This window comes from Malus sylvestris, chromosome 15 (assembly GCF_916048215.2).
Source record: "Malus sylvestris chromosome 15, drMalSylv7.2, whole genome shotgun sequence".
Classification (NCBI taxonomy): Eukaryota; Viridiplantae; Streptophyta; class Magnoliopsida; order Rosales; family Rosaceae; genus Malus; species Malus sylvestris.
In genome coordinates, this window is record NC_062274.1 from 23,241,144 (window position 1) to 23,313,232 (window position 72,089).

Here is a 72,089-nt window from a genome sequence, read left to right on the forward strand (position 1 = left end):
CTTTCTCAAAAGTTTAAACCTCAATTTACAAAATCCTCGATTTACATCGATCATCATGAAATTGCATTGGAACTTTGGCTTGATCTATTGCCTTCAAGAGTTATGTTGATGATGTTTTCAGTAAGGTTTTCCACGTCATAACTATCTTCTGCATAAACTAAGCATAAAAAAACCAAACATTAAAAATCATTCAAATTATGAGAAGTTTACCAAAATAATTATGAAAAAAAATAAAACAATAGTACTATACCATACTTTTATTAAGTATAAACATAAGATTTTGTGGTATCCACTAGTGTAAATATTTTAAATTGAAGATCGAATTCAATCATTGTATTCATATAAGGTCAAGGAGTGTAGTTGTAAAAAATCATCAAAATCGGAGTTAAATTAACCGTTAAATCGTGATTTTTTCGTTTATAACCGTCGAAAAGTTTTGTCCCGTTACGTGCTCTCTAAATGCTTGTTTTTTGCAATTTTTGGCGTATGCGATCTCGAAATATATACAAATATGTTTGACGGTTGGATCATTGAAACTAGTTTCGTAGAATGAGCATCACATCAAAACAATAGATTCACTAATACTTAAGAGTTTATTCATATTTTTATTAAGTATAACATAAGATTTTGTGGTTTCCACTAGTGTAAATATTTTAAATTGAAGATCGAATTCAATCATTGTATTCATATAGGGTCAAGGAGTGTAGTGGTAAAAAATCATCAAAATCAGAGTTAAAATGACCGTTAAATTGTGATTTTTCGTTTATAACCGTCGAAACGTTTTGTCCCGTTACTTGATCTCTGAATGTTTGTTTTTTGCAATTTTTGGCGTATGCAATCTCGAAGTATATATAAACATGTTTGATGGTTGGATCATTGAAACTAGTTTCATAGAATGAGTATCCCATCAAAACAATAGATTCACTAATACTAAATAGTTTATTCATACTTTTATTAAGTATAGTATAAGATTTTGTGGTATCCACTAGTGTAAATATTTTAAATTGAAGATCGAATTCAATCATTGTATTCATATAGGGTCCAGGAGTGTGGTTGTAAAAAAACATCAAAATCGAAGTTAAAATGACCGTTAAATCGTGATTTTTCGTTTATAACCGTCGAAAAGTTTTGTCCCGTTACTTGATCTCTGAATGTTTGTTTTTTGTAATTTTTGACGTATGCGATCTTGAAGTATATACAAACATGTTTGACGGTTGGATCTTTGAAACTAGTTTCGTAGAATGAGTATCCCATCAAAACAATAGATTAACTAATACGTAATAGTTTATTCATACTTTTATTAAGTATAATATAAGATTTTGTGGTTTCCACTAGTGTAAATATTTTAAATTGAAGATCGAATTCAATCATTGTATTCATATAAGGTCAAGGAGTGTAGCTGCAAAAAATCATCAAAATCAGAGTTAAAATGACCGTTAAATCGTGATTTTTCTTTTTATAACCGTCGAAAAGTTTTGTCCCGTTAATTGATATCTGAATGTTTGTTTTTTGTAATTTTTGACGTATGCGATCTCGAAGTATATATAAACATGTTTGACGGTTGGATCTTTGAAACTAGTTTCGTAGAATGAGTATCCCATCAAAACAATAGATTCACTAATACTTAATAGTTTATTCATACTTTTATTAAGTATAATATAAGATTTTGTGGTATCCACTAGTGTAAATATTTTAAATTGAAGATCGAATTCAATCATTGTATTCATATAAGGTCAAGGAGTGTAGCTGCAAAAAATCATCAAAATCAGAGTTAAAATGACCGTTAAATCGTGATTTTTCTTTTTATAACCGTCGAAAAGTTTTGTCCCGTTAATTGATCTCTGAATGTTTGTTTTTTGTAATTTTTGACGTATGCGATCTCGAAGTATATACAAACATGTTTGACGGTTGGATCTTTGAAACTAGTTTCGTAGAATGAGTATCACATCAAAACAATAGATTCACTAATACTTAATAGTTTATTCATACTTTTATTAAGTATAACATAAGATTTTGTGGTATCCACTAGTGTAAATATTTTAAATTGAAGATCGAATTCAATCATTGTATTCATATAGTGTCAAGGAGTGTGGTTGTAAAAAATCATCAAAATCGGAGTTAAAATAACCGTTAAATCGTGATTTTTCGTTTATAACCGTCGAAAACTTTTGTCCAATTACTTGATCTCTGAATGTTTGTTTTTTGCAATTTTGGGCGTATGCGATCTCAAAGTATATACAAACATGTTTGACGGTTGGATCATTGAAACTAGTTTTGTAGAATGAGTATCCCATCAAAACAATAGATTCACTAATACTTAAGAGTTTATTCATACTTTTATTAAGTATAACATAAGATTTTGTGGTATCCACTAGTGTAAATATTTTAAATTGAAGATCGAATTCAATCATTGTATTCATATAGGGTCAAGGAGTGTGGTTGTAAAAAATCATCAAAATCGGAGTTAAAATGACCGTTAAATCGTGATTTTTCGTTTATAACCGTCAAAAAGTTTTGTCCCGTTACTTGCTCTCTGAATGTTTGTTTTTTGCAATTTTTGGCGTATGCGATCTCGAAGTATATACAAACATGTTTGACGGTTAGATCGTTGAAATTAGTTTCGTATAATTAGTATCCCATGAAGTTCAATGGTGTGTGTGTGTATATATATATATTTATTAAGTAGATTTAAATCTATTTATTTTGTATGTATAATTATTATAGTTTTTAGGGGTATAAAATTTAATATATATATATATATATATATATATATAATTATTATAGTTAATATTTTGGGTATAATTATTATAGTATATATAATTATTATAATTATTATAGTTAATTTAATATATATATATATATATATATATATATATAATTATTATAGTTTTTAGGGGTATAAAATTGTTAAATTAATATATATATAATTATTATAGTATTTTTTTAGGGTTATAAATTATTAAATTAATATTCTGCTTATCGTGTTACCCACGTGTATACCCGAACAAACCCGTTATCTTAACAGGTGCTTATCGGGTTACCCGATAACGACCCGTTTCGTTATCGTGTCGACTCGAACACCTGTTAATTTCGTGTCGTGTCGTGTCGGGTTATCGGGTCGTGTCAGGAATTGCCAGGCCTACCTAACCCTAACCATATATCTATCTTATAGAAAGGTAACCCCTTTGGATGTATATGAATCTAAGAAGGACTGCCCACCAACCAAAAACTAGGATGTGAGCACCTTCTCGTTGGGAAATTGAGAGATGGGACACAGAATTAAGTTTAATTTGGGATTGGATCCATTAGTACCTTTGTGTGCATGGATTTAATAACCAATAGGAAAATGGTAATCATACTCTCTTTATATCCTATACACTTCTTTTTATTTTTTATCACAAATTGAATAAATCAAATGAAAACATTGTACATGATTAATTAATGGTGTGTAAAAAGATCGTGTGACTATCATTCCACTAACAAAAATAGACAAGTGTTTTGTTAGCCTATTTTGTTGTCATACTGTGAATCCAGACCAATAATCTTATTGATTATTGACTAAATGCTTGGTTTAGTTTCATTGAACCTAGAATTAATGAAATTCGGGGAAAAAACATGAAACGGTCCTTATACTTGGAGTGAGACATGATTGTGACTTAAGATTCAAGTACTAGTGATAGGATTAAAGGAACGAGAGAAATGACTAGTAAAGCGCATGCTAATACAATCGAGCCAACCAAAAGAAGCAAGACTTAGATTACCAAATCTTAGACACAGTTTTCCTCTTTATAACCTCTCCTTCTTTCTTGTTTACCTAGCTTTTGTCTTAGTGGCTCATCCTCTTTCTAGGTTTTGATTGTTAAAAAGGTGATTGAAAATTCTAATATTAGTTTAACAAGAGAACATTATTGAAAAAAAAATACTCTTGAAACATATATGAGTGAACTTGAAATTTTGTGTTACTCCCCCAGCCCACAGGAGTGCAAATTAATTTGATTGTTAGAGACATTATGGTTGTGAATGGGTTTGTTTTAAACTTGAATGATATGGTGGCCTGGAACTGAAATCACTGGAGAACATTCAATCCTGATGCAGCAGCACTATAGGACCACTGCCATTGCTATGGTGCAATAATACCGTTTTTGTTATTTGGCCACAACTAGATGATAAGGAAACGAATGGGATTTTTCTTGTACTACCTCGGTGAATCCAGATGAGACAATTTTCTTATTTAAAGCCAGATAATATCCTAAGATCCCTGTAATTATTGAGGAAATTGAAATGAGTTGTTCTTTTTTTTATTTTTTGGCAAAACTACAAATCAACATGAGTATGTAGAAGAGAAAAACGGTATGTGGAAATCATGCTCGGGTTTGACTCTTTAGTATTGACCAGCTAGTTTGTTTGCAAGTCATACGTCGAATACATAGATGTTGAACTTAATAAGTTGATCGATACAAAGGGAAAACTAAAGTTCTATGGTTCATGATTCATCGTTCATGCAGTTTCATATCACTACTTGCAAAATACAAGAAGTACTGGAGCGCTAGCCCCAAGTGGTCCTAGAGATTGGAAGTCTCTTAGTTGGAAATTTATTGCATTACCTGGAATAGTCAATTCTGCATGCATGTAAACCTGCGGACAAACGCACAGCTACTGCCAGCAAAAAATACAAAAGCTTTGGGGACTGAAATGTTCAATGATAAAAAGTGGACTTAATTTCGCATGACCGAATCCATGACAAAAGTTTGGCTCTCGCATTTCCTTTTTTTAAATATTTTTTTTTCGAAGCAAAACACGAAAGCAAAGAAAACCTATCCAAAAAATTGAGCACTGGTTGAGAATTGTGAATCTGTGACGAAGTTTGGTGACAAATGACTAGCATAGTAGCATGTTGCGGAGTACATGATCAATTAATGGACCACTTTCTGCTAGGGTTGGAAAAATTTTCATAAAATCCTGATCCTAAACCAAAATTTCCGAAATTTTCGAGATGACATACCAAACTGATTTTGAAATTTCGGTACAGGAATTGATAATGTCTCCTTAATAGTTCAGTAATCCCATACTGAACTGAAAATAAATATTATATATACATATATATTATGGCTTTTTATATTAGCACCCCACAAAATGTTGAATGCACCCCATATTAAAATTTATTATTAATGACTTATTTACTCTACTATGCAATGACAATTTTGACCTTATTAGGTTTAAAAAATAATAAAAAAATAACTTTTAACGCATTATTTATCTACTTCAACTCTCAAAACTCCTCACACCCTCCATTGTTGAATAAAACCCTAAGTAATGAAACTACAAACATGTTGATTAAGCAACGAAACTACAAACATGTTGATTAAGAAAAAATATTTTTGACAAATAGAACACGAAATCGGTGTTTCGAAAGCTTTAAAATCATATTGAAAAAACATTCAAATGAACCTAAACATTTTTTTTCAAATCATTCAATTTGAAATCATTCGGCAAAATAAAGTGTAGATGGTTTGAAATCATTCGGCAAAATTAAAAATGATTGTTATAAGATTTGAGAAATGTGGGGTGTGTATAGAAAGTGTAAGGTTTATATTAAGAATGTGGTGTGTGAGGGTATTATGGGAAAGAAAGTGGGGTGTATTAAGATAATTTTTAATTGAAAAAATAAATGTGAAGTGTATTAAGTATGTGGGGTTTATTCAACAATTTGTGGGGTGCTAATATAATAAGCCTATATTATTTTTTAATTATAGTTAGAATTATTTCAACCGTTCGATTGTTTGAAATCGATTTGTGTAGTCCATTCGTTTTTAGGGTTCTCCAGCCCACCCTTCCTTCTCTCCTCATTTCATTTCCATCTTCGAATCCCAGCCTACAGCCATCGAGCCCTCTCCTTTTTTTGCCCAGTACCATAGTGCTGAGCAGAAATGTGTGAGATAATTGGTTGGGTGTTTAGAGAAGCATGTCGGATAGAGTGGGGGAGATTCCCGGTGTTTGCACCGCTTGTAAAGGTACGCGGGGTTTAGGGTTTAGGGTTTAGATTTCGTGATGTAAGTAACAGTCAGTGCATAGTGAATGTGAGTTGAAGATAACATCTGTGGCAATGACAGTGTGTTTTGTTACTGTGAATGTGTTTGTTTTGGGTTATATTTTCTCATTATTTATGGCGATGGAAGCGGAAGAGGAAATCGTTTTTAATTGCCTGCCACGCACTGTTAATGTGGCAGAAAGTGTGTTTTGTTACTGCGGATGTGGTATGATGAGGCGGAGGATTCTCTCGCTCCTAATTTCTCTCATTTCCTTTCTTTTTATTTGAACAGTTACGGTTTAGCTACGTTAATATTTTATTTTATTTTTTTATAAAGACAATAAAACAGAAAATAATATGTGAGAGGAATGAAGGAAAAGGGATGAGAATAGGAATAAAGAGAATCCTACTATGTAATGATGAAGCTTTGCCATGTCTCTGATGGTGCCTGAACAAAAAACTGTGACTTGTACTGATATTTGTTTTTGATTGCCTGCCACGCACTGTTGAATTTTCAGCATATCTATACTGTTTAATTGATTTGTTTTTTTGTTTGAATTTTATTAATTTCCTTATCATTCGGACTTGAATATTTTTTCAAGCCGACTACTAACCCTTGTGTACCCATTAAAAAAAAAGTAATACTTTAGTATTGTAAATTACTAATACCAAATAACGTTGCTGATTTTCTTTATGTACTCTAACATGTTATTTCTAATTGGACTAAAAAAATTTAGTAAGGGCGAGGGCGATTGGAGAAGCATTTCAAGAAATTTTTAGGCTGTGAAATTTGTTACTTATTTTATTTTGGTTGCATGCATGTTGATGTTGAATTTAAGTAGTTTGATAGTAGATTATATTAAAAATAGTATGAAATTAAGTAGTTTGGAACTTTGGATCACCAATTTGACTTGCTATAAAAAAAATAAAAAATAAAAATAAAAACACCAGTCTAACTTGGTATGAATGAATTGATATTTCAATTAGACATATTTTTAGAATTATCGCTTTATGGAATTAGAATAGTGGGCTATTTGCTTGTGGCTAGAAAGTGGGGGAGTCCTTGACATAGACTGACCTTTGGGCTACTCGAAGAGAATAGCGCAAAATCAGTTGTATAAACAAAATGGGCCACTCCAGAAGATGTTATAAAGAGCACTCCCAAACCCAATTATATATGTTTAGTGCGTTGAGAGGCTACGTGACGTAACGTTAAAATTGAGAGAAAATTGGATCACTGGTCACTGAAACTTTGACTTAAATAAAACTTAGTTTTTGGTACTAAAAGTCCGTGAATCTGTTGTTAGACTTGTCACAATGTAAAACAATGGTCCCTTTTTAGTAATATCATCAGAACTTACATCTAAACTAAAAGATTTTAGAGAAAATAGATGACTTGCTCCACATCGTGATAAATTCAAAGACCAATGCTCATGAATTCTTTAGCTCATGGACCAATGCGCAATTTCCTCTAAAAATGAAATGCAGAAGAAGTGATTTGATCGTACAATGTATCAATTGATTTAATATCATCAATTTTGAAAATTATTATTAACGCAAAGTCGTTTAAGACCCATTAAAATAATATAAGTTGTTTTGGGCCCAATACATGGGCATGAAATGAACCCACTGAAGGATGAGAAGATCATAACATTATGCTTGAAAGCCAACCCAAGGAATCAAGATAACAAAACACCACCAAGAGAACGAAAGACAACCACCATCAATGACCACTCATAGCTTTGGATTGTCTACCAACAAGAGGAGACAAGCGCGTAACTTAAACTTTATGACCGCTCAAGTTAGTGACGCCAACTCTTAGGCACACGTTGGCCATAAACAGGAAAGAAGTCTATGAAGATACATAAATGTCGTCAGGCCTCGTGCTAGGGTAAAGTGCTTTTCAACCACTCTCTACCGAGTAATGTGCTCGAGACACGTTGACCGGGGAAGTCATGCAAGTAACTCTATATAAGTGTCACTTCCTCTCCACGTGTCGAGTGGATAATGAAAGAGTAGCTTATAGGTCGTATCTACGTATTCAGCCCATTAAATGATAGGACGGTGAGAAAATTAAGAGCCAAGGACTTTTGAGGCTCACTTAAGGCCTATATAAAGGTGCCGAATACCCCTATAAGCAATCGGATCCAAGAGATTAAAACTACACTACACTATTTAGAGAGCTATTATAATCCATGTCAAGTATATATTAAACCACTACAATGGACATAGCCCCCTTTTTTAAGGTGAACCACTTAAATTTTGACATGAAATAATCAACCCACATCACATCATCGATACAAAAGCAGTTTCTTACATCACATAAAGCATTTCACTTCCAGAAATTTCTCCGAAGTTCTCAGTACTTCACTCTTTTGACCTCATACACAAATCTGTCATGTTAGCCTTCAGAAAATGAGAAATATTCCAAGACTTTTTCTGTTCTTCCACATGCTATGGAGCACACCACTAATTTTACATACAAACATTACTCTCACTGGTTACGGTATTTCTGTAATCTTTACGTCTACTATGAGGTCAATGAGCTATCTGACTGGACGGAGCTACCTTGTCCTTCCACGTATGGTCTAACAAAAGTTCTCCGCCACCACACTTCAAACGCCCTCTGGAGATTCGGGCAGCTATCACCAGCCTTGAGAAAACTTCCCAACCACGAAAGCATAATACTTTGCTGGTCCTCTAGCGGCAGAGTGAGGATTGTCCTACCAATTCCTTCTTCCACAACTTTACGGTCAAACGACCGGCACCCATGTTGCAGCCAGTTGTAGTCGTTGATCAACGGCTGTAGCCAGGTTTGTAGCAACAGCTGACGGGTATCCTTAGATGGCAGTAGCTCCCCTCTACCAATGCCAACAAACAGCCTTGCCGTGATACGGCTAACATGGTAACGAGACACAATAGGCAGCTTCGTATGCAAGGCTGCCAATTCTTGCTGGCTAGCCCACATTACTGCAAATTCGTCTGCTGCCTGCTTGTCAGCCAAAATCTCAAGCAACCATGAGAGGTTATCAGCTGCCAAATCTATTTGCTTCACCACAGGTTCTTTGTTGTCGAAAGTTTTATCAGAAGACTCGGGCTCTGCAGCCTGCTTGAACAGGGACAGCAGCAAGTTCAAACAGCTTCTGCAGGAGTTATATAGTGTTTCATTGCAGACGTTAGCTGAACCTCGAGAGCTTGAGGCACCGTTGTTCTCCTTAAGAAGCTTCAGCACTATGGATTTCATTTCACGCCTGCCTCTCTCCTCATTGCTTGCGAGAACAAGTCCAATTATATGGGAAAGTGTGTCCTTTTGGGGTTTAGCAATGCCGGATGAGACTCGTTTCAGTACAGGAGTGACCCCAATACCCTCACTTTGGAGTCGTAAGACTGACGAGACAACTTTTTCTTCTTCTTCATCCCCAACCCACGGGACTGCTTCCAAGTACTCTAAACACGACTGCATGCACGAGTTGAAGCCAAGCAGTTCTGCAATCTGAATGAAGGTGCCATTAAGATTCAGGTTAGGTTGTGATGTCTGTCAGATTAATTTAAGACGTAGCTGGTATATTAGGAGCCAAGATGAAAAATGAAAACAGTGGTAAAATGACGAGATATACAAAACCTACTGAGTGATAGTATTTTTTTGGGATTATAATTCTCTGCTTATAAGAGTGCATTTAACCACTTTTCTAAGTCATTTTTAGCAACAATCAAATCTGATGGCCAAGATTTTGTAACCCCATTAGCATGGGTGATAAGAACTTAAAATTCCCCACGTACCCCATTGGCTAAAGTCAATTGAAATATGGAAATATGCGCACTCCAAAACATGGGAGAGTTCAACCCCTATCAACGAACTTAATGCAGCCAAACTTTCTAGCTAATGACATACAATGAAGAGGGGCCATTCAGATCAAACAATCAATCCACATCTCAAAGGGGATATAGCCTAAACGGTGCTGAAAGCTTCAATGAAATGAAACATGCTTCAATGAGATGGAACATGCCAAAATCATAGGCAAAGAAAATATCACACAATATTCATCAACCACATTTTAGTTTTGATATAACCAAACAGTTTGCAAAGAGCGCTTACAAATCTAACAGTTACAACCAATTTGACATATACACACATAATCCAAGGAAAAACAATTCTAGTACATGGAAAATTATGCAGATAGATATCTGTAAAATTATACTAAATTTAAAGACAAAAGCAGCCTCATGAGTGTTTATCCGTTAGCCTTCTCAGGGAAGGTCATGTTTATTAGAATTGAACAAATATATGCAGCTTTGAATGAGGTGCATATGTACACAGCTGAAAAAAAGGAATGCAATAAATATGTTTTGTAACCCTAATGAATTAATTTCAGTTTGCATTCTGCTTAGTTTTTTTGTTCAAAATATTTGTTAATCAGAAGGATATTCGTGTTAAGAGAATAGAAAATTGACCTGCCAATATCCAAAAGTGACGGAAAAAAACAACAGGAAAAGGGCATCATGAAATGAATCGATAATTGGAAGCATTAATAAACGGTGAGAAAGTTTTCTATAACGGTTAAATGATAAGCTACACTATAGTGCAATATAGCTTACACAAATTACATGTTTATTGCATACATACTCCGTAATTACTCAAATTCTATGCAAAATGAGAACTTGTAACAAGTATATGCCAAAACAGGAATCATTCAATGGCTATAGCTTCTAAAAAGTTATGTCTGAACTACTATAATACTCAGAAGAGCATGAAAAGTATAACCAATGCTAAATATACTTCATAATAATCAGTCATAGAAAAGTTAAGTGTTTTGTGGTCTCGACATTAAAGCTTAACCAACAACAAAAACAGCATTACTGCAATTCAAGAGATATGAGATAACTAATGCATTACACAGTTCTGCATATTACCTTTAGAATGCGGAGTACACACGAGACACTTTGTTTCATCAGCCGTTGCCTCATGTCCTTGCAATACATCAATCCAACGGTTTCAACATATATTTCAACATCATCGCAATCTTGGATGTTAAGACAAGTTGAACCAGTTTGTTGTTCAGAAAGTTTATCAGCAAAAAAGTTGCTATGCTCCACTAGAACATTCTTGTGAACGCTCAACTTTACACAAAATCCCTTCTTTCCAAGTAAAACCACCTTCATATCACTAGTTCCAGGCTCACCAAACTCAATTGCTACCTTCCTTGGCAAATTTTCAACTTTGGGCTTAGGCATTCTCTCCGGAACTATAGATGCACTAACCACCGGTGCATCAGGTGCCTCAGGACCAACACCCCGTAGACCATCAGAAATACTTGCTGACCTCGAAGGGGTAAAGGCTAGCTTTTTTTCACTCAGTGGGGTTTGTTTTCTCTGAGCTGCTTCCTTGGGTGGTGGTGGTGATGAGGGCTTGGGTTTGTGCATGGAATTTTGAGCTTTAAGGGTTTTCTGAAACACAACAGGAGAAGGGCAACACCAGAAACCTTCCGGCGTCACGGCAATTGGGACATTTCTAATCTTTGTTTTGCCTTGTTCTACCCTAGTAAGCCTAATTTCAGCCATATTTCACAAGAATTTCAAGCAATTACAGTTGAAACAATTCTGTAAATCCCCAGTACCAAGTTTTGGAACCAAAACTCTCTTCCTCCTCAAAAGGGTCTAATTACAATGTAAACTCACAAGCATGAAAGGTACAAAGGTCAGAAATCACTCACTCCGCAGGAAGAATTGCATTTTACTGAAATTGAACCGACCAGCTAGCAATTTCTCTGAAAACGAAAAGATGCAATCTTTGTAAGAATTAAACAGCAGAGAAGTAAGAACAAGTTTGAAGGCACTAAAGGCATTCAAAAGCACATAAACCACAGATCAACTCCAACACAAAAAACTACAAAAAATCACAAACAAATAACACACAACAGAATTTAAAAAAAAAAAAACAGAAGATGTTTTTTGCCCAACTTCATTAGAATTTAAAACCCAAAAGAGAGGAAAACTCACCAAGAACCGGGTAATCTGAGAGCCCTCTGAATCTTTATCCCATAAGTGCCTTAAAAATGATTGAAAGGGAGCTCTCGGTGTCAAGCATCAAGGGAACCAGTGAACAGATAAGAAAGCCCACAGCCCATAAAAGAAGCAAAAAAAGAGAAAAAAAATTAGAAAGAAAAAGTGGAAAAATCACAGAGATTGATGGCTCATGGGCTGTGTTTTTCTACATCAACAGTTTATGTCTGCCTATCTATTCTTTTAATGATGATTATCTCTCTGCAAAATGCAGATGTTCTATCTCTCTCTCTCTCTAGAAAACACTTTCTCAGTAACCAAACAGGCACGTTTTACACTTGTCTCTCATCATGTTTATATTACTTTTTTCTGTGTTCTTTATTTTGTTGGCTGGAACCTTTCCTGTGTTCTATATTATGTTCTTTGTGCTGGCGTTGTTGGAACTTTGCTAGATTTTCTAGGCTTTTCAAAATAGATGTCCAAAATAAACTAAAACTTCTACTCTGTTATGTCCTTTTTTTTTTTTTTTTTTGTGTACCCTTGAATCCAGAATCTATTATTTTCTTAATCTTTGTTTTACTATCGCTAGAATTAAAGCTTCCGAGTATTTTTCATGTTGTAATGGATCATATTCCAAATTTCTAATTTTTATGTGAAATTAAATAATTCTTATTACAATTGATTATGTATACTATTATTACAAGAACCCTCATTGTCAACTTTTTATTTCCTATTTTACCTTTACTTTTGACACACACACTATTGACAAAAAGAGAGCAAAATAGTAATTTTTTACTTTTTGACAAAATGACAACCATATCCTTATTTTTCCTATTTTACCTTATTTTTTATACTTATTTTTCTAATTTTACCCTCACTTTTGATACATAATATTTACATAAAGAGGATAAAACAGTAATTATGTAATATTAAAAAAAATTGCACTTATTAAGAGAAATTATTCATACACACAAAATGTGTGTTATCTGCTAGTATTTTCTAATAAATGATGTTTATATGTCCAGCACTTTTATTCTTGTCAGGAGCATCGCTTTCCTGTTGAGTTGATGTGTATGTTACATTGATCCAATAGGACGGAAGTGGATCTTTGTAGTTTGTGTTTGCCAAATTGAGCTTATTGACTGAAGGAGCACGTTTTTGCCAAATGTTACATAAAATGATGAAAAGTTTAATGATTGCAAACTTGAGTCTATTCTTAGAATGGTGTATTCTGTTTACAATTAATTTTTTGAAAAATTTTCAAACAAACATTTTCAATGAAATCTTTTAATTTATTATTTTACTACGTTCAACTCTATATATTCCTCTATCCATAACAGTTTTTGTTGTTCCTATTAATAATTGTTGTTCATTTACTCAAGTTTGTATTTGTTTGGGCCCAAAATATTAGTTTGGGCCGAGTATAGGATCATTCTCGGCCCGGAAGGTCTTACGACAAGGGTACCATGGATCCTTTAGTGTGTGGGCCTCCAAACCTAGGTCGGTTAGGTCATGCTGCAAGACAAGTCGAGTTCCGGCGCAATAAGGAGTTTCGGTAGGGTTAATAACCCGGAAACGAATCCGGCTCGATAAAGGACTAGGTTCACAATTATAGTGAAAATAGGACTAGTCGAGTTGGTGTTTGATCAGGAGAAGAAGACCTAGTCCGAGTAGGGTTAACTCGGCTTTAAAGGTATCCAATGCTATAAATAGAGGAGGCTGTGCATCATTCAAAGCCCCTTCCAATTCAACACACAACTGCCCTGCGCAAACTCTCTCAACAACTTTGAGATTTTTATTTTCTCTTTTCGCTGACACATCTTCCGTTGGCATCAACAACACTGTGAAAGCAACCGATGATATCTTAAGTCGGCATAGATAGCTCTGTCGCCATAGAATCAGCCGATCTCGCAGCATCTTCCGTTGGCATCAACAGTACTGCAACGAGGACGGTTGGTTACCTATCAAAGTCTCGGTGGAGAAGGATTTCTGAATCCTTATTGATTGAGGTCTTCTCATTAGCCTTCTCGGCGAAGTGAGGTGTTACAGTTTACTGAGCTCGGCGCATTGCACGCCGAGTTATTTTATGATTGGATACTCTCAAGTGGGATTTAGAGTTCGACATTCAGACGGCCGAACCACGTTCACTATCAAGACTTATATTCGCTTTGAGTATTTGTGCCCTTACACTTTGGTGTCGATTCGGCGTGAGTTTACTCTGATTAATAACATCATTGTGACCGAATCCGACGACGGCGATTCGTGAACTTCGTAAGAATAGTAACCTTGTATTCAGGTTCGAGAGCCTAAGAGGCCGAGACGTGTTCCTTTTTCGGCCGCAATCGCAAGACGCAGAAGTCAGCCGCACACCCAACGCAACATCAACAAATTTACTCCTCGGCCGAGCTCGGCTGACAAGTTGGCACGCCCTGCATTCACCGAAGGACATAGTTAGCTTATAGATTACTCGGCCTACGCGCCACGTAGGCTTGGTAGTTTTTAGGGTCAACAGTATTGAACACGGGGTCTTAAGTACAAGAGTATATACTCTTAACCAATTGATTTACAAGCCTCTTTAGAAGAACTTTTAGGATATTATTATTAGTAATCTAAAGTTCTTATTGTATACTCCTCGTAAGTGCACAATGAGATTTTTGGAGTGTCATTAAAAGCATTCTCACCAGTGGATGGAAGGCAAGGCAAACACAATAATGTTGGCCTCAAGCCTAAAAAACACCTCCAGTAGTCCAAATAAGTAAGGGCAAGTGGGGGGCCAACCACTATTAGCCTAAGTACCTAGCCTTCTCAAGCTCGGCCTATTGACTTTGTGCAAGCTAACGTCAATGCACTTTTTTTTATTTTTTCTGTCAGGCGCATGTACACACGCACGACTTGGGGAGAGTGGTGACAAGGCTACAGTTGTGAGCCTCGCTGCAGTGGTGCACTCATATCTTTTCCATCTGTAGGGATACATGGTTCCATTTAAAGCTGATGGATTTCCAACAACTAGATAATCTGGACCACTAAAAATCCAACGGTAAAAAAAAAATTTGAAAATATCATCGTTGCTACACGTGGCAAAATATGGTTCGTCCGATTTTAGATTAGTTTGAGAATGAGCGGCTACCGTTAATTCAACAATATAAAAATAAAAAAAATTAGTAAAAATTATAATTTTTTTATATTGTTGTTCTATAAATACCTAACCATCTTCTTAATTATGTTTGTTGTAATGCTATCCTTTTGCCTTGTATTTGAAATAATTTGTTAAATTAAACAATTAATTTATTTTCGAAGCATAAAATTAAAATTAAAAAATATTAACTTGCCCTTACCCTTACCCTAGCCCTTGCCCTTGCCCTTTTTTCAAACTGAAGGAGCTGTACAAGGCAAGTACTATTCATAGTAAATAGTAAAGGCAACTTAATTACATGCCATTTCCCTGCATTGTTCTTACCTTTACCAACTGGTGAAAGTGCTCTAACGTTACCTATTTTTTTAGTGTCATAGGCAAATTCATAGTAAATACCAATTTTAATAAATATTATAAGGAAAAGTAGCAACCTTAAGAACAACTATCAATCCATTCTCTTTCTATTTAGATTAAGCCACAAATTGTGGGCAAATACACTTATCAACCTAGCATTGTTTATATTTTTTGTCCACATTGCACATGACTTACAAGCCACCGATGCTAGTACTAGAAATTGTCGTCGCCCACCGTTATTGTACAACAAAAACAATAAAGTCTTATCTCACTAAGTGGTGTTGGCTATATGAATCTTAAAATGTCACTACGCTCGGTTTTGTGTCAAGCCTATGACACTATATGAATCCTAGAACGCCGCTGAGCTCGATTTTTTTTGCCACGATCATTGTAGCGAAAAAAAAAATCCGTCGTCGCAAAATCAAATCACTATTCACCAGTGACAAAAAAATTAATATGGACAACCTTTTCATCTTCAACTATAATTTGTGAGAGTTTATTGCTTTTTTTTTTCATGTATATTGTACAAAATTAGAGAACTTATCAAAAAAATGAATTACTAAACATGTTTTTCTAAAGGGCACTGTTTGAAAGTAATATTGAGAATGAAAATTTTGATTGGCCGGTTGCCGAAAAAATTGATCAACTGGTTGTAGGAAAAGGTTGGGTGGTTGAAAAACGTGGTTGGACTAAGCGACAATCATGTAATTATTTTGACTTAGTAATATTCATAGAATTGCTTTGGTTGACTTTTTTCATTGATACTTAAACTAAAACATGATAGTGTTAGCTAAATTTTTTCTTAGAAAAATCTTAGGTCGGATTTAACTTCGCTGTTGAAGAATCAGCAGCCAAGTCTAGTTCGTTCAATTATTGTAAAAAGCGAATTTGAATCATTTTACTATGACTAGCCTATTACGAGGTTTAGCCTACTTTTTCACCTCCTTATCTAAATAATATTGTTTGTTAAAAAAAAAAAAATTTCAATTCCATATGCCAAGTTGCCAACACATAAACCATCATAAAGATTCCAGAATCATCTTTGTCTCTCATTAATGGTTTTTTCTTTGTTACAAGCAAATATTATGGTGGGGGGAATCTAACTCGAGGCGTCAAATGCATAAATGAAGGACCTTTTAGGAATAAGATCACTATTATTTTGGCGTCTTGATCAACTAATACAATATTATGTTAAGTTTATCTCCACATGACTCCGTATTATTAAATTGAAACGTTTCAATAAATCAAGTGAATTTGTTGATATAAGTTGTTCTCTAGTTTATGAAATAAATGATCTTAATAAACTGAGCTACAAACTCGTTAAAATGTCTCTTTAGTGGATTGATTTGCCTCTCTAAAATCAAATCCAACTTTATTCTCGCCTCTCAGTACTACTGTGTGGTACTATTCCTCTTCGCTTAGAAGTGAGAGGTTTTAGAGAATCTCATAAATAGTGAATTTGATACTAAACTAGGCTGCCTATTATGTGACTTAGCTAAACTTCCCATTTTCTTAGTGTAAACACATTGATGTACTAAAAAATCCAACTTTATTCTCGACCAAAACTTCTGGTGGCCCATTTTTTGTTATATTTATGGAAATGAAGGACCATAATTCCAATGTGTCCCATGGGAATTTACTTTTCTTCCTGATGTTCCATAAATAAGTAGCTAGATTACTTTTCTTCTTTGCTTTTATGATGTTGGTATTTACTTTAAAAAAAGGGAACTTTAACGAAAAACACCCGGTACTGTTCACTTTAACGAAAAGCCACATTTTTACACTAAAAAGTCAATCCTGGTACTATTCACTTTACCCTTTATTTTGTCCTTATCATTAAAACTCAAAATTTTCAAGCCATTTTCATTAGTTTTCCTTTTAAAAAAAGTCTGGGATATAGATCATCATTAGAATCACAATCAAGTGACACAATTTCACATAAGAAAGAATTGGCAAGAAGCATCCCAAATATCCAAACAAAATTGAAAATCTTTGTACTTAATTTTGACCTTTTTATATTCTTTGAGAAATGCTAAGGATACTTTTTATATACTATCCTTTGTCTTATCTTTTGACACAATATTTTATAATATTGGTATGGAAATTGTGCCAAAAAGATGAGATGACGGAGAGTTCATAAAGAGTCTCACTTTTGAGAGAATCTCTTTAGAATTTCTTTATTTCGTTTAGTTTCTTTGAATTATAAAACAGAAAATATTATAAAGTGTTTGTGTCAACTGTGCATTGTAGTATATATGCTCTGTGAGTATGTATATATTATAATATATATATATATATATATATATATATATATAGGAAATCTTTAAGGAAAGGGATTTTTATTTTATTTTTATAAAAATTGGGATTAGTTGTGGGGTCCACACTACATCGAACTTTAACGATCTGAATTGTCTATTTTTCAAGTTGCACCTCATAGATCATCCTTGCAAAATATTAGTCAAATCAGAAATGTTTAAGATATCTAATTGGGTTCAAATAAATTAACGAAAACTTTGTTATATAAGAAACGATGCAATTTTATCTTGATAATTAAATAGGCACATGGTTTCGAATTGAATTGAATTTTTGCAAGAATGATTTATGAATCGAGACTTACAAAATAGACGGTTCGGATCGTTGAAGTTTGATGTGTAGTGAGCCCTACACCTAATCCCATTTTTTTTTCCTTTTGCATAAAGGGCCTATATATATAGGGATAGGATCAAGGGACAAATATTTTTACACTCTTTTTAAGCCTTTTGATTACATGACATCCATGGTTCTTATTTATTCATTAAATGACATGGATACTTATGTGGATTTTAACTAATATTAAAGATAAAAAAAAAACTGAAAAAAAAAACTTAGAATCTGGAAAATTAAAACTAAAATTAAAGAAGGAAGAAACCCTAGTTGTACGCAGTCCTCCATCTCCCCATTTGCAGATGCGGTTTTGCAACTTATGTCTTGGAAACGGTAGTTGTCATGGAAACGGCACTTTGTTCCTTGGAGCACAACTTGGCAAGACCGAAATCTGAGATTTTTGGGTTGAAGTTGTCATCTAATAGTACATTGTGAGGTTTGATATCGAAATGAAGGATTCGTTGGTCACATCCGTGGTGAACTTACTCAATTCCTTTGGCTATTCTAAGAGTAATATGTTGCAGTTTCTCCCAACCAAGAGAATGGTTCTTGCTGTCTGCTAATGATATGAGTTTTGCAGTGAACTATTTGGTGCAAATTCATAAACTAAGGCTCGTCTAAATCCATCAGCGCAGCAGCCAACCAAGTGAACCACGTTAATATGGTGGATCCGACCTACTGTTGACACTTCATTGATAAACTCTTCTCCATTTCCTTTGGAATTGTTGAGCATCTTTACATCAACAAACATCTCACTCGAGAGCTTTCCTTTGAACACTGTTCCAAATGTTCCTTGTCCCAACTTGTCTCTAGATTTATTTGTAATCTGCTTGATATTAGCATATGAGTACCTCGTAGGCTTGATAGCTCTGTAGTTTTCCAAAAATTCTTCGATCGTGGTTTACCGCTCCTTTTCTATTCGATCAATAACACTGTTCTAAAAATCCTCGCCTAGCGTCGCCTAGGTGCTAGGCGTCTGGCCACCGCCCCTATTAATGCCTAGGCGTTTGAAAATTAAGAAAATGTGCCTAAACCAGCTGAGACACCCACCTAGATCGCCTAGGCACCTACCTAGGTTGCAACTCACTTAGACAGAAAATATATGACTTTCAATTTGCATTTAATTTTTTTCAATAAATTGTAAGAGACTTGTTGAATACTTAAATGAGCACACACTATATGTTTGTTCCCCATGTTTTCATCATGTTTCAATACTTCATAATACATATGTCATTCTATTTTGTCGTTTATGATGAAATTATATATATGTATTAAGTATAAACAGACACTTATTTACACGAAATATAATGTATTTACTTAAATCCACCTAGTCCGCCTAGGCGCTAGGCCCTATTCCACTGTCCAACTAGTGCTTAGTGTCTTTTAGAATCTTGGTCAATAAGCATGTACACGATGGAGCCTGACAAGTATCAGCACAAGTGAAAATGAACCAAGGACTGCACCTGCATAGTTTACGTTCAATTAAGAACCTCTACACTAAACTTCAAATTTTCAAAAGGAAAAATATATATATATATCTTTCATGGTGAATGCATATAGAACAAACTTGTAACAACTAATTTTTTCGTGGTGCCTGTAGAAAAATTTCAATCCCATTAGTTCTTCATTTGCACCAAATCATTAAATCATTGCATATTTGTTTACAGAACATTCTCAAGTTCTTGATTATGAATGGAACATTTGATAACTATGGAGCACGAGGGTCTCTGCTTGTAGGTTGAGCAGTGGGGGTAATTGCGATTTCTGGAGAGGGGGAGACGGAGGACTACGTACAACTAGGGTTTCTTCCTTTTTTTAATTTTAGTTTTAATTTTTCAGATTTTATGTTTTTTTTAATCTTTAATATTAGTTAACATCCACATAAGTATGCATGTCATTTAATGAATAAATAAGAATCATTAGATGTCATGTAATCAAAAAACTTAAAAAGAATGTAAAAATATTTATAAAAGTATTTGTCCCTTGATTCTATAATATATCCTGCATGCAATAATAGAGTTTACAAATGATGCAAAAATGGAAGAAAGTGAGCACGTTTTCATGACCAATGGTGGGTACCAAAAAGAATTCCATGGAAGATGGCCTTGCTGTAAATTGGGCCCACCATGGAATGGCTAATCATGTGGTGGGTTTTTCATCATTCTCGAGCTGTAAATTGACTAAATTGATCACCAAGCTAAGAAGTAAGATATTTCTGTGAGATGAGAGTCTTATACCTAATACCTACTCAGGGAAAAAGTCCAGCTGCATGCATGCAGCTGACGATGATAAGTTAACATACAAAGCAAAAATTATCTTAAGTTTTTTGGGTTGGTGATCAAGGAATAGGGTTTTTTTATGCCTATGAATTGGAAGCACTGGTGTTTAAACGACAAAATTTGAAGTTATCAAAATTTAAATATGTTAATTCAACTGTACACAATACACTGGTGCATGTGTATGGTAGATCGATATTAGTTATAGGGCTCCAACATGACTAGTTTAGAAGATGAATTGCTTGATCTTGGCAATATTATAATGCTGAGGAGTGCAAGATAGTTATTTTGACGCGTCAATAATATTTGCCAAAACTAGTTTAACAACCAATAATCAAGATCACATGAATGAATCATAACTACGTGATTTTTTTCTTTAAGAAATAGCTAACCATTTAAGAACTCTTATTTTCTTCATGTGCACTACGAAGCAATGGGCTAAAATAAGAGCGTTATAAAGAAACCTTAATTGGTATCATCAAAGTTAAAACCGCATAGTGAATAGTTTTTTTTTTTTTCTTGCTTTGATCACTGGTAACACATTCAAATGAAGGAGTATGAACTTAATTATTATAAATAATAAAATATGGAAATATGAATTCCTCGAAGGCGTTGACTAATATAGTTAAATACAATTCTAGTTGCATCTTATCCTCCTTGGAAGATCTGAAACAAAGCAAAAGTAAATGGCTGCAATCACCAAGTTATACACCTTGTGCTCTCTTCTAATGGCATCACTATTTGCTTATTCTGCATCTGTGCAGCTAAATGACCCTGGTAACGCTCTAATCTTTTCTCTCCATTCTTATGGAAATTTTTGTAAAAAATCCAACCTAATTTTTCTCAATTTTTACTTCTTTAGATTGGTACTTTTGGTTTCCCCTCTACTTTGGTGCTTGTTTTGTTAATCTGGTGATTTGGGCTGTCTCATCCAAAGCAATCAAACAAGTTGCTGAGGCTGCACTATGGCTTGGAATATTTTTGTTCATCAAAGTCACAGCTGCAAGTGCTTCTCTGAAAGGTGCTTCTGGGTTCTTGTCACTGGATTTAAGTGAGAGAGTTATTAGGGAAAAAGTAGGAAGTGGGTTGGTAATAATCTCCATGCTTTTGCAATTGGCAGCATCAAAATCTTCATTAGCAAAAGCTCTCCTACAACAAAGTTATTATCCAACATATGTTAAATATGGTAAAACCCTTTTATCTGCCTCATTTATCGTATTTATTATTAGGAATTTCCATCATATTTTCCGTCTTTTTTTTATTTGGACACTTAATAGTAAAATGCTAGAGAGACCACATTGTTGTTCCGTAGTACACTATCTGTATATGATAAATAATGTGTAAATGTCACGTCAATTAACGAATTTATGTTATTGTATTACTCAGGTTAATAATAATGAAATGATTTTTTAAATGCATATTAATGAAATGATTTGGTTTATCAATTTGTAATTTAAACAGGAATGGCAGTTTTGGTGGGATTCAGTTTTGGACTTCCTTTTGTCTTCTTTGTGATCCAAAAAGGTGAAATGAAGTTGTGATAAAACAGACAGAAACAATGCATCAAAGCGTGAAACTACATGGAATCTCTGCTGATGATTTTGTCTGGTTTTTGTTTGTTCAAGAAAGTAGTCAATGCCATATTTTTGCCTGTTTTTCGTAGCAGAAGCCATAACCGTGGCGAAGTCTAACATGTAACCGAATGTATAAGATATAGTTCAAATAATTTTTTACATTGTTGGCATTAATGTTTTAAGGATTTGTTTGAGATTGCTTCTTAAAGGCTTTCTAACGTCAAATCATATTTGACAACATTTGGCAAAAAATTAAGCGCTCAAGCCATCTCCAACCAAATGGTCTAGAGGGCCAGGGGGCCGAAAATAACCTGAAAACCATTTCCAACGGAGGGCTAGGCCAAAGGGCTCGTGGACCCCACAGGACAAAAAAGGGTCAAAGGGCCAACTGGCTGGCCCAACCCAACCAGCCAGCCCCGAGCCGGGCCACAAATTCAAATATAACGGTTAGCTGACGTCAGCGTGACATCTGCTAGCCGTTATATTTGATTTTTTTTTTAAATTTAAAAATTCTATTTTTTTCTATAACTTCCTAAGCCATTAAACAACATTAAGTAACATTAAACAATGTTAAACAACATCAAATAACATTAAACAACATAAAAATTATACAACATAAAAAAAAAACATTTAACAACATGAAACTTAAACAACATTTTTCAAAACATTTAACAACATTCTCATTTTTTCCTATAAATTTAAGTTGTAGTTTTTAAATTTAATTTGTAGTTTTTGAATTTAAGTTGTAGTTTTTTAATTTAAATTGTAGTTTTTAAATTTAAATAATAAATTATGTTTGGCCCTTTGACCCTCGGTTAAAGATGGTTTTTTGTCACAGGGCTATGTTTGGCCTTATGGCCCTTTGGCCCTCGGTTGGAGATGGGAAAAAATATGACCATGTATTGTTCATTAAAATATTAATTTCTTAGAAAGTTCGAATGCTAAAACGAGCCATCTGACCCTGCTTTGGTTGGAGATGACCTTATGACATATAGGCGGCCTTGTAAGCACATGCTCAGATGCTTTTTCAAAATGCACTTGAATTTTTAACAAAAATTTCAAGTGTAGACTAGCACTTTCAGTAAAAGCGCTGAAGACAAAAAGATGCTTCTTTGAAAAGCAGTCCCAAACAAGCCAAAAACTTTCAATCAGAACTGCGGCTATAGCTAACAAAAGTGAGAAGGAAATTTCCAAATCATATTCTTATATATTGTCGCATGAGGACAACACATTATGCAACTGCAGTAAAGGAACTAATAACACTGAGAAAGAGCATAATCGAAGAAGCTGGGATCGTTGAGCAAAAGTAGAAAAACCATAATTTCAACAAATAGGAAATATATATGAATTGGCCATTTAAGCATTCCATCACTACAAAAACCTAAGAACTTCTACCAGAAAAAAAAAACCATCTACAGTTGGCTAATCCAAAGCGGCTACGGGATCAACGAAAGTAAACAAAAAAACTGAAACAAAGGAAAACGGTGAAGTTTGCCATCCTCAATTCTTTAACTTACTCCTAAAGAAAAAACATTGGTACAATCTACCTGCGGACAAGATCATACACGGTTATGGAGCAGATTGAAAGCTGAATAAACCCTTGTGTCACTGCTACGACTCCGTCAATTTTATTTTCAGCTGGATCTGAGATCCGTTTTATTATCAACGGATGGATCATAAATGGCAATGACTTGAGAACTCACCACTGGGTGATGCGGAGATAATTTGCTTTTCACAATCTGCCTTTTCATTATTGAAGCGCGGGCAAGTGTATGCTGAGATTGCAGGAGCACAGTGTTCATTCAAGGTTTAATAGAGTCGCCCCCGGCACGCGGAAGCTCCACAATGGCATGGATGTCCTTCTCCAGGAAGACGTTTATACCGATAGTCATACGTTATTTCTTCCCCCAAAGCTATCTGCTCACATACAGTAGAATTATCAAGAATAACGTTAGTCACTTTAAGCATTGTAATGCATATCAGTTGTAACGAGCCGTCATCAATTGTACATCACAACAGGGTAAGTTGGGAATCTTAATTTTCCAAGATAATAATTACTAATGCATCATGCACAAATAAAATCATTCTATGAGAAGAAATGAGACTGCTTACATCGCGATTTGCATAGAGACCAACATGTGCACACAGACTATCCATGCTTTCCACAAGAACTTGGTGATTCACAAGATTAGGCAAGCAGCTACAAAAGAATAGCATACGTCAAGTATATCACAAGGCACTTGAATTGCCTAAGAAATTAAAAAAAAACAAAAAAATTATATATATATATATATATATATATATATATATATATATATATATATATAATATAATTCAGCAACGTCTTTCATTACCTATGATTGATGAATCTTGAAACATTTCCATAGTTAGTTGAGTCAATTACATGATGGGCCTGTCCTTCGACCAATCTACTCATATCGTTAACATGAGCATCAATTTCATATAAGTAACTGTCTTTTCCATACCTGATCATTCATAAGGTACCATTCAAATATGGCACAAAAACTAGAGTAGAGTAAAAACAATAGCTGTATCTATCAGAACAAAACTGAAACCTGTTGCGCCTCTCATTTGCTTCATGCTCATCTAAAACCTCGCCTATGTACTCACAAACAAATGTGCCGCGGAGGATCACTTCACCTGCCCTGACTCCCCATCCCTGCAATTGGGTACCGAAGTCAATCCAACTCTTGAAAAATACCAAAAACTGAAATTTAACCCTTCAACTCTTCTTTATAACTCTAGAGGGACAAAAAAAGAAGGAAAGAAAGGCTACCTTTTTCTCTGTTTTGAAGACTTCCAATTTCACTCTTACTCCATTCTGCAAAACCCTATTAGGACAAGATCTAGTGCAGCTGCACATCTGATTGCATTCGTAAACGAGGTACCCTTCCTGCACAATTTCAAAAGAGCAATAAATCAACCCCATGTTCCCTCCAATAAAAAACTGGAGAACGAAAATTATGTGAAAATCAAGCATGGTATGAATCTCTTCGTGCTTTTGTAAATAAAGATTCTGTGGGGACAGGTCAATGGCACTACCCTCCCCAGAACCTGTGCCACTTTCAAATCCAGAATATATCTAACGTATACATGTATATAGATTGAGAGAGAATACAATGATCTAAGTGGGAACTATCTCAGGCAATTTTTCTCTCTAGCAAATGGTTAAGAGAGAAAAAAATCTTCGATATAGAAAAACCCTGTTTTTTATGTGCTTGTCTGCAACACGACCAACAACACAGCAAATTTACTGCTTTCCAGGGTATAAATGGTTATCAAACAAAACGCAAAAGAAGTTAAAGACTTCCAACAATGGAGAACATACCACCATAATATATGATCAAGGGCAACACTTAAAAAACATGTACTGCAATTAGAGAGATGAGACTGGTGGTTGGTGGTAGATTTTGATTGGCATACCTCCAATATAATTCGACCTCTCTCATCATATGGGAATCTGCAACGCATGGATTTCCCGTAGATGTCTTTTGCATCATCATAGTCATTATCAAAAAGGTAAACATGATCACATGTTTCAGGACGGCATGTAGAATGCGTGCATGAACACCCCAATTGCAAACTCTGCAATGAAAATGATGAAAAAAACATGTGAAATCTCGACAAAAATTGGAAAACAAAATTACAAAAACATTAACGTGTTGAATCTATCTTTTCATCTTGAAGTCATAGTAAATGCATACTATTAGAGAACAAAAGTTTATTGTGATTAGGATCCAAGTGGGCTCGAACATTTGGCCCCAGGTTTGTTTAGGGATGTAATCTAGTATTCTAAATTAAGTTATTTGGTTATCTTTTAGATTTCTGTAATGAGGGTAATGATTTTTTTATCTCATTCTCCCTATTTTCTTGACATGGTAACAATGCAAGATCTAGTCTTCTTAAAGAAAATCGTTCTCTGTCAGATAGCTTCAAAGAAAATGTTGTCATATTGTTCGCCAAACGTTTTTTTTTTTCTTTTTTTTTCTTTTCGTTTTACCTGCTCGTTGTATCCAAAGTTTTGGTCAAAAATCTTCAAAATGTACTTGCACATTTACTACAATTTATGGTGGTCCAGTTGAGAGTGATTCATATTAAACATGTGGCATACATGCATTACTGATATAAAATCAGTAACTGAAAGAAATTAAGAACAAAGATTGAAAAGTAATCTATATATATATATATTAATTATATTATTATTATATATATATATATACATACATACACACATAGTATATATACCTCTATATCGAGTCCAGGGGATTGATGAAGCAAGGGCTTCATAATATAGGTAAAGCTCTCCCATGGCAAGGAAATACCAGCATTAGAACCACCTGCAAGGGCAGGATAAGAATCCAATTGGTCTTCATCTGCAACACAAACCACTGGAACCAATTCCTGTCCAAAACTTATATCATCACACAAGACAAGAGCCTTCTGGAAGGATCTTTGGCTCAAGTGATGTGCATCAATAAGATAGTGGCTCTCATCCACATTCCATTTATCATCACAAGGATCTGATGAAGGTGGAGATTTATGCTCCATAGCACCAATTGGAAGAGGCATCACCGGAGACACAAAGCATTCCCTGAATTCCTTGCATCCTTTAGGGCAAATAAATCCATCTTGATGCCAATCTATCTGAATATTATGCTCGCTGCAGAGCTTGGCTGCCCTAAGATACAAACTTTCTGGCAAGACCCCATATTGTCCCTCCAGCATGGCTTTGAGACTGACCCTGCAGCAAGCAGAGCGAGCAACAGATAAAATATCTAGGTTACTTGGCCTACATTTTGTTTTCTGCATCTCAGAAAAAAGAATCCTTGCTACTGCTGAACAATGTGAGTCCCCTAATCTAGAAAGACTTGCTGCCTCAGTTGCAAGACGCTGTACATTTATTCCTCCAGTGCCAAGTGACTTCGATGATTGAATACGTTTCTTCATTGTAACATTTGCCCTATTCCTGATCCTATATGATGCTGCCGCCAAACTTTTTCTCAATCTAGGACGACTAAGTCTCCCAGATTTTAATTTATAAGCATAATAACGTATCCCCTTCTTTGAAGGCCGAGAACTGGCTAAACTTGGCCCCATGTGAGCAGCTTGATGGTGACGACCAAGATCGGGAAGCAAATCAAACTTCAACCCACAAAACCTGCAAACAAACTTTCGTTGACCACTTACATTCTCAGTGTTATTCTCCACAGAAGCTGAATTGTATAACTCAAACTTCCTTGGAGAATCGTCACCAATAGACTGGACAGGCCGAGGAGTTTTTGAGAGCCTGAAATTATCAGGATGAACTGCAAGCACATGCAACCATAACTCATCTGTATTACCAAAGTGGCTTCCACAAGGAATACACTGGAAAAGCATGCATTGTTCGACAAATTGCACACAGTGTCTCTCCTGAACATGACTTTCCAAGACTTTCTTATTAGTAAAAGAATCCAGGCAGATGGCACATGCATAACCTCTAAACAGCCATTGTGCTTCCTTTTTATGATTTTCCATCCAGTGAGTTCCAAGTTCTTGGTTGTCTGAAAACTCCTGCGAACAAACTTTGCACCTAATGACTTGTTCATTGTCATGGTTATCATCCACAGTCCATGACAACAGAGCCTGTTCTTCCATTGCAGACGATGAAACATGTTCACCTTCATCACCATTAAAGCCCCAAATCCTTCTGAGTCTCTCCTTTTCAGTGCAAACCAACTTTGAGAATATTTCCCCAACACCAAGATTTTTAGAAGCTTCAGATAGGGCCCACTGAAACTGTACATCCTTAGGAACAGGATTTCTTAAAGATAAGATACTTTTAAAGAGCTTGTAAAAGAGCTCACATGCTTGATGCAAATTAAACTTTTGCTCCTCTGAGTGACAATCCCTCAAAAGATCTACAAAGACTTCTTTTGATATTATCCTACTCTTACCATTTCTTGCACGTTTGAGCCAGCTTGGGAGGTGCTTTTCGCAATATAATGAATGCCTCTTTGGACTTTCCAAACAAGGGTTGCTGTCATCTCGCAAACAAAAGCCAATGCAGCGCTGCTCTCCTGTGATATTACAAGCTTTGGCAGGGGACTCGGACTTCTCAAATAAGCTCCCTCTTTCACAGAAGGCATTACCAGGCACATATGAGACAGGATCCACCTGTAGAGGACTTTCAACATCTCTGACCAATACCATCTCTCTGCATTTTGTGGTCTCTAAATTAGAAATGTTCTCCTCAAACTTTCTCTTAAGTGTATTCTCTGGAAAATTTGAGATAGCTTTCATATCATTCTTTGGTCTGTGCTTCTTACAAAATGAAGAGCCTTGTAAAGACCGATGCTTACATTTAGTTCCAAGGACAGTTGTGCCTTCACACAGTGGTTGATCACTAGAGTGAGACCCTTCAGCTTTTGTAGAGCTTCCCATGAAGCGAGAGGACAGATGCACACAACAGTAAACATCACCATCATTTGCCCATCTCACACATTGCCTTCCCTTGGCTTCTATATAAGCAATGCACTGTCGATTTTTACTTCCAGGCTCAGAAGTTCTTATGGCAGCTACTTCATTGACTGGTGTCATTTCCACACCTTTGGTTTGGATGAGCTTAGAATTACCAGCTTCAAGTAATACTCCGTCCCATTTATCAGCAACTCGCCCGGGTGTGTCTGTTGGTGCAGGTAAATCTTTCATATCTTCTTCTTTATAGGGCTCTGATGCTAACGTAGCAGCATTTGCAGTGTCTCGATTATTAAAGAATTCAGAGTCAATTTCAATGGCTATAGCTTCATCTGATCCCCTAGTTTCCACCTGGGAAGCATTTGCCTCCGCACGACGAACTTCAAGCTTTGGCCTTTTCCTGCCAACTTGGGGATTTGGAGTCAAGGGACCATCACTACTCTGCTTCTGCATGTCTACACTATTCGATATGGGATGAGACGTTGAAAACCATTTCATAACTTCATGCTTCCAGGTTTTCCACTCGGAACCAAGTGTAGGCTGCAATGGTGCATTCTGGAGAGACTGGACTTCATTCCAGAGAATAGAGTCAACTAGTTCCTGAACCAGAAAGGAAAGCATAAAACCAAAAGCTTGACCAAATGACTTTTAACAGCAAAAATTATTTCGAAACAAAATCCAATGTAACAGACACCGGAAGTGAGTTGGAATGGTCTTTGCTCATGCCTATCATGATGAAATAAATAACCATAACAACTCCATTTACAGTGAGCAGAATGATATTCGCTCAGGTGTATCATGATGAAATAATTAGCTATAACAACTCCATTTACAGTGAGCACACCCAAACTCCATGGAATGGGAACAATATTCCAATACAAAGTTACAAATGGCTATGCAATTTTTCTTGCACAAACAGTCCACCTCTCAATTAAAATTGATCAACTGCCAAGCATATATATACCAAGCACTGCACATAATTTTCTTTTTAACTGAATGGTTAAAAACTAAATACCAAAGAAGGAGAGTTGGTTATCTATAAACTAGCTAGAGCAAGGGAAAAGAAGACAAGGGACCTAAACCAAGTGAGGTGCATCAAGGATGACAATGGAAATGTTCTTGCTACAGAGAACGTGGTCAAAGACAGATGGAGAGGTTATTTTCATAATCTTTTCAATGAAGGACATGAAAGGAGTACTTATTTGGGGGAGTTGAGTAACTTAGAAGAGTGTAGAAACTACTCCTTTTACCACCGAATTAGGAAGGAAGAAGTGGTTGTAGCTTTGAAAAAGATGAAGCATAAAAAAGCAGTGGACCCAAATGATATACAGATCGAAGTGTGGAAAGTCTTGGGAGAGACGGGTATAGCATGGCTCACAAACCTTTTCAATAGGATTTTGAAAACGAAGAAGATGCCAAATGAGTGGTGAAAGAGCACTTTGGTGCCTATCTACAAGAATAAGGGCAACGTACAAAATTGCATAAACTATAGGGGTATAAAGCTAATGAGTACAATGAAGCTCTGGGAGAGAGTCATTAAGCATAGATTGAGGCAAGAGACATGGGTTTCGGACAACCAATTCGGATTCATGCCAGGACGCTCAACCATGGAGGCAATCTATTTCTTACGAAGATTGATGGTAAGATATAGAGATAAGAAAAAGAATTTACACATGGTCTTTATAGATTTGGAAAAAGCGTATGATAAGGTCCCAAGAGACATTCTTTGGAGGATTTTAGAGAAGAAAGAAGTACGAGTCGCATATATCCAAGCTATAAAGGATATGTTTGGTGGAGCAAAGACTACCGTAAGAATTCATGAAGGACAAACCGAAAGCTTCCCCATAACTGTAGGGTTACATCAAGGCTCATCCTTAAGTCCTTACCTTTTTGCATTGGTAATGGATGAGTTAACGGGACAAATGATATTCCTTGGTGTATGCTTTTCGCAGACGATATAGTGTTGATAGATGGAACTCAGGAAGGGGTAAATGCGAAGCTTAACCTTTGGAGAGAAGTGTTGGAATCTAAAGGTCTTCGCCTAAGCCGATCAAAGACAAAATATACGAAGTGCAAGTTCGGTGCAAATGGAAGCCCAAATGAGTTAGGGGTGAGGATCGAAGATCAAGAAGTACCAAAGATCGACCGCTTTCGATACCTAGGATCTATATTGCAAAAGAACGGAGAATTAGAGGGAGACCTCAACCATAGAATACAAGCTGGATGGATGAAGTGGAAGAGTGCATCCGACGTGTTATGTGATCGCCGTATACCACTTAAGCTCAAGAGAAAATTTTATAGGACAGCAGTAAGGTCGGCGATGCTGTATGGCACGGAATGTTGGGCGGTGAAGCATCAACACGTACATAAAATGGGTGTAGCGGAGATGAGGATGCTTCGTTGGATGTATGGGCACACGAGAAAGGATAAGATTAGAAATGAGGATATCCGAGGCAAAGTAGGAGTAGCCGAAATTGAAGGAAAGTTGAGAGAAAATCGGTTACGGTGGTTTGAGTATGTGCAAAGAAGGCCTACTGACGCTCCAGTTAGAAGATGCGACTACAGGACAGAGGCCAGGGCCGAAAGGGTAGAGGAAAACCTAGGAAAACTTTGGAAGAGACTCTAAGAAAAGACTTAAGAGTACTTGGATCTAACGGAGGACATGACACAGAACCGAGCGCAATGGCATTCCAGGATTCATATAGCCGACCCCACTTAGTGGGAAAAGGCTTTGTTGTTGTTGTTGTTGGTTAAAAACTAAATCGCGAGCAAAGAAGCAACTCACTTTAGCTTCATTTACTGGGAACCTTACAGGTTGTATGGAAACAAATTACTAAAAGGTAAAAGCACTCCTAACAAAAATTATGCAGTATATACCAGCACAACATGGAAGGAAACAATATAAGGTTGAATTCATAGACAACCTATTCTCTGAAACTATAGCTACCTGATGCATGACAACTTTTAATACCAGAGCACAACCAGTGAACATGGAACATAAATGAGCAGCAACATTATATTATACCTCCTTCAGTACTTCAATGGTTGCAGCATTACACGCATTCTGACACTGCTGAACCCAAAAGTTATATGAACGTTCTAACCATTCCGAATTTAGGTAGGTCTGTGATATCATCTGTAAACGAAAATAAAATGGAATTTCTTAATAACTAATCAGAAGAAAAACAAAATATGAGATAAATTAGGGCTTGTTTGGAAGTGCTTTAAACTAACTGAAAGCGCTTTTGGTGAAAGTGTTAAATTTTTTTAAAAAGAGTTAAATTTTTTGTTAATCTGAAAAACATAGTTCAATCATATACACCTCACATGGTAAGAACACGAAAACTCTACAGTATATACAAAACACAAGCATGAAAAATAAACACAATTGTGCACATAGAATCAATAGATAAATATGTTCCAAGCTTAAAGTAGTGACAAGTAAAACATGAATGACGATGAGATCTGCAGAAATATGATAAAACAATTTCCAAAGGGGTGCTTCTACACCGACTTTAAAGCTAATTGATTTTCTTCACAAAAGTTATGGATACAAAACACAAGCATGAAAAATAAACACAATTGTGCACATAGAATCAATAGATAAATATGTTCCGAGCTTAAAGTAGTGACAAGTAAAACATGAATGACGATGAGATCTGCAGAAACATGATAAAACAATTTCCAAAGGGGTGCTTCTACACCAACTTTAAAGCTAATTGATTTTCTTCACAAAAGTTATGGATAAAGGACAACTAAAAGAAGAAATACAATTTGACACAAAAAAGAAGTCCAAAGAACCTCATATATACTTATTAGAGGATGAATTGGTCTTCTTTCACCATCAATATTTGACATTTAAGGGAAAAAAAAACTTAAACAAACAGTTAAATTCCATTACAGTACATGAAGACAATGCCTTAGCTCATACTGGAAAAGACAAAAGAAACAGTTTCTGCCCCTATTATTAAAAGTCACAGTATCAACAGATAAAGATGTTTACACTTTGCAGCTTCAGAAGCATCTTTCCAAGATCAGAATAGCCACTGCAACGAGAAGCCTCCATAGCAAACTCCTTCCAGACGGCCACATCACGAGCATTCTCTATCAAAGCCTACACAAGTTGACATATCTTTAGAATGACATGAAAGCAGAAGAGGATACTAAAGACACATTAAATTGGTTGCTCCGTCTAGGGAAAAAGAAAGTTTTGAGAGAGCATGAGAATCTCACATAAAATCACGTACCTCAGTATGAAATTGGTCAACAATATTCAGCATTCCAACAGCTAACTTTTGCATAATAAACCGACGTGCTATGGTTAAATCTTTAACCACTTTTAATCCAACTTTGTGCGTTTTATATGCAATAGGGTGTGGAAATTCATTGATCGAGCGAACAAGTAGCGTGTCTGCCCAAGAATAATTCCTTGTGTGTGGAAAAAATATCACAAAATATTTTTTCCTATCATGAGTTGGTTTTGCTCTCAAAGTCGATAATGGGCAGTCTGCTCGTGCACATCGTATTCCTGTCTGCCACTTCCCTCTCCACTATACTTGGAAAAAAAGAGAGGTACGAAAATAAAATGCAATCAGCAATGTTATTTATTCGACCAGTTTCATTCTTTATAGTTTTGGCTAAGGTCAGCAAAGGAAAATGGGGAAGAGTATCAGGATCTATACATATATAAGCAAGTATTATCTAACATATTCCAACAACAACAAAAAGTATAACATAACATAACAAGAAGTTTAATTTATCAAAGTATCCAACACAAAAGCTCAAATTAGGACTCTCTACATTTCCAGAAAGCCCAATACTGGAAGATTGCAATAATAAAGATTTAAACTCAGGACCTCCCACTTTGCCATGATGAAGTATCTAACCAAAAGCTTACATTGACATGATGTGATCCTGGAAAATGTTATATTTGAACGTATTTGAACACTAAGAGTGAAAAAATGAGTAGCCAGTTGGGGACATACTAGAACCTGTAAGCCTATGGGTAAAACTAATGAGACTAACCAACTCGATATGCATTAGGCATGAGAAATTACATAAGAAAAGGTTTAAGTTATGTCGAAAATGAAGAAACAAAAGTCACCTTGACCCACAGTGCCACAGATTCATCACTTTCTAGCCATGTGGACTCTGAAAGAGATGACTCTCCTTCCCTACTGTTGTTTGGCAATGCATTTACGTTGCTATCTACAATCAGATGACTATTGTCAGAGGTCACACAGGGTTCACTGTAATTCTGTGCATTTATATCATCATCATCAAAATCTTGCGAACCACTGGATGTCCTTTGACCCTCCAATTGATAACAATCAAGAACTGAAGCTCCATTTTGACATCCTTCAGAAGTTTGCAATTCATCAACTGCCTCTGGAACTTCACCTTGTCTTCCTAAACGAGGCCCTTCCACATTTGGCAATAAGTCATCTGCAGCTTGCACTTCCTTTCCATGTTCAAGGCAATTGGATTCCCCGTCACAGACAGAAGTGGTTGCTGAACTCTGTTGAGGGCAATCAGATTGTCCAACACGAATGGTAGAACAAGGGAGCACTTCCATGATCCTACACTAAATATACTGGTGCCATATGATGTGTATGTTATCACTGATTATTTGCCTACCCACCTCTCTGTTCAAACAAAGTCCAGTTGACAAAAAGGGTCAGAGGAATATATTTGATGACGTACCAAATTGAGAAAACACAAATCCAAAATGTACTTCTAATGAACTGGTGAAAGTAAAAAAAGCTGCATCGGCCACAATGAGGATATGTGTGCATACATGCGTTTAGGCTTGTCTCTACATATACATGATTGGAGGAAAAACCTAAAGGCAATCTTGATAAACCACAACGGCCTTACTTGGTCTGACAATAATAGTATAAGGAATAGTTTTATATCAGCATTCCATTGAATGACCATGTCAATCATGTCACGATCAAGAAATTAAGGAGAGACATGAGGTAGGAAGGCAGAAGAAAGAATACTTTGTATTCCATTTAAATGGCAAATGCAATGATATGAAATTGACCTTCTTTGAGGAGTTTACCTAAGCAATACATTTCAACTTATTCATAACAAAGGACTGCTAGAACAGCAAACTGCACCCTCGGTTTGAACCATATTATTAGGCAACTGACTAATTTAATCCATATCGGCTCAAAGGTATAATTTAAAAAAGAACTACATAAACTTCCTGATATATCAATGCATGCAAAAGATTCCATGTATAGAACACCTAGGACGTTGAATCAATAAACTGAAGATAATTTTATTTTGATATTAAGGATTACCTATAGAAGACCTAGTCGCATGCTCTGTTATAAGGCAAATTACTTGACAAACAAACTCATATTACTAAGAAAAAATGTTTAAACAATGCATATTAAAGATTGAATATATTTGAGGATTGGCATTATGCACATAACCACTAGAAAACAAAAATACCAAACTATGATAATACCCCGCAAGGAGCTTGTAGCTCAAGTGGTTAAGAGCATTTAACCCAACACCCGAGGTCCTGTTTTTGAATCCTCCCTCCCCCCCTTGTTGTTTATAAACAAAGAAAACTATGGTTATACCTCCTATCATTGCAAAGTTCTAAAATATAGAAATAGAATACGGTTTGGAAAACAACATCACTTCCATATGCATTCATTTTTTATTTAGAAGTTGTTTAATTCAACTAGCAAAGCCATTTCCAGAAACTAAACCCTGTTCTTAATTTAAAAAACAAAAGCAAGAAAAGTAAATTACTTGTTATATATGGAAAAATGAAACTAATACCAATTACCTGTCATATTGTGCACACTAACATATTTACTACTATTCTTCTTTTAAGAAAAGAAAAAAATCATGAGATCACCTCACCCCACAAAGAAGGAAATTAGTAAAACAATTTTGCAACTTCATGTGGTAGTTCAAATAAATATATGATTCTGCAAAAGCAACGGAATTGGACATCGAAAAAGCTCCAGTTGTCTTAAAATATATATCTGCAGCAGAAGTATATTATACAGATACAGAAACAACTTTCAAATATCCAATTATTATTACTGAAATGATGTTGTCAAAATAAAAATCAAATCATTAAATACACATAAACCCTTCTACTTGTAGAAATACACACAGCAAAATGTACTAAACAATGGCAACCCATATATTATAACCAAAAGGCATTGTAATGGCGCTCCCAAGTGAGAAACTATGTGACATAAAACCAACAGCTAATGAAGCCCTACACATCTAAAATACCTTAATTTCTCAACAACAAAAATACCCCAAAATCCATCTGCAAGACTCGCCTAGAAAAAAAGCTGCATCACACCTTAATTTACAACCAAAGAGCTCACCATGTGAAATTGGCGAACAAACCCTAATTCACTAAACCCAGTAATTAAAATTGGTAAAAGCCAGAGACTTCCCAATTGGTAACATTGTGATGGAAAAACCCTAGAAAAATCCGCAACGGATAACCCGATGTACGGATCGTGAACATGCACAAGTGGCTACAGATCAAAAAAAGGAAACATAAATTATGTTGCAAAAACATAACACATACATACCCTTTGAAAATAAGATATAAAAACCCCAAGAAATGGTTCAAGTTCGTGCCCTTACATTTTACCTACCATGTTAAAATGGTGGTATCAAAACCTTAGGGCATAGGGTTTGGGGTATTGGGTTTGTGGTAGGGTGAGATATAATCATATAATTAGTCAGCAAAAAAATTGACTGCAAAACAAAAGAAAAATAAATGTGACATACATAGAGATGGGATGGCCAAAATTACAGAGGAGAGAGAGAGAGAGAGAGAGAGAGAGAGAGAGAGTAATGTAGCTCACCTTTAAAGAAGGGGGAAGTTATGGAGGAAGATCACCATTTTCCCATTTGGGTTGGGTGAGATTTTGGGTGAAAATTTGGGGAAATTTTGAGTCTTTTTGTTAAAATTGATTTGGGTTGATGGGTTTTTGGGTAAAAGCCACAATCTTTTCTATTTCCTTCTGAGTCTGGCAAATCTTTGGCTAGTGAGTGAAAGGGGGCTATAGATGTTGCAGGTGCCCGTGGCCTAAAATATGGAGAGAAAAAAAGAAAAAGAAAATACAATAAAAATACCAAGATATAGATATCAAGAGATTAGAGAAACAGAGACGTGTGGGGTACAACAATTACAAAGAAAAAAAGAAGCCCTACCCTTTTTATCAAAAAAGAAGACCGAGACCGACTGAGACTGTTACCGGGTTGTGGGTTTTTGGGGCTTGCTTCTAAGAGCAACTCCACGAGCCCTCCCAATTTTTTGTTTGCGCGTATATGTTTAGAGAGAGAAAAAAAATTGTCGGTTTTTTCGTATTTGGGAAGAGAGATTGGGGAGACTCGGCGGGGGAGGGGTTTTTTTTGAGGTCTGTGGTGAGGAAGCGCGCTTCTATAGGTGTTTTCGTAACGCTCGCCTGATGTTTCTTCGTTTTGCTCTCCCTTCTTTCTCAACAGAACCAAAACAAATAGAATTTTTACCATTTTATTTTTATTTTTATTTTTTGGGTTTTTGGGGTCACTGCAGTGCCAGAGTAATTGCTATGAATATTATCTGGATTCGAAATTTTGCAGATTTTTTTTTCTATTTCTCTTAACTTTTTCTATTTTAGTTTTCACCTTTTTTTCTTCCTTGTATTCTGTTTTGGTAAAGGGGTAATTTTGTTTCCAAAATTTGGATGTCTGATAAGATCTTCCTGTGTGATTTGTTTGGTCGACCCTCACATCTTTTGATTAAAATGAAAAATTACAAGTGGGTCAAATTTACACTACGAAAAAAAGAAAGCTCTAAATGTGGAATGAAATATCTGAATCTGAAACTTAAGAAGTTGAAAACAAAATTTATATCTACAGTCCAATTCACCGCATACTTTTCTTTTTTCTTTTTTCTTTTTCTAATAAACCACATACTTTTCTTTACTATTTGGTAAAAGGTCCTTATCTTATTTATTTTTTTGTGGTCTTCCTTCCCATTTGACTCTTTTTGCACTAAAATATTGAAGGTTTTTTTTTTTTGCTTATTTAAAAAATGTAGAACTTATTTGAATGTATTTTTAAAATGACTGAAAACGTTTTTTATAAAGATATTTTTAGAAACAATTCTTAATAAAAATGCTAGTTAATCCTAAAAAAAAAAACACTTAAAGTGCTTTCTGGAAAAAATACATAACTGATACTTCTTGTAGAAAGCACTCCAAGTGCTCTTCGAACCCAAAAACATTTTCTTTAAAAGCACTTTCATTAATTTTCTCTAATCTTCCATTTGTACTTTTATTTTGGAAAAAAAAAAAGGAAAATTAGTTGGGGGCATTTAACCACGATTGACTCTTGGAACATGCACATCTGCCATATGAGAAGTTAATGAACATTTCTATCCTATTTTCCCTTCACAGAAAACGCATGTGATGCTAACGCATGAAGTAACTAACTGGCCTGGACAGTTTATAACTTCTTTCTTTTGTATTGACTTTTTTTTTTTTTAACAATATGAAGTAATATATTCGAACTTAAGATTTTTTTCAACAAATAAATGTGAAATACTACTTGACTAGAGTTAGTTGATTATTTTAGGGCAAAAGACTGTTTATTACCCTCATGTTTCGTGGTTTTCAACATTTAGTACATCAATTTTTTTTCATCCCAGAGTCATACCTAAAGTGTTAATTTTGGAACAGTTTCATACATCCGTTAGTCAAACTGTTAGTTCTCCCGTTAAGTGATGACGTGGCACCCATGTGGACAATGACTGGGCGCCACGTGTCATTAAAAAAAAATTAAAATAGTTAATTAAATAAATAAAAAAAAAACCGAACTCGAGGAAGAAGAAGGAAGAAGAACCCAGAAGAAGGAGGAAGAACCCGAAGAGGAAGAAATGACCCGATTTCCACCTCCATCTTCTCCTCCTTCTTCTTCCTCCTCTTCGCTATTGATTCCGATCAACGAATCCCTAACCCTAATTCCCGGCCTCCCAAACGACGTCGCTGCACTAATCCTCTCCTTCATCCCCTTCTCCCACCAGGCCCGTCTCCGACCCACCTGCAAATGATGGAGGCTCTTCCTCTCCTCCAAAACCCTAATCGCCCTCCGCCAGACCCACCACCGCAGCAACCTCTACCACCTCCTCTGCATCTTCCCCCAGGACCCCTCCATTGCCGCCCCTTACCTCTTCGATCCCCGAACCCTAACATGGTGCCCCTTCCCGCCCATGCCCTGCAATCCCCACGTCTACAACTTCTGCAACTTCACCTCCCTCTCCATTGGGCCCCATCTCTATGTCATCGGCGGCTCGCTCTTCGACACTCGTTCGTTTCCGATCGACCGCCCCTCGCCGTCCTTCACGGTCTTCTGATTTGACTTCAGCACTTCCTCGTGGGACTTCCTCGCTCTGATGCTCACGCCGCGCGGAAGCTTCGCCTGCGCCGCGGTTCCAAATTCGGGAGAGATTCTCATCGCTGGCGGCGGATCTGCCACACTTTGTTTAGCGCGACTAGAAGCCGAATGAGCTCAGTCGAGAGGTATGACATTGGTAGAAATGAATGGGTTGCAATGGACGGGTTGCCAGGTTTTCGGGCTGGGTGCGCGGGGTTCTTTGTTGGGGATGGCGAAGAGAGGGAGTTATGGGTTATGGGTGGGTACGGCAAGTCCAGAATAATTTCAGGGGTTTTTCCGATGGACGAGCATTATAGAGACACCGTGGTAATGGAATTGAAGAATGGGAATGGTGGTTGCAGGTGGAGAGAGGTTGGAGATATGTGGGAAGCAGAGGAGAGGATGAGACTAGGCAAAACTGTTGTTGTGGAAGATGGTGATGAACTGGGTTTGGGTAGATTTGATTTTTTTTTTTTTTTTCTTCTCCTCCTTCTTCTTCCTCTTCCTTCTTCTTCTTCTGGGTTCTTCTTCCTTCTTCTGATGAGGTGCAGTTCGGGGTTTTTTTTTTTTTTTTAATTTAATTAATTATTTTAATATTTTTTAATGACACGTGGCGCCCAGTCATTGTCCACATGGGCGCCACGTCATCACTTAACGGGAGAACTAACAGTTTGACTAACGGATGTATGAAACTGTCCCAAAATTAACACTTTAGGTATGACTTTGGGATGAAAAAAAATTGATGTACTAAATGTTGAAAACCACAAAACATGAGAGTAGTAAACAGTCTTTTGCCCTATATATATATATATATATATATATACACACACAAGCGCTTGTATTGACAAGCTCTACAACTTTCATAAAGGGGTCAACTTCGAAATTCGTTACCATAATCCATAAAACCTAGATTTATATTTAACTGTCGATTGTCGTTTACTTTTACGCTCCATTCTTCTCATCGGATTTCGTTTTTTGAGATTTTCTTTTTTCAAAACATGATCATTTAGCGAATGCAAAAAATAAACGGTCTGGATCGTTGATATCATGCTTAGATTTTTACAATTAGTGAAAATATTGCTCGAATTTTATACAGTTTCTAGAAGCTATATAACATCAATTCATATTTCAGTTAATCGTAAATATCAAAACGTAAGATCAACGATCAGGAATCGTTCATCTATCTTTTTAAAGTGAAGAAGAGTAAATGGGAGAAATAAAGACCAGCAACTTGCTGCTAGTTCTGCATGAACCATTCATCTTTCTGCATCCACTAGAAAATAATGTTTTCAAAAAAGAAAATCTCAAAAACAAAAAAAGAAATCTGGTGAGAAGAATGGAGTGTAAACGTAATCAACAATCGACGGTTAAATATAAATATAGGGTTTATGGATTATGGTGTCGAATTTTGGAGTTGACCCTTTTACGAAAGTTTTAGAGCTTGTCATTACTAGGGTTTATATATATACATACACACACATATGTGTGTGTGTGTGTGTATTTACATTTTCACCTGTACATTAATTATTATTAATTTTGCGGCTTTTTAGCCAAATTGGTCACTGAGATTTGCATAACTTCTCACTTTGATCCCTGAGATTTCAAATTAATAGAAGTGGTCCGTGAGATTGTCCATCATCCATCATTTTGGTCTTTCCGTTAAAAGCTCTGTTAAGTGTCCCGAAGCCTTTGGAGGGAAGTTTGGGCAATAATCAAAGCTTCGCAACTCAATTATTTCTTAACTAAATTTGACCCATAATATATCAAAATGAAGATATGAAAGTGTAGAATAAGATTATACCTATTTGGAAGCCCAATGGTTGTCAGAGATGGTCAGAAAATAGCCTCAAAGTTGACTGGTCCGAGGGAAAACTAGAAAACTCGCTAGAAACTGGATAAACTTTAAACGTTCATAACTTCTTCAATACTTAGCGAAATCAAGTGATTCAAAACGAAAATCATATTTCTCAACGAGACAAAGATAATGGTACATTTTCTGACGGCTAACTCGTCGTGGTTTGGCCGAAAAACGGCTCGAAAGTGGCTAACTCGAGAACAAGACAGCTACTTTCGAGCAGTTTTCCAGTCAAACCATTGCAAGTTAGCTCAAGAAGTTATGAACGTTTAAAGTTTACCCAATTTTCGGCGAGTTTTCCAATTTTCCCTCGGACCAGTCAACTTTGAGGCTATTTTCCGACCATCTCTGACAACCATTAGGCTTCCAAATAGGTATAATCTTATTCTACATTTTCCTATCTTCATTTTGATATATTATGGGTTAAATTTGGTTAAGAAACAATTGAGTTATGAAGCTTTGAAAATTGCCCAAACTTCCGGCCAAGAGCTCCAGGACACTTAACGGAGTTTTTAACGAAATGACCAAATGATGGATGGTGGACATTCTCAGGGACCACTTCTATTGATTTGAAATCTCAGGAACCAAAGTGAGGAGTTATGCAAATCTCAGGGACCATTTTGGCTAAAAAGCCTTAATTTTGCACTCAAACAAAAACACTATTCATGAGGTTTGGAGGGTTTTGAAAATCCAAATGATGATATAATCATCGTTTAAGCGTAGAGGATGCAATCATGAGTGTTTGTATATTTCTTTTTTTACATTTTTCACACTTGTATATTAATTATCATGAATTTTTATTTATTTTGAACTCCTTTAAAAACATTATCCTCGAGAGTTTGGATGTTGTTAAAAATATAAACAACGATGTACACGTCATCAAAGTGTAGAGGATGCGGTCCTGAGAGTTTGCCAGGTCTAGTGGTGAGAGTTCTTGATTACTGGAATAAAGTGGTTGGCATTGGTTATTTATAGAGAACAGAGAAGTAACCCTAGGGAACAAGTTCATTGAACCTATTAGTAGAGTGTTACCTAGCTTGCACACTGATGGAGGAATGTTCCTCTGAGATTCCTAAATATGTTTCGGAGAATCTTGCCATGTTAAGAAACTGATAGGCAGTCACTTAGTATTAAGGTTTAGTAGTATTCCTCTTCATTTGTAAGTGAGAGGTCTTAGGTTTAATTTTCACAAAGACGAATTTGAACCACATTATTGCTAGCCCATTATGAGGCTCAAGCCCACCGCTCCTCCTTAGTGTGGATAATATTGTTTATTAAAAAAAAAAGACTGATAGGCAAGCCCATTACATATTAGGGTAATCTACGCACGTCACATGGCGATCGACTTGAACCCTTTGAGATGAATTGGGCCTGGGGTCTATCGATTGTGGGATCCTAGGGCCTTTGTAGAGAATGTAGTTCGTTAGCCGTTAGGGTTTGACTATTGTTCTACGTATTCCGTCGAGGGCAATAGTCATATTTGATAAACTGTACACATCACGTGTTCTTATTTATTGTGGCGTCTACGCGTTTGAACTTAAAAATATATTAAATGAAGTGTTATATGTAAAACGAATATCAACTAATTCTTTCGGGTAATGTTGACATTTCATGTTATGATCATGTGAATGTACAATTTCTTTTTATCATAATCATAGCTTTCATTAACTTGAGAAGATATTTCATCAACAGAAAGAGAGAAAACAACCAAGACAGAGCGTCAAAATTTTGAACAACTGAGAACATTTCCAAAGGAGATACCAAAGTGTCAAAATCATCACTAACAGTAAAAAAGGCAGCAACAATACTTTCCAACCAAAAAGCTATATCTGATGTTTTTTAGTGCTTGTAAGTATACAAATTGGATTATAAATTTATAATATATAGACATGGTTGCAAAATTTGACAGCAGCTTAAAAAAAAATTTAATATATACTAAAACTCAAAATCAACTAAAACACTGTTCATAAGAACGGTGTTCTTCCTATTTTACCCACGCTTATTTTGTATTATTACAGGTCTGCCATGTCTGCTCGGTTTGGTCTACCTGCCGTTGCTTCAGTTCGAGACGTTCGCATGCTCTCTCTCTAAACCGGATGTTTCTCTTCCTTCTCTTCATGCTCCCCTAACTTCCTCCACGATAACGTTTGGATTAAATTCCCCATTTCTGTTGCTACAAACATGAGGATGCAGCCCAAATTTCTTGCACTTTATTCTACCACTATTGTGATATTTTCCACCCCAAGTTTGCGTTGATTTGTTTTTCTAGGTTTTGGCAAAAAAGTGGTAATTGTAGATTTTGATATTGAAGGGTTAATCATTTGGAAAAATGATAAAAAGGGCGAAAAGATATTTTTATAGTGATTGAGGGTTTTGTGTGACTGTATTATTGTTCAGTTGAATCCCCAAGAGACCAACAGGGGATTAGTGATGTTCTATTTGAATTGCAGTTCATTAGGGACATTTTTATTAAAGTAGAAGAAGGAATAGCTTATGAGGTTAGACAATTTTACATTCAACTGAACACTAAACCCAACCTAAACCGCTGAATATATATGCATTCTTATCATTTGTTTCCATATTTTTTTCCTTTTTATTCTTCCCTACTATTGTAATAATTTCATTGTCCCAGGATTGTGTTAAATTTTGCAGTGCAACTTTGTATGATTTCTGATCATTTCATGTCTTAGATTCAAAATTTGTGAGGATGTTGGACCCAAAGAAGAAGATAGCCATCAGTTGATAAGGAAAAGGTGAAATACCTTTATGTAATGAATTTATTTATTTATTTATACTCCTTACAACATATAAAAAACATCAACTGTTTGTGTCATACTTTTTTGATTTAGCTTTGAGTTATCATTTATGATACTGTAATGGATTTGTTCTCATAATTCATGTCAAGGCATTTGACTCTACTGGTTCCATGTTTAAGTCAGAAAAATTCATATGTTGCTTTTGCAGTTTGATTAGCAGTTGCTAATTAGTATTGGCTAATTCTTCTTCATGTAAGTATATCAATCGTATGATGAGGCTAATTAGAATTAGTCAGCTGATGGATTTGTTAAGATGTTTTAAGTAGTAGTAATTAAACCCAAAAGTTGTTTGGCAACGAAGAAGAAAGAAGAGTGAAATACTAAGGAACAAGTGAAAAGTTGGGACATGAAAAACAACATATTTTCCTATTTTTATGTGTATTATATCCATATGAACATCTTAATTCCAAACTTTTGCTATGTAATATATTCTACAAGCACCTATCTTTTGTTCCTTATTTAACATAAGGATGTAAATAGATTTTGATAATTTCACACATTTAAAACAATTTTAAAACCGCAGCATCGCGCGGGCATGCGTTGCTAGTTAATTACTAAATGCATCTTATTAATTTTATTATTGTTTTTTTTCACATTTATTATAATAGGTTAATGCAATAAAATAATAGTTTAATTGGACATATTGGGTGGAGAGCAAAACTTTAAAAGATGTCAAAGTGCCACATAGGCTATCAAATTTAAAATTTATGTTAAAAATTTGACATCTTCTTTAAAGATGCCCTAATAGCACAATAAGTTAAATAAAGTCGCCAGTGACAAACATTTTGCCTTAAACAACCTTTGCAAAACTCATATCCCGACTAAACCACAATGTAGTCCTAAGCATTCGTCATCTAAACCACGACTTCCTAACATTTTTGTTAGGTATAACTCTAATGTTGCAAATGTACTCAAACTTTAAGGGTAATAATGAGATTTCTATGAGATTTTTCTAGTAACTAGCATGCATATACAATTCTAAATTTATATACATAAGCAACGAAAGCATATTATCACATATTATCAAAGCTATAGGGCTCGTTTGGATGTGCTACTCTAGAAAGTGCTTTTACTCACTAGCGCTTTTGTTTGTAGCACTTTTGCGTAGCGTTTTTATGAGGAAGCAGTTTGTTGTTTGGCATGCAACTACTAAGTGTTTTTTGTATTGTATAGAAGCGTTTTTTATATTAAATAGAGTGTTTGGTTATCAAATAAAAAAGCGCTTTTCCTTAATAATTCTCAATAATTTTTTCATAAATATTTTTTGTATATAATTAGCATACAACTTGATTAAAGTGTTGATGAAAATTCAATTAAAGAAAGGGAAATTTTATTTAAACCCATTAATTCTCTTTCCACACCCAACTTAGAAATTTTGTCTCACAAACTTACCATTTTACCCTCAAATACAAAATTTACATACTTGAAAAAAATTACACAAACATGTAAACCCACCCAATCACTTGCCTTGGCAACAACCAAATTTGATTCTAGTCATCATTCCAGAAACTGTCACCGCCGATCTGCTATTTATCTCGTCATTTTTCAATTCTTCGTGCCCAATTACATGGGGCTGGATTTTGGTCTGACTATTATCTCCTTAAACCTTAATGAACTAATTATAAAAACCCAGTAAATTGTAGCTAAAAAAAAGAACAGTATGGAGGACGAAGGGATTGCCGGAATTCTACACCCATCTTTTCCTTGATGGAATTTCTGGGTCCACTATGGCATATTGAATTCAAGCAGGGATGCGATCAACCTAAACTCCATCTCCATGCTTTAACCGGAATTTAACCCTTGAATTGTGAGGAATGGCTGAATTTCCACCATAATTTGTTATCTTGATACTCCAAACCCCAAACTGGTTCTTGTCCATCTTGTGCTTGGGGCCATCCCATCCATTAAAGTCCCCAATAAGTTGTGCCTCCCTAAATTATTTAAGAAACATAACATGTATTAAAGAAATTAAGACAAATCCATGCCTCAAAAAGTTATGGAATTTGAGAAGCTAATGAACTCACTAAGCGGCAGGGGCCCATTCATGGTACACAATTCCACCTTCTTCTCTGTTAAATCCAAATTTCAAATAACCTAGAGATGAACTAATTATATATATGTTGTTAAGAAGATTGTATTTCCTTGATGGAATTGACGAGCAGCCACCCACTAAATATATTTTTGATGTTCTTCTCCGACCCACCCATTCTCCAGTTGATAATATCTTTCTACACCCATATTTTCTTTAGGGCATAATTGGAATATAAAATTTAACAAAAATTTCATGGGTGTAGAAATAGGTTTATTGGGTCCAAATAAAATTTCCCTTAAAGAAATAATGATCTTGTTGAGAATATATGTTTGTTTCTTAAAAAATAAGAACAAATTATAGTTGCATGACAATTAAATATGAAATAAGTATTAACTAGATATAAGAAGATTATCAATTCTTTCTCGTTCAACATCTAACTCTCACCTATGAGTAAAATTTTCATCAACAATCTCTTCATCTCTATGACCTTCCTCATGTCTAGGCGGAAGTAGCTCATCATCATCATCATAAGGTTGGAACTCTTGATCTGTCATGGAATGATTTCTAATAAATTTATGCAAGGCCATTGAAACAACAACAATTTGTACCTATTTTTCAAAACACTACAAGAAAACATGGATTAAGTGACCAAATTTTTTGTGGCGCGTGAAAATTCATCACATATAGGTAAAACAAGTGACGCTTTTTTAAAAAATCGTCACTTTAAGATTTTTACAGGACACCAAAATATTTTGCGTCACTTATACTTTTTGATTTGCCACAAAAAAGTAGGCGGGAAAGTTTACCGCCAAACGAAACTTTAATAAGTGACACAATGTTAAATTCATCACATAAGAAGAGGGAAGGCCACCTGGCCATTCCTCACATATAATATTGAATTAAAAATAAAAAATATAGATGCAATTATCAAAAATCCCCAAATAACAAAACCTATCCATTTATTCTCATTTCTTCCCAGTCTGCAGCACCCTTTCGTCTACTCTTTCACCCTGACTTCAACGACCGGCTACTTGGTGGTTGCCAGTGACGGCGACTACCACCTCTCCTTCGTCTCCCTCCCTCAGCCATTCTTCCACCCTTTGATTCTCGTTCACTAACTCTCTTATCTCTTTGACATAACAAGATCAAATTGGGGAAAGAGAAGTTCTATTTTTTCTCAAATTCTTTCAGTTGACAACAAGGTACTTTGTTTCTCTATATTTCTTTAATTGTTTTTGGATTTTTTTTTCTTTAATTGTTTCCCAAATTCTGATTTTCTTTCGCTAAAGATCCTATTGTTGGTGAATTGTTCTCTGCTTCAGGGAGAGTTATACTAGCAATGAGTTTCATGTTGTCTTTCTTGAGAGAGGTGTTGTCAAGAGTCAAGACTAGGTTCGCCTTGAAATTTTTTGGGTAAGGCCTACAATGATCTTAGTGCCGTTTCTTACTAGCTAGTTGTGTTGGGAATTCTTTAGATGTATACTTTCTTGTGTTTTGGTTGGCTGAAAATGGGTGATGGTAGGAGATATGATAGCACATAAATATAAGAAATGATTAAAACTACTTACATCCCTCCAGTAGAGCTCCGCAAATCACTAGTAGAGTTCTTTGGAAATTTTAAGTTTGTTTGAATGTATTTTTTATAGATTGATTGAATGTATAAGAGGGGATATATAATGAGGTAGAAGGTTACAAGCAACCCTACCTTGGCAAATCCTACTAACTCGGTAAACCCTAAAGTTGTCACTCCTTAAATTAAGGGAGTGCAGCAAGTAGCTAGCATACAACTATCAACAAGTCATCTAGATGTCAATCTTCCTCAAATTAAGGGATTAGACTTAATAAAGAATCCCATGGAAAGAGAAAACATAAAATCTGGCAGCATTAGTCACCCCATATTGTCTAATATCCATATGCAGCATCAGTCACCCCTTATGTATGCAGCATCAGTTATGCAGCATCAGTCATATGTAGCATCAGTGACCCTATATGTTTGCAGCATCAGTCACATACAACATCAATCATATGCAGCATCAGTTTTTCATGACATGAAGAGGAAAGGTGGGAAAAGGTGAATATGATAGTTAGAGATGATGGATTAAGAGCCGCAAAGTGGACTCCATCTAGCACCTTACGATTACACTCTCATTTAACTATACTCTAATGCACATTTATCTTTGTACAAACATGAAATTTTTATACTTTCATGATTTTCAGGATTGAAGGTGCTCAAGGTCAAGATTACTTAAGTACAAGACCAAAGCTCCAAGTTGGTATGTTGTCTTTAGTACTTGCAATTTACAATGACATATTATTAATGATACCGTTAGCCAAATAATCATTGCATTTGAATAGTAATGATGAATACGAAGTATTGTGCATGTATATGTTGAAAACATGACGGTTTTTCTATTAGATTATTGCAAATTTAGTATCTAGCATGGTGATTTTTGTATGATTTCTCTATTTTCTAGTACGTTTATTTTAGCATCTAGTTGTTGTTGAGTTGGGATATGTGAATTTTTCAATTGAGCTTCTTGACGTTTTGTGTTGTTATATTATACGTCTATCTTAACAATTTTACATATATATTCATGTATATATTTTCTATTATGGTAACCTATTGAAATATGTCATAGTATGCAGCTCAATACTAGAATTGAAGTGATCTGATTTCATGGATCGATAATGGATTCGTAGTCGGGATCGCCTTAGTTCCGAATATAGAAAAGGGATCAAGTCATTTATTGACATTGATTGCCACCATGTGAACGAGAATAATCAAATACCACGTCCTTGTAGAGTTTGCCATAACACATTTTTTCACTTAGTTGAAGATGTTCATCTCCATTTGTTGAATTCCGGGATCCCTTACCTCTTCCTCCAAATGATGCACTTGCACCTCATCCACCACCTCTTTCATCACCACCTGCACCTTTGCCAACAAACACTAACCCAGGTAAGAAAGGTAGTTACAATTATTTACTTTTTCCTTATTAACGTAGTTTTAAACAACACATTACATTGATTAGAGATACGTATATTTTTCTAGAGACAGATTTTGATTTTTTTACAAAAAAGATTACTCGTGGAAAGTCATGTGGGAAAGGTGTCCATGATATTTCGAAGGCCAATAATGGGCTGAAGATGCCAATCATCTCTGATTTTAAACATCAAGTTCCAAGTGATCCAATTGTGTCAGGTTTTTTCACGTCCGAGATAGGAATATTGTTCGGACTTATTCACCGGTTTGCTATGAGAGATGGTTTAAGGTCCCAGCTTCAGAAAAGAAGAAATTGCAAGAGAAATTGCTTGTGAGTTTTGAATTTAATTCAATTTATTCATTGTAATTTCAAGCACTCACTTGCATATATTTATGTTTAACAATAGGTATTATTTGTTGTGGACTTATCCCATCCGAAGAGTATTGAATATGTTGACAAGAAGATGGCAAAGTTGTACTCTCAGTTTAGGCACCGTTTGCATCAACACTACTTGTCATGTGGAACACCTGCGAGAGGACGAGCTAAGCTTCCAAATGATATGATATGGAATGGGAGACCAAAGAGTCATTGGGATTGGTTATGTGATAATGTTTACAATACTACACTCTTTTTGGTATGTATTATGTACAATCTTTTCTAGTATAAATCCAAGTTAGAAACCAATTTTTTCAACATGAAGACTTCTTGTCGTGTTCTACAAATTCAATTTTTATATTCAGAACCTCTAACCTTTAAATGAATTTTGTTTCTTTGAGTGTCATTAAGATCTCATGTTGTTTCTCTATAACATTTATTATTTGTTAGGATAGGATTTATGTATCTTAGCTTACTTGGCTATACAGCCACACACTTTTTTACTTGTAATTTTCAAATCTTCTCGAACACCTATTTAATTAGGTTAGAATTAGGAATATGGCAAAGGTAATATAACCTCTGTTTCTGTGGAAATTTTAAGTTTGTTTGAATGTATTTTTCATAGATTGATTGAATGTACAAGGAGGGGATATATAATGAGGTAGAAGGTTACAAGTAATCCTACCTTGGAAAATCCTACTTAGCCGGTAAACCCTAAAGCTGTCACTCCTTAAATTAAAGGAATGCAGCAAGTAACTAGCACACAACTATCAACAAGTCATCTAGATGTCAATCTTCCTCAAATTAAGGGATTAGACTTAATAGAGAATCCCATGGAAAAAGGAAACATAAAATCTGGCAGCATCAGTCACCCCATATTGTCTAATAATCAGTCAGTATGTAGCATTTGTCACCCTATATGTATGCAGCATCAGTCACCCCATATCGTCTAATAATTAGTCAATATGCAGGATCAGTCACCCCATATCGTCTAATAATCAGTCATCCCATATGTATGCAGCATCAATCATGCAACATTAGTTATATGCAGCATCAGTCACCCCATATCGTTTAATAGTTTCGATACCCATATTCGAAATAAAAATATCCTAACATGCATTAATGAATTTCACCTTGTGGTTAAATTGATTGTTATTTCTTTACACTAAGGTAATTTTGAGTTAAAATCTGAAGTTTGTTGATTGTTACTTCTTGACACTTAGGTAATTTTGAGTTAAAATTTAATGTTTGAAAATGGTTATCATATACTCATCTGACTAACTGTGTTAGCCTAATGCCCTTGGTAGAAGAAAGAGTATCTTCCATTCAATTTCCTTAAGCTTGGTGTTTATATGTTTCTCTCTCCTTAGCTTGTGATGTTTCTAACATTGTTGACCGAGAGAATATAGAAGGTGAGGTGAGATAGACCTCTAAGGTGAATGAATATGTACAATTGAAATACATGACGTTATATATGACAAGTTTGAGAGCTTGAAACTTTCCAAATTGTACACATGTATAGCTAACTAAATCTTCTTTTGTATGTCATGTACCAAATGTATAATGTAGAAGCTTTCAAAGCAAAATGCTGTTAATAGGAAGAAACAGAATTATCACCACAAAGGAGGGGCAAGGCCATTTATCCAACATGCTAGGAAGGCCTAGATGGTAATGAAATTAAATTACTTATTATACTCATTATGGATTTTACATATTCTAATGTATGTTTCTGCATTATTGAGCATAAAGGAAATCCATTATCTGTGATTGACAATTGGGGGGATCTCCATAAAGACAAGAACGGTAAGTGGATAAATGATGTTGCCCGGGACAAATATGCAAGTCATTCACGGACTTATCATTTGTGTCATTTTAAGGGAGATAGAGATTAAAAAAAAATCAAATTTGACATGATACAACTTAGGAAACACAAATAAAGTAAACATGCAAGATTGAATTGAAAAAAAAAAACTTAATATAACTAGCTAGAAGATGAAAGGTTATACCTAATATACATTCAAACATAAACTACTTTAAAGGTTATACGTTGTACGTTGCCTAATCCTATGTAAAACACATTGAAGCATAAACTACAAAATCATATGTAAAGACAGTTTATAGCCAATGGTTTGCTTCTACATCAGTTCAGGATCACATCCAAGTATTTAAGTGATGTTTTCTTAAGCATATTGTGGCTGATTTGTTTGAAACAAAAGAAGCTTATTTGTTTGTATTTTAATATGAAAGGATAACATGAAAAAAAAGAAGGATGAAGTTAGGGAGAAACTAATCCAAGAAGCGCCTGAGGGTACTATATTCGATTCCATACAAGTACCATTGGAAGATGAATTTGGAATCATGGCTGAGAACCTTGGAAGGAAGGGAAAATCTGTTAATGGTATAGGTCTTTTCCCTCGTACAGATACCTTTAGTTGTGTTTCTTCTATGGCTTCAAGTTCTGAGTTAACTAATATAAGAGATCAGATCAAGATTCTATCAGATGGTTTCCTCAAATTGCAATAGGAAAATGAACAATTGAAAGCTCAGTTGGATTTACAAAATGATGATGAAACCTTGGCATAAAGAATTATGGCTTTTTGGCTGCAAGTCAAGGGCAGACCAGCAACAACTCGAAGGAATCAAGTGGTAATAACTCATGTAGTGAAAATGTTTATCCTAAACTAGAAGAACATGACTCGGAAGAAGAATGATTTCGATAGTTATGTCTTTTGTATTAGTTAAGTATGCACATGGTAGACCTTTTTGTTAGCACCTCAATGTGTCTTAGACTTTTCTTTTTTTAGTTAGTACCTTAAACGGTCCATGTACAGGCCTTGGTACCCTTTTTCACAAATTGTTATTATTAAGATAGGTCACCATGGGTTAGATTGATTTTGGGATGTTTATGTTATTTTGTTGGACGTATAGTTGTTGAACATATTCGAACTTATGTGGTTTAATTGTTGATTAATGAAAATGGGAAGTATTACCTTATAATTGTTATGAGTTGCTATTCTAGATTACGAAACACGAATAAGTAATGGATTCCTCAAATATTATTTCTAAATAGTTATTTGATTATAACTTATGTGACATAAGCCGCTTCACCCATCAAAAGAATATGTGACGATTTCAGCGTCACTTAGTGTAATTATATAATTCTGGGATCATATTGAGTGACCTAAAAAGCATCACTTATAAGTCTGATATGAGACGAAAAACATAGGTCACTGAATTTTGTATTTTGTGATGCTAATTTCGTCACATGTTATAATAATAAGTGACGGAAGAAGCGTCACATAAAAGGAAAATATGTGGCGACTCCAATATTTGTCACTTAAACTATCGGGGACGCTATATAGGTGACGCTAATTGTGACGTTGAAATTTCGTCACATATTTATCAAATGTGACGATTTTTCATATTTATGTGACGAATGTTGGTCGTCACAAAAGCCATGTTTTCTTGTAGTGAAAGGGAAGTTACGCATACGACGAATCATTGTCCATCTATTTTTCCAAACACCAAAAGTTCTTTCTATTATGCACCTTAGGGATGAATGCCTCTGATTAAATATCTCTTTTTTCCCTCTTGGCTGACTTCCACGTTGAAACTTAGGAAGATGATATCGTTCACCCCTATAAGGTCCAATATATCCATTCATGTGTGGATATCCAGCATCAACTAGATAATATTTACCTACACCATATTTGTAAAGAAAAACATAAAGATTTTTGTGTTCGTAAGATAATAAATGAATAAACACATTCATATAGGACTAAAGTTGATTACTAACCAGAAGGGGGATAAGGAAATTTCAATTCTGGTCTTCTCAAGGCCTCCATAAATATACGTGAATCATGAGCAACACCCTCCCATCCAGCCTAGACAAATGTAAAACACATATTAAAATCACATATAGCCATAACATTTTGAGTTGTGTTTCCTTTTCTACCAATATATGGTACTTGCATTTCTCTAGGCACCATAACTGGGACATGTGTTCCATCAATTGCCCCTATGCAACCTTTAAAATATGGCCAATACCGATTGTCATCCTTAATTTTATTTGAAACTCTCTTGAATTACCGATCATGTGGGCATATAATATCGGTGGCTAAGCGAGAAACAACATCTAATAGTATCCCGAACCACCTAGAGACAGTCTCACCGGAGCGTTGAAACCTCTCTTGGATCATTTTATTAGTATGCCCATGACCTAATGTGTTAAGAAACATTGCTAATGCTTCTTCCAATGTTATATCTCCAATTCTTTTTTAGCCATAATCACACTTCAAAGTCTCTAATAAGTCCTTAAAAACATGTTGTTCCATCGTAAATTGTTCATGGCATCTTATAGGATGACCATTTAAAACTTCCATTACCCATCTATGTCTCGTATATGAAGAAGTCCTACAAGGTTCTTTGTCAACATACTTTAACCATTCAGACACAACCATGACACAGCTTGCAGAAACCAGTTGATAAAATTCATCATCACTTCCATCAGTAGATGTGTTTGTATTGCTACTGTCACTGCTACTAGTACTCATATCTGTAAACACAAAGAAATATTTAATAAAAGAGAAATATATATTCATGGGAAAAAATGAAGATCACAATCTGGAGAAAGTTATAAGAATTATATAATTAAAAACATTAGAAGCAAATGTTCAAACAATCCATTATGTAATAAACACTCATTCAGCAAAAAATCTAGAAATATGATAATCCTAAGATAAATGTGACGAATCAAACTTTCTTGCTCTTAAGCCACATAATTTGTCGGTTAGATTGCTTCAATGCAACAAATATCTCTCTATTTTTTCTTTCAGCGAAGATATCAGCAGCTTTCATAAAGAGCTCATCATCATTCACAACTTCAGGCATTCCTTCCACAACTTCCATCACTTCCTCAATGCTACAACCAAGCTTATCTTTGCTTTTAGAACAGTTGTTTACAGCTTCTAAAATACCATCTAATTGTTTTATCATCTTGGCTCCAATTCTAACTCTTTTAGAATCCCTTGTTCTTTTTGTTCCTTTTCCTTGTGTTGAAGGTTGAGCAGGGGAAGGTGTCTCATCATCGGCTATGTCGTCAAGTCCATCATTATTATCTATTTCATTCTCCAAATCATCTTGACTCTCTTTTTGTTCACCTATTAGAGCTTTCTGGACATTATTACTCATTAACCCTTGTGAGGGTGCCCAAGCACCTACACCTGTAATAGCTCATTCTTTAAACAAAATGTCCAGTTGGTCAATATTTTTTAGTCCACTATTTCGATATTTTGCAACTTCAGAATTCTCCTGAAATATTACCAACTACAATTAACAAATTGTGATAAAAGAACATAAATATGAAGTTGGATTCTCCATTGATTTGAGATAATAATTTCTCACCTTTACTTTTTTCTCCCACCACTCATCACTTGCAATGATGGTTTGCTTCACAGGATCCCATCCTAAGCCAGTCTCTTTATCAACTAAAGATGTCCACAATTGCCATTTTTTCTTAAGTGATGTCCATTTGTTCTTGAGTGGTTTATGAACATATGACTTTTGAGTAAGGTCATTAAATTTCTTAATAACATTTTTCCATGCATTTCTATTAAGATGACCACATGTTTGATTTTCGGCTAATGTCTCAGCTACACAAATGCTTATAAATGTCTCAACACTTGCATCATCCCACATTGCCTTGCTTTTTTTTTTTCATTACTTTCCCCACATGCATCTTGTGCATCCTTAACTATATTTTTTGACATATCTATGAAGAGAAAGAAAAAGAAAAAAAAAACCATAGCACGTAATAAGAGCATACACCACTGCTTACATCCTAACTAACAACACGAAAGTAAGTTAAAAACAATAATGCATGATTTGTAATCTAATGCTTGCTATATAATGTAGTACACCATTGCTTGCAGTATTTGTAACCTTAACAAGAAACTAATTGTTAAGTTGTTTTAATTGTACGTTCGATTTGTATGTGCCCTCGGTTACTAATGTTTTTTTTTTTGTTGGTTCTTTTGGGATTTTAAATTAACAGGTGATACTGAGCATTTGTCGATGGAGGAAGTTGCTAGCATACATGAGAGATTTAAGCTCATGGATATTAACAACAGGTCATATTATCATGGAAGGTGTAATAATCTATATGCATGTTCGACTCAAAGGATATGAAACCTTCTTGTTTGAATGACTTTGTGTATTGCTTTACTATTTTAAAATCCATATAATGCTACAGATAATAATAAGAGGGCATTCTTTTCTCTTAAATAGGGTGATGTTTTAAAAGATCCATATATGCAAGGGACATTTATTCTCTATCAATAGGAGGCCGAAGGTTTGGTTTATGTTTTCTCCTTTTTGTTTCAATTATGAGGCCATATTTTATTACTTTCGAGTCAATTCACAATGATTTCGACAAAAATAATATATAATCAATAAAATTCTCACACCACATACAAATTTAAGATAAGAAATAACATACATACCTCTACAAATATTTCAGGTTAAGAAGATGTAGAGAGATTTGGGAAGATGGAGAGGAAGAGATGGAGACCAAGTGGACTGCTCTACCCTTCAAAATAATTTGAAAATAAAAAACCTTTTGGGTTTTCAACGTGCAACCCTAGAAAAAATTGGTGATGGTAGTTTTGATGGTTTTATAAAGTGGAATGGCATTTAGACTTTGCAAATTAAAAAATAAGGATAATTTTGGAATTGAAAAAAACTCATTAAAGGGAGCAAAGTGCTTCCCTTGTTTTCTTTGTGCAGCAATTTTAGGAGGAAGCAGCTCCTAGGTGCTTCTTAGAAAATGCTTCTTAATGCTTCTACTTCTAGCTAAAAGCACTTTTAAAATGTTTGCCAAACAACCATTTTTTTTTAAATTGAAGCGCTTTTACTCATTAGGATGTGCTTTTGGCTCTTTCAAAAGCACAACCAAACGAGCCCATGGTCATGCAAATCCCCTTCAAGAAGTATAGGTTCATTTATGATGCATCAAACAAAATATTGAAGAACAAAGTGAAGGTTGAGTGTTATACCTCTTGATCTAAACTTTATACCAAGGATGGACCACCTCCAAGGTCTTTGTTCTTGGAACTCCTTGAGTTTAGCCTCCCTCCTTGTTTCCTCCGCCTTGATAGATTTGGAACTCCTTTGATTCTCCTGTAGTCTCTAAAGTAGAAGACCTCTAAAGATCCACACTCACTAGTGTAGTGAGATGGATGTTGGAATAACCAAAGGGAGAAGAGATGATTAGCTATATCCCCTCTTGGTGGTCGGCTATATATGTGTGGAGAGAGAGAAACCTGTTTTTCTCTAGTTGAAAAAGAACACACAAAAGTCCTAATGAAACTTTTTTCATTCAACTCTCTTTATAAAGGTAAAAGAAGTAAGTCAACTAATTGACTATTTCTCTCTCTTCTTTCCTCATCTTTTGCCGGCCCTTAGTGTAGGTTTGGACTTTGGGTTTTTATCATTTCAAGTCATCCTATGCTTGAATAAAAAGCCAATGGGTGGTTTGGGCTGATGGGCCCAAATGAACCCAAACTTTTCTTTAAGCCCAAAACGATCTTTCATCACTTCTATGATTTCTTTAGACTTTCTAATTAGTCATAGCACTTAATTAATCCAATTAATTAATTTCATCATCATTTAGTTGTCTCACCACAAGAGTGTATCGGTATACAATCATTTTAGGTTATAATTAGCGAGGCAATGAGGTGATTGGTACCAATCCAATTGATTAGTATTTATCCAATAACTCAATGAATTAAAGCTTACTTTTAATTCTCCATCATCTTTGATGACTACTTATTTAATTATCTAGAAGAACCCACAAGCCATGAGTAACATCTAACCATATATCATGGCTACCCAAGCTAATGTAGAATTTGGTCGGATAACCTATTAAGTTGGAACTACAATGTAATTTGATCATTCTCTAATACTGACACCGAATTTGGACCCGTCTAATTATCATGGTGCATTCATCCTATTTAATTTAAAGATGGTTTGTATTTTCATTTAAGTTCATGATTAGTCTTACATTAAGTTTATGCTTAGTAACCTCTTCATGGAAGGTAGAAGGTTGTTCCATGCCTAGCTATTTAAAACCACTACTCATGTATGGAAATCATCCAAAAATTAAGAATTACTTTTAAATTTGGTTTAGTGAAGAGTGTTTTTCTTCCTATCCATAAACTCTTATCTCTTTGGTGGATTCCTTAGAGTGGCGAGTTGTTTATCTTTGAGCGTTCACTTGTTGTTTCTCTTTGATCTCCATTATCCAGTGTCAAATTGGTAATTAGAGCTCTACTCGATCATGGTTGGGAGGTGTGGGCGTTGTGGAGACTGACAAGCTCGGCATGACTCACCACATCGTGAGAGAGATCTATGTGACATTAAGATGGACGACCTAAGGAGACAACTGCAGTAGCTCCAGCGGTGTCTTGAGCGCTACGAACCTCTGGAACATGATGATCCCCATCATGAAACAGGGAATGATAAATTCAAAGAGAATCTTTTTGTAGGTGACAAATTTCTAAATCTTAATCTTCCTCTAAAGTTTGATCTTTGTCTAAGCAGTTCCTGTGAAATTGTTTATGGTATATGTCGATATAATTTTGTCTATGATGATGGTGAAGATGAGCATGCAATTGATGTGGTTGACCAAGACATTTTTCAGTCTCTGTTAGTTTTTATTTATTATAATGGTGATGAAGATGTGATTACAATGGTTGAAGAATTCCAGAAACAGCTATATAATGAGGCATAAGTTGTTGGTATCCGTAGAATGCATGATGATTTTTGGGAAGATTTCATTGTTCGAGATATGAGAAGGAAACCATGGAATAGAAGTTTTCAGTATGATTGAATTATTTCTACTCAATCCCAAGTTATCAATATGAAGTGATAAAGTTCTCTGTATTGTTTTGTTTCTTGGAATTTTTCAAGGTTTTCAAATTTATTGGTGTTAAATTGGATGAAGTGGAAACTGTTAGTTTGGCATCAGAAAGATCGAGGAAGACTAAACAAAACTCTAGGGCAAAGCATATGACACTAAATTTGGACCCGTCTAATTATCATGGTGCATTCATCATATTTAATTTAAAGATGGTTCATATTTTCATTTAAGTTCATGATTAGTCTTTACATTAAGTTTATGCTTAGTAACCTCTTCATGGAAGGTAGAATGTTGTTCCATGCCTAGCTATTTAAAACCGCTACTCATGTATGGAAATCATCCAGAAATTAAGAATTACTTTTAAACTTGGCTTAGTGAAGAGTGTTTTTCTTCCTATCCATAAACTCTTATCTCTTTGGTGGATTCCTTAGAGTGGCGAGTTGTTTATCTTTGAGCGTTCACTTGTTGTTTCTCTTAATGTCAAACCCCTAATGTGATTATACCAAGTTATATGATTCAATTGAGTCATATAGAAACGTCTTCCATCATTACGCTCGATACTTCGGCCGAAGATTCCCAAATCATATCTAAGAATGTTCTTCCTCTCATAACGAGGATTAGAGATCCCTTATTGATCATTCACATGCCTCTGAGAATAAATTACTGACCCCAAAAATGCATAGAACACATCCAAGATGAGATGTAGTCATGTCTTATTATCAAATGATCAACAATGTATCCCCAAGATAACTATGATGTCTCGGGTCAAAGGATTACTTACATTATTCCAACTAGTAGAGTTGCTTGACATGTGAGTAGACCTCCATGCAAGTACTCTCGTTTGATTGTGTTCAGTGAACTCATTAACTTAATGAGCACTCACATACCTATCTTAGTGTCACTACATGAATGGCTTGAGACTTTCCATCCTTCCCATTTGAATGGGACATAGTATGTACTGGTCTATGTATTGTCAGTGTCCTTCTAACAATCCTATGACTGTGAACCTTTTGGACATTATGGTTATGTGAAGAAGGTCTATGCAGTCTAACATCATTAGATTACTTCTTCCATCGATCCATTGTTCATGGATTCACTATTTTGGACATATATTGTTTATTGAGATAGTCCTAATGAGTGACTTTGCCCTTTTGCTGTATTAGAGTTATCTACATATACAGACATGATCTTGAAAGGTTTCTTCCAAAGATTGACTTTCAGGGCATATCTCCAACAAAACTTTATCCTATAGTGTAGTGAGGCATGGTGAGTTTTGAAATGACTTGAAAATTTCGTAGCTAAGGTCATATCGTGGACCTCCAAGATATTTCGGTGTTCCTTTAAGGTAAAGACAAAACCATTTTGGAATGTAACTTGTGCATATTAGACAGATAGTCCCAATCAACGAATCTCATAATGTAGTCATCTTTTCAAGAACCAATGGGGTATGATTCATTCTAAGATGCATAAGGATAGAGTAAGCCCAATTATGTAGTAAAGGAAAACGCCATTAACACCAATATGGTGGTGGCATGTAGGCGTAGTGCTGCTTTATGCCAAAAGATTATCAACACTTATATATTTGGTCTAGTGCTTTGAACTAAGTACAATAAACACCAATTGCAATTAGATATGAAACGTTAGACTCTATAACCTTCGCAAAGGTCTCATTTGCATCTAGTGTACAATCAAAAGTATACTCGAAAGCAACATTTTCTGAGTGTAGTTCGACTGGTGGACCATAATATTGTAAGAACTATGCTTAAAACTTCAGGTCGAGGTAATGTCGAGTTTTCCCAAGATCATTCATCTCAAAGTTCGACTTCAAATGCGAGTTAGTTTTCTCAAGCTCTTTTGAAATCTTAGTGATATTCATGTTATGGACATAAACTACAACTTTAGCAATTTCAGATTTTGTATACATATCCCTAACTAATCAAATATTCACTTAGACAGGTATACCACATCCGTCCAGATTGTTTCGCATCTTTAAAGTGAAAACCTCATATGAATTAAGAGAGTGTTATGTGGTTTAAAACTATTTGAATTAGTACATGTAAGTCATTAGGAAACTTCCATGTAGATTTAGTATCATGATCTCAAGATACATTACAACCACGTCTGTAATGATGCAATCAATCACATGACATATAAGAGAAGCGTTGTGCCATACGACATCATTATATTGCATTATTTCATTCATCTCATTTGACATAGATTGTGTTTCTTTCTAATTGATCAATCAATTCTAAGTTGTCACTAATCAATATAACGCGGTTCGATATCATTATATTTCATTTATGTCTGTAAGTACCATATAAGTGAAAACATCATTGATAATAATCTTAATTTAATTCCATGTCTTATCTAAACCAGTATACTTAACCAAGAACTTTAGGTCTCGAGAATCTAGATTAATCTTATGAGATGGAAATGATTGAGACAGTGATCAAGGAAGGGATTTGTTTGTACTATATTCATTCACTTATGTGGAGGCGAATCATTCGAACCAAGTGATCTGTCATGCTTTCGGCGAAGGGTTTATTAATTACCCTGTTTCGTTTAATTTACTTATGATATTTGATTTAGTTTTCTTTCTTTGATATCAGGTACTAAAGAAGTAAGACATGGCAATTGCTAATCTTCAAGCTCAAATGGCAAATCTTACTTCTCAATTGTCACAGTACATCGAAAAGACCACAATACAAAGCACCCCTACATTCGATGTGTCATATACACAAGGATATCAAGCAAATCAATGTCCACAGACAGATTGGAATGATCATTCAAACTCTATGTGGTGGGAATCTCAACAAGTTCAACATGAAGGACATTGGCAGCCATATGAGGAGTTCGATTCACGACCTGCGCAGCCACCACAACCTCATATACAATATGCCCAACCAAACTCAGGTTCGTCAATAAATTATGATCAAATTCTTGATGAATTAAATTGTTTGGCGCAGGGCTCACAAAATCAAGCTAAGGAGGCTCAACAAGGAAAATTTTGGTGCCATTGCCGGGGATTAGCAACTTTGCTAATCCCTTGTTGTTTTTTTATTTTTTATTTTCATGTGTTTTTGTTTCTAGTTTTTGACCTTGTTTTGTTTTCTTGTTTTTAGGTACTAGTTTATGACTCAGAGTTCTCAACCGGTTCGTGAGCATATCTTTGACTTTAACGACGATTTCGAGTGGACTTTGAGAAGGAAAAGGAATCAACAAGAATCCAATCCACCTAGCCCTAACCCCGTGCTTGAAGAAGAAGAAGAAGTAGTAGTAGAAGAAGAGCCCACGGCTCAGAATTTTGAGAAAGCACAAGTCATGGCAGTGGACAATCGAACAATCAAGGAACTTTCTGCTTTGGGATTGGACAATGCCGTGCCCCTATGCATCCAATACCCTATGACTGCTCAAGGGAAAACTGAAGAGTTCGAGTTGAAGTCCAGTTTGCTACATCACATTCCAAAGTACCATGGGTTGTCCATGGAGGATCCAAACAAGCATTTAAAGGAATTTGAAGTGGTTTGCTCAAGCATGACTCCAGTCAACGTCGATGGAAGCATATTGAAGATGAAAGCTTTTCCATTCTCTCTAATGGATAAGGCTAAGGATTGGTTGTATGAATTAGCTCCCGGAACTATCACATCTTGGGAGAGCATGAAAAGAGCATTCTTGGATAAGTTCTTTCCAACATCCAGAATCATTTTTTTGAGGAAGTGGATTGGTGGTATTCAACAAAATCAAGAAGAATCCTTTCCGGCATACTATGAACGTTTCAAAGTTCTTGTTGCATCATGTCCCCAACATCAAATGAAAGAAGAGCTTCTCATTCAATATTTCTACGAATGACTTCTTCCCATTGAAAGATAAATGTTAGACGCTTCAGCAGGATGTGCTTTGGTGGACAAAACACATGTGGCTGCCAAGACCCTAATTGCCAACCGAGCCCTAAATGCACAACAATATGAAGGCGTTGGACAATGGGAGACCCTACGGCAATAACACCAAGTTAATGACGTAAGTGCAATTTCTGAAATTCAATCTCAATTAGCTAATCTCACTACCCTTGTGTCATAGGTTGTGGATGGATCTAAAACACAAAATGCAGAAATATATGAAGTGTGTTCGATGCAAGGACATCTTAATGACCAATGCTCTCAATTGATTGAAAATGGAGGATGGGAAACTGCCCATGATGTGGGCTATCAAGGACCAAATCAGCCACAAAACGATCCATACTCCAACACTTACAATCCGGGGTGGAAAGATCATCCAAATTTCAGATGGAGAGAGCCACAACAACCTGCCCAACAAGGAAGATTTCGACAACCACCCTCTGGTGTTTCCAAGACCATATGCATTACCACAACCTTCAACACAATCTGCCCAAACCAATTCAGGTTCGTCTTTGGATAATGATACACTCCTTAAATTACTAACTTCATTGACTCAAGGCCAACAAAATCAAGCCAATGAGATGAATGAAGTCAAAAAGAAAATTTGGCAGATGGCGGAGTTTATGGGGCAGTTTAGAGAAGAAGGAAAACTACCTAGCTTCACCATTGTCAATCCAAAAGGGGGCTTTGAATCTGCTAAAGCAATCACATTGAGAAGTGGAAAAGAAGTAGGAACTGATCCCCAACCATCTAAATCAGCCCAAAAAGAGGACAAAAAGTTGCAAATCGAAGAGGAAGAACAAAGCAAGGCCACGACAAGGAATGAAGCAACCATGTCGCAGTCTCCTACATTCCCTAATCCATCCAATCTGTCCACCACAAGTATGAAAGGTTCAAATTCTATTAATTCTTACCCTATTCCACCCAATGTACCCTTCCTTCGCAGATTCATGCAAACAAAGAAGGAAGAAAGTGACAAAGACATTTTTGAGACATTTAGGAAGGTACAAGTCAATATTCCACTATTGGATACAATCAAACAGGTCCTTAAGTATGCCAAGTTCTTGAAAGAACTTTGCACCACCAGAAAGAGGATTTCAAACAAGGAGGTGGTAAGGGTAGGTGAGAATGTTTCAGCCATCTTGCAACGTAAAATGCCCCCTAAATGCAAAGATCCGGGTAGTTTTACAATTCCTTGTGTTATAGGCAATACTCGCTTTGAACATGCCATGTTAGACTTAGGTGCATCTATTAACATCATGCCCTATTCAATTTATGCATCTATGAACTTAGGTGAGCTAAAAAATGATGGGGGTAATTATTCAATTAGCCGATAGATCTAATGTCTATCCAAAAGAAGTTTTGGAGGATGTTTTAGTGTAGGTTAATCACTTGATATTTCCTGCTGATTTCTATGTGCTTGAGATGGAAGATTCGACTCATTCTTCCTCATTGCCTATTCTACTTGGAAGGCCATTCATGAAAACAACCCGCACCAAGATAAATGTGTTCAAGGGGATATTATCCATGGAATTTGATGCGGAAATTATTGATTTCAATCTTTTTGAAACTATAAAGTATCCTAGTGATGATCATTCTTGTTGACAACTGTGGTATGGATAAGTAGGGATCATTCTAAACTGCGGATTATGAGGGATTGCTAATCTACTCTAAACTGATTCAAAAACTCAAAAACAAACTTAAAAACACTTAACTAGACTCTAATGATTCGAAACAAACTTAGGGGCGTTTGTTGCACCGGACTGTCTAGGACTGGACTAGCTGCAGGAACTAAGCTGGACTGACTTAGATTAGACTAAGCTGGACTAGCTTAGTGAAGCGTTTGGTGCATTGTCGGACTAAGAAGCAGATAATTAACAAACTATACTATTATATTATTTAATACATATTATAATATATTTTTTATTATTGATTTAACATTTTTCTTTTTTTCTTTTCTTAAAAACTCTACTCTCTCTGGAAACTTCTCACTTCTCCTTATTGGCTCTGTCCCAATCCCTCCTTATCACTCTCTTTCTCCCTATTTTTCTCTATATCTCTCTTGTCCCCAAACTTGTTTTCTCCATCAAAATTGTTTGCAGAGATGACTGGAGCAAAGGATTGCCATTGCAAGTCTACAACAATGATTCATAACTCTGTTACTGCGCTGTCAATCATTTCACTGATTCAATAGCAAGCTAGCAACGAAAGATGTTATATTTGTCTATTCAATTAGCCAGATTCGAAGTGAGAACTTTATGCCAAGCTATTAGAACTTCATTCATTTGTGCTATATGGGCAGTAGTTAATAAAAAAAAATTTCTTTCAATTTTGGTGGTTGGAGTTTGAGATTAGGTGGTGGGTGTGTCCGCGCGGTTGTGAGTTGCAGTTGTCCCCCTGGCTCGGGCCACGGAAGAGCAAGCGTCGTCGACTGCATGACCACGGTGATAGTGCAGTAGAAGAAAGAATGGAAAGCCCAGGGAATGGAAGTCGGGATTTAGAAAGGGGAAGCTCGGGTCTTGTTGTCATCCTTGTCTTCATTTTAGTCCTGCTTAATACCTTGCAAAAGATCGGGACTCGTTAATGAGGTTTAGCGAAGCGGAAACTGCCTCCTAGTCGAGGCGAGTCTCATTTATTTTAATCCAGGCCCTTACCAAACGTAGGATTATAATTCTACTTAAGCCAATCCAAGCTAGTCCCACTTAAGGAGGTGTAACAAACGCCCCTTTAAAGGACTCAAAACAGCTTAAAACAACTAAATAGACTCTACTAGACACTAGGAATGACTTTGGATGAAAATTGATTTTAACTTGACTCAAAACACTTAAAAACACAAACTAAGACAGATTCTAACTAATTTGACACACTAACGTAAAAGGGATTGGTTTTTGGACAAAATTAAAGTGAATTAAAGACTTAAACAAAGTTGGACGAATTTGGTGAATTAAATGGATGATGGGCTAGCTAGAGGGTCATTCTCCACACATGACACACTTGCATACAAATCAATCACTAGTTACTTTTTCGATAAACCATGAATGACAATGCCCCAGATTAACCATGCCATCACTAATTAACCCTCAGATTTTCCTTAAGTCATTGAATTGGATGGGATACGCATCATCAACCCAAATCATTCTTCAGTAGTCCCCTACATGCATATTATAATAGAAATACAATCAAAGATCATTAAGCTCTATGAAAATCATAAGCATTGACAAAACATTTGTAACTATGACATCATGATACTCATGTTAGGAATTTAACTTAAAGCGATCGTGACCAGTGACCTTCACTACTTGTGAATATAAGTTTGTAACGATTATGTGAAACTCCCTTATATTCTAGCATCAGATTCAAGTATACAAACTAAGTAGGCCTCCTTAATCAACATTCAAGAATAAGTTTTGAATAAAGCAGTTAAGCAAATTGCGTTCACACTTTATGAAATCACAACTAGAATTAGTCAATTCATACAGCTAATATGATCATGGTTTCAAAATTCCCCCTAGCTATAAGGGGTTTAGGTCCTCATGTTCACAAAACAAAGATAATTAAACTTAAACATTGAAAACAAAGAATGAAAACACCTAAAAACGCTCCAACAATCCAATCTTGAATGGAAAGCGCGTCCAAAGGTCATCCTTCTTCTTCTTTGCTGCGGCACAAGGTGTAGGATGATGGATGAGTGGTGAATTGTGGTGGTGGATGGATGTAGGTGAGTTATGGTGAAGGATGGATTGATGGGATCTTTTTGCGGCAAAGAAAGAGATTTTATATTTATAGGGTGAATGGACATGGCTTGGTTTAAGAAAGAATTAAAACTTAGCTATTATAGTTCCACAATAAAAAAGGATAAGTAACAATCTGAAATTAATAGGAAATAGGAAAGGGATGTGCGGCAGAGAAAGGGAAAGAAAAGGGAAGGTTATCCCTTGTGCGGCAAGGAAAAGGAAAGGGAAAAGGGAGGTGCGGCATCCCTCTTTGACTAGGATTAATCTTCCAAAATCTTGTAATTAAATGTCCTACTATCTTTAGGAAGCCTCCTTGTGGCTGGGACCTTGGTAGATTAGGATTGGGATTTGACTAAGTCAAAATAAGGTAGTTTGACTAGTCAATCCTTTTTATTGCTGGATTCCTTGTCCTCCTTTGTCTTGAATTTATTTTCTTCTTTTCTTTGGCACATTCCTTTGGTCTTCAATTTCGTCCAACCACTTTGCTCTAAACATATGCTATCCATTCCATGCCCAAAACTGCTCCAAAAGGCACCAAAATGCACTTTCTTGCCACTTTAGCTCTTTAGACCTGAAAACACATGAAAATAGCTTAAAAGACTAAAATAACTAGGAACTAACAACAAAAATGCACGAAAACAAGCTAACTAAGTCGCATAAATATGCTCCTATCAAATTGGACATATTGATTGGCTAGCCGCTTATGTACTCGAATCGACTACTAGGTGCAGCCACCTACCTAGCAACGTCCCATACTTTTTTGGACAACAACATCCGTTAGATTATTTTATCCTTCCAACCATGTTTGCAACGCGTATATGCAATCTAGTCACGTTTGCTAGATCAAAGAAAACGTCTGGTAACACTATGATGTTCTAAAATAGGGATCGAGATGAGACATAGTGGGGACGTCCATGATAATTCTTTTGGAATGTTGACGTTCTTATCTCCCACTAACGGTGGGAAGACTTTCTCATTGAAGTGATAATTTGCTTAGCTATGCAGTAAAAAGATCGTGTGCAAGGGCTTAGGAGAACCATAATCGACATTGATTCACATGCTTTTTGTGAGCACCAATAATGGTACATTGCAGTGGCGCAATTTGCACATAAAGTGTACACCTAAAACACGCAAGTACGAAACTTCAAAATTGTACCTAGTTGCCAACTGTAAAGCTAAAAATAGGATTAGGTGGCATGGGCCTCAGGCGGACGAACATAACTAACATAGCCCTATGCAGAAAACCAAAAGCTTGGTGAGCTCATTACTAAGTGTCCGTACGATCATATAAAGGCGTTTAATGATCGCTTTCTACGAGACTGTTTGAGTGTGATCATAGGGAATCGATCTGTTCAACTTATGCACCCAAGGGAAAATGTAATAATCATCGGATTGATCGATGTGAAGTTTTCGACATTATCTAGACTTCTAGACTCTGTAGATAATTAGGGTGGTGAGTCCGCAACCTAATAATTGGTGCTAAGAGTCTAGCGAAGCAGTATTGGATATGCAAACATATGACCAATGTGTCGATAAGTCAACCAAAACCATAAATATTTTACTAGTCCGCATTTTGGTTGGATTAGTCCACAATTAATCTCTTGAATCCATTATAGAAAGGATGGAGGATCCGTGAAGATGTTATAGTATATAGCCGAGTAATTGGCTTGCCTATTAATGATCTTAGTAATTGGGTCATAGTTTGCCCAATGAAGTTTGGTGAGCATGCTTGGCAAGGTACTCTTTTAGGTACGATGTCCTTACTTTTAGTAAGGGGATGCCCTATACGGTGCATCACGGATCATCCTGGGATGTCCCAGACGTTCATGCCATAACGAAAATTCCTTTGGAATCCCAGATTTATGGCTGGCCACATAGTGGGCGAGAATAGTTGTAATTCATTCAGTAGACGTTCCATCTTCTCTAGAATACACTTTTGGTTATATTCCTAGGAGGTACTAAGGAATTTTACTCCATTTTCTACATTGGTTATAATATGGTAATAGTTTTCTCAAATATCTTTAAAGTGCAAAAGCATTCTTCTGGAATATAGTGAGTATAAGGCTTTCCTTATGGTGAAAAAAATATTAGTATCATTGAACAATATGGTATGGGTAATGCCATGCCCCCACAATCAGTTTGGATAAGCGTGAAAAGGTTGTCAAAGGTGATTAGGTATGAAGTTAACACGTATAACCAGGCATCTAACATCCCCACAAAATATACCTAAGCATGAGTTAATTGGATTCGTCACAAGTATTAACTTCATCAATTAAATCATATTTGAGAATAATGTTATCCAAACACCAAACTTAAATTCGGGAACATAGAAATAGTTCACAAATTAAACCAAATCTACTAGGGGGTTCGGCCAATGTGGGATTTTATGTCAAAATTTCGCTCTTCCAAACGTGTTAGGTGGAACAAAATTAGTCTCACTAATTATGTGAAATCTCGTTCTTGGATTTCACTATTGCAAACTACGTATGTGTATTAAGGAGTTATTATATTATTTTTGGAATTTATATTAATTGTAAAGTGTTGAGATTGTGTATTCAAAAGATATCAAGGTGAAAAAGCTACAATTAAAAGTTGCCTCTAATTAATTAAGGAGGAAAGGTGGGAGAGAAAAAAAAATTAGAGACTGTCGAATGGCAGCAAAAAAAATGAGGGAAAGTTTCAAGAAGAAAAAGGAGGGGAGATGGTGGCGAATCGGGAGAGGAGAGAGGAAGAAAAATGTCCAATCGGGGGGGGGGGAACAAGGAGAGAAAGGAGAGGGGTGAGGAGCACCCAAACTGGACCCGTGCACCACACACCAGACCTGGTTTCGAACAGGTGAAATTCCGGCCAACTTCCACTATTTTTCAGGTGATTTTCACCCATCCATCACCTGCAAACTACTTCCACAACCTCCCCTCTTCCAATTCCACCCAAAAACAAAAGGAATTTGATTGTAGTTTGGTGAAGAAACACCCGCGGTTGCTGCAGGGAACCTTGCTCAAAATCCACCAATTGTGAAATGTTTTCCTCCAATTACCACCACCATTAGACTTCCCTTGATGCCTAGAAAAAAGCCCAAACAACTATAGGGACGGTGGAGCACCAGAGGTGACGGATCAAAGCATACCCATTCTAGGGTTGTACCCATGTTTATATATACACACACACACACACTATAGTATATTTATATTTATTATTTTTAATCCCACAAATTATGGTTTTTTATTTAAAATCTCATTTATATAAAAAACTAAAATTTCTAATTTTTAATTTAAAAAATATAGTAACGTACATAGAAATAAATTATCACATTAATTTCAGAGACCTCGATAAAAAATTAAAAACCAACAAGGTTTCAATCAAAGAAAATTCATAGCTAAGGACCGCATTCAAAGTCTCCCTTTCTATTATAACTAATAAGGAAAACATGCCATTTTGTACTACGGTCTCGTGATATTCCTCTTCACTTGTAAGGGAGAGGTTTTAAGTTCGATTCTCGCCAAATGCGAATTTGAACCACATAATTGCTAGCCCTTTGCGAGGCTTAGGCCACCCCCTTAGTGTAGATAATATATTTTGTTTTAAAAAAAAAACACTATAAAAAGAAATATATAATAGAATTGAATTGAAAAATCAAATAGAAAAAAAAGGTAAATTATATTTTACCACCTTAACCTTGGATCACGTAACAATTTCATACATAATCTTTTAATTATTACAATATTATACATCAACTTACGAATTCATTACAATATTATATCTCTATTACATATTCAGCCAATTTGCCAGTTAATTGATGACGTGGCAGGTGCTAGCCCCACTACTTCTTACGACTAAATTAGGATATTAATTAAATAATAACTAATGAAAGATTTTTTTTTATTTTTAACAAAATTAAATTAAGAAAAAATCTCTCTCCCTTCACCGTCCAATCCATCTCTCCCAACCCATATTCCCATGCATCTCTCCCCACCCATCTTCTCCGACGACCTCGTGAATAAGCTACAGTCACAAAGACGCGCATGCTGGGCAAATCAGACAGAAATGTCGCCGTCGAGTGGCTTGCAGGTTTCCCAATTTCAAAAACGGAAGAAAGAAGCATCTTTCCCACGTTCTCTGCAATTTCTAGGTTTAGGGTACCTCCATATCGCTTCCATAGCCGCATCGTTCTCTGCAATTTTGTTGGAGTATGAGAGAATGGCTTGGCAGAGTTTTTTTGAGTCGCAGAAAATGGGCGTGGGTTCTCTGCAATTTTGTTGGAGTATGAGAGAATGGCTTGGCAGAGTTTTTTTGAGTCGCAGAAAATGGGCGTGGGGAAGTCGCGGGTCCGGGTCCAGCAGACGGGGTAGGAGCGGGGGATTGGGGAGTATGACTTGGATGCGAGTGGGTTGAAAAAAGAGTTGAAGTTGGGGCTTTTTTGCAGCGTATCCAGGAGAGCTTGCTGCCGGTCGAGGACCATGGTGAATTTCTGCGGTTGCGAGCCGACAAAGCATAAGATGGCGGTGGGAACAGAGGGGGAGATGTGGATGAGGTTTTGATAGTTGGGTTGATGGCGTGGAGGAAGGGCGGGATGTAAGAACGAAGAAAAAGATGTGGAAGAAGATGTGGACGGGAGTTGCAGAGAGGTGAGGGGTAAGGATAGGGATGCGGGTTGGTTTAATTTTTTTATTTTTTTTATAATTTTTAATAAAATATTAAATGAATTGAATAATCTTTAGTAATTAAACATTTTTAATTAGTTGTTTGCCCATGTGGCAAAAGTTGGGTGACACATTGGCACAAATCTGGAATTTATTATTGCCACATCATTACTTAAAGACTAACTTAATAGATTTTTTTAATGGAGGTTTGACAACGAATTCGTAAGTTGATTGCATGACATTGCAATGTTTAAAATATAAGATATGAAATTGTAGTATAACGCAAAATTAAAGTAATTTATTATAATTACTCACAAGAAGAAAAAAAAAAAACTAAATTCTGATACAAAAAAGTTGAGACCCACCATGAAGAACACCTAAATCATAAATTTTCATTCTTAGATCTTAGGTCCACAGGGTTAAGCTGTGGAGGTGACAGTGATTGAGTCGCTAGTCCTGGACTAGGACACTTAACCCTTCTCAAAACAAAGGACTTGATTCTCTGCCCTCCCATTTTGGTGCCCTCCTCGTGCCCTCCTGTTTTGTGTAGTCACGGTTAATCCATGCTAACATTTTATATTGTTTTTTATAAAAATAATAAGACAAAAAAAAAATAGTAATATAAAATATTGACGTGGCTTAACTGTGACCACACAAACAGGAGGGCACATAGAGGGCACCGAATTGGAAGGGCAGAGAATCCAAGTCCCAAAACAAAACCCGACTTCCTGTTTCTCAAGGCAAAACTCTTTCTTTGCCTAGTATCATGGTTTATTATTCATTAGGGTTCATAATTGATAAAGGCAAGAAGAGTTTCCATCGATCCTTTAACAAAAAAAAAAAAAAAAAAAGGAAGAAGAGTTTTGTTTTTAAATTAAGAAGATCGAGTTTTGCAGATCCATCAGCAAACAAAGAAGAAGATGAAGGTTAAATTATTTTCAGGGTATTCTTTTTGTTTTCAAAATAAAAATTCAATAAGATTTTATTATATTTTTCTTTGTAATTAGTATTTTTCTAATTAGCTATTGTGGATGAAAATTTCTTCCTCCTTGATCTTGGACAAAATTGCACCAACAAAACAATTAACACCTTAGGGTCAAGGCCAAGAGCCTCACGCGCCCACGATGAATTGGGGGGGGCTTTGGCCGAATAACCTCCGATGCCAAAGTTAGAATTTAGAGAGAAAAGTGTTTGGAGAGTATTGGGAACTTTGCAAGTGTGTTGGAATGATCTTTTGGTGAAAATGGAAGCCTATTTATAAGGATAGGGTGACCGGTCCCCTTTGGATATTTTTTAGGGTGTAACTTATGGTTTAATGTGTGATTTAATGGATTAATTAGGCAATTAATCCATTAATTGGTTAATCAATACATTTTTGGAATAAATATTTTAGGGGTTATGTAATTTATATGGGATGTTTTGAAGGTTATGAAATAATTACCTTGTGGAAAATATAAGATGAGGATGGATGAAATAACTTTGAATTTGTTACCTATTTTGGGCACTTTTGATTTGGTTGAAGGATGATTGCCTGCTGCTCGCGCGTAGAAATCTTGTTGTACCTCAAGGGTATTTTTGCCATCTTTTGTCCAAAAATCCACGTGTCGCCATGTGATTATTTTTTGCTCCACAAATGCCCCCATACCTGTTGGGCTACTCATAGGAAAGGGCAGAGGTGTAGAGATCATCTTGCTTTAGGAAACGTATGACTGTTTCCTATTTTGATGTAGATTCCATCTTTAATAAGAAATTAGATCCTTGTAGGAAAGGGAAATAAATTTCTCTCAAAGCTTATTTAAGTCTACCTTAAGTGGGTTATTAAATCAACTTTGGAGAGCGATTTATTCTACCCTACAAGAGAAAGAGAGCTTAGAGGGTATTTGTTCCCCCTCCTCTAGCAATCTTCTACATCTTGCCTGTGCAAAGGACCATCTTTCGTTGA

The 72,089-nt window shown here is 35.7% G+C and overlaps 4 protein-coding genes and 2 pseudogenes across 8 annotated transcripts; 2 read left to right on the forward strand and 4 right to left on the reverse strand.

Annotated features, from left to right (window-relative positions):
- Nucleotides 1-8,409: 8,409 nt before the first annotated feature.
- Nucleotides 8,410-12,470, reverse strand: LOC126602297 (BTB/POZ domain-containing protein At3g50780-like). The gene is made up of 3 exons (XM_050269127.1): nt 12,026-12,470; nt 10,940-11,793; nt 8,410-9,521 (listed from the first exon to the last, which is right to left on the reverse strand). The coding sequence occupies exons 2-3, from the start codon at nt 11,585-11,587 to the stop codon at nt 8,559-8,561; spliced, it is 1,611 nt and encodes a 536-aa protein (XP_050125084.1). The 5' UTR covers nt 11,588-11,793; nt 12,026-12,470; the 3' UTR covers nt 8,410-8,558.
- Nucleotides 12,471-21,071: 8,601 nt separating this feature from the next.
- LOC126602298 (uncharacterized) lies at nt 21,072-22,182 on the forward strand. Its single transcript, XM_050269128.1, has 3 exons — nt 21,072-21,211; nt 21,297-21,620; nt 21,896-22,182. Exons 1-3 carry the CDS (start codon nt 21,121-21,123, stop codon nt 21,973-21,975), a joined length of 495 nt encoding a protein of 164 aa, XP_050125085.1. The 5' UTR covers nt 21,072-21,120; the 3' UTR covers nt 21,976-22,182.
- Nucleotides 22,183-23,329: 1,147 nt separating this feature from the next.
- LOC126602294 (histone-lysine N-methyltransferase SUVR5) lies at nt 23,330-36,920 on the reverse strand. 5 transcript variants are annotated; one of them, XM_050269122.1, is made up of 13 exons: nt 36,345-36,915; nt 36,066-36,234; nt 33,590-34,130; nt 32,733-33,035; nt 32,489-32,599; nt 31,511-31,621; nt 26,275-29,085; nt 25,453-25,614; nt 24,806-24,922; nt 24,585-24,688; nt 24,363-24,494; nt 24,121-24,208; nt 23,330-23,925 (listed from the first exon to the last, which is right to left on the reverse strand). In XM_050269122.1, the coding sequence occupies exons 3-13, from the start codon at nt 34,058-34,060 to the stop codon at nt 23,818-23,820; spliced, it is 4,518 nt and encodes a 1,505-aa protein (XP_050125079.1). In that variant the 5' UTR covers nt 34,061-34,130; nt 36,066-36,234; nt 36,345-36,915; the 3' UTR covers nt 23,330-23,817. The 5 variants fall into 5 exon arrangements, with proteins under 5 accessions (XP_050125079.1, XP_050125078.1, XP_050125081.1 ...); XM_050269121.1 differs by lacking the exon at nt 36,066-36,234; XM_050269124.1 differs by lacking the exons at nt 36,066-36,234; nt 36,345-36,915 and adding an exon at nt 36,268-36,314.
- Nucleotides 36,921-38,401: 1,481 nt separating this feature from the next.
- LOC126602819 (F-box/kelch-repeat protein OR23-like) lies at nt 38,402-43,302 on the forward strand (annotated as a pseudogene).
- A 2,688-nt stretch (nt 43,303-45,990) lies between these two features.
- LOC126602820 (uncharacterized) lies at nt 45,991-52,805 on the reverse strand (annotated as a pseudogene).
- Nucleotides 52,806-54,192: 1,387 nt separating this feature from the next.
- LOC126602822 (L10-interacting MYB domain-containing protein-like) lies at nt 54,193-54,657 on the reverse strand. Its single transcript, XM_050269673.1, has 2 exons — nt 54,364-54,657; nt 54,193-54,270 (listed from the first exon to the last, which is right to left on the reverse strand). The coding sequence occupies exons 1-2, from the start codon at nt 54,655-54,657 to the stop codon at nt 54,193-54,195; spliced, it is 372 nt and encodes a 123-aa protein (XP_050125630.1).
- Nucleotides 54,658-72,089: the final 17,432 nt, after the last annotated feature.

Bases quoted from the DNA above. Each gene is read 5' to 3' on its own strand.
- LOC126602297 (XM_050269127.1), bottom strand. From the start codon at position 11,587: ATGGCTGAAATTAGGCTTACTAGGGTAGAACAAGGCAAAACAAAGATT. The intron at 9,522-10,939 runs GTAATATGCAGA...ACCTTCATTCAG, and splicing joins GTGTACTCCGCATTCTAAAG to ATTGCAGAACTGCTTGGCTT.
- LOC126602298 (XM_050269128.1), top strand. From the start codon at position 21,121: ATGGCTGCAATCACCAAGTTATACACCTTGTGCTCTCTTCTAATGGCA. The intron at 21,212-21,296 runs GTAACGCTCTAA...TTACTTCTTTAG, and splicing joins TGTGCAGCTAAATGACCCTG to ATTGGTACTTTTGGTTTCCC. The intron at 21,621-21,895 runs GTAAAACCCTTT...TAATTTAAACAG, and splicing joins TCCAACATATGTTAAATATG to GAATGGCAGTTTTGGTGGGA.
- LOC126602294 (XM_050269121.1), bottom strand. From the start codon at position 34,060: ATGGAAGTGCTCCCTTGTTCTACCATTCGTGTTGGACAATCTGATTGC. The intron at 24,689-24,805 runs GTAGCCTTTCTT...ACCCAATTGCAG, and splicing joins TCTTCAAAACAGAGAAAAAG to GGATGGGGAGTCAGGGCAGG. The intron at 24,209-24,362 runs GTAATGAAAGAC...ATTCTTTTGTAG, and splicing joins TCAAGATTCATCAATCATAG to CTGCTTGCCTAATCTTGTGA.
- LOC126602822 (XM_050269673.1), bottom strand. From the start codon at position 54,657: ATGTGGGATGATGCAAGTGTTGAGACATTTATAAGCATTTGTGTAGCT. The intron at 54,271-54,363 runs GTGAGAAATTAT...GTAATATTTCAG, and splicing joins GGTGGGAGAAAAAAGTAAAG to GAGAATTCTGAAGTTGCAAA.